The following is a 63,019-nucleotide window of genomic DNA, read 5'->3' as shown; positions in this document are numbered from 1 at the left end:
AGGGACATGTGACATGGTGGGGCAGTAAGTGTGCACATGCCTACACAAACTGACTGACAGGGGTTAGCCCCTGCAACTTCTGGGTTTCCAAATAGGTGCTGGCCTGCCCTGCAACCAGTGTAATGTCTGAACATGTGTTTAGCACGACTGGAGGGGGTTATCACAGGTTATATTTCCCCATGTTTTGTGGTGAAGCGATCAGCTGGAGAAGGGGGGTGTGCCTCAGTGTAGGCGCACTATCAGCCAGGGATGGCTCGCACAGTGAACCACCATCCAAACTCCCTACCCTTCAGTGCGCACGCATGGACCACGGACACCCGTCAGGGGTAAGGAGATCTAATGGTTGTTTCAATGCATCTGAAGCACTGTGTTCGCGCGTGCGCAGTGTGAGTGTAAGGAGTGTTCAAAAGATAAACAACCATCAGATCTCCTTACCCCTATGGGCGCACGCGCAGTGTCCGTGAGTCCACGCATGTGCACTGAGGAGTAGGGAGTTCAGATGGTGGTTCGCAGTTCGCTGTGCGAGCCATCCCTGGCCTATAGTACGCTTGCTTACCCGTGGTAGTGCGCTTGCGCTGAGGCTAATCGCTTCACCGGAAGTCTCGTGGGGTATGGTATTTTCATGGGGTAGGGTTTTTTGATAGAACACCGGCAAACAACGAGTCAGTGTGGGAAAGATCTTAGGCATTAGTGGTTGCTCCTGCCCATACTGTAGAGGAGATCGCTGCATGAAATAGCAGCGTTCTCCACCGCTAACAATCTGCTGTAATATCATCAAAAGTGTGGAACCACTTCCAGCACTGTAGGATGTGTGCTCACATCACAGGTCGTGCACAACCTTGCATCATTGACCACAATGCGACCTGCCTGCAACATAGCCCTCTTAGGATTCTACTTGCTGCAGTGCAACACTTGTGGCCCCGGCCTCACACATGGGCCCTAACAGTACACGATAGATTACGCTTGACGTAACTATAGTCCTAGGAATTTGGAAACTACAAGGACCACAAATGGGGCGGTAAATAACCAAAGCCTAACGCAGTTTAAACGAACTCGACCTCACGCTCCACACGCTCACAACTATCTCTCCCGCAGGGCCGATGTCCGGATCATGAACGAATCGTTCTTTTGAACCGATTCAGTTCACTGATCCGGAAGAGTCGGTTCCTCTGACTGAGCCGATCCGAATGAAACGGCTCAGTCAGATCAGCAGCAGGCAGTGTAATAGGAGCCTCCAGTGGACGCTAGCCCCGCCCCTCCCCGCCCTCCAACCAATCAGAGGCAGCCAGCACTGACTCCCAGCACAGGGGGAGTCGCAGGGACTCGGAGAATCGGCTGAGTCTATTAGTTAAAAGAATCAAATGAGTCAGAGACTCATTTGATTCTTTTGAGTTAAAGGGCTTCTGTCACCCCACTAAAGTGATTTTTTTTTTTGGGCTAGTGAAATTAGTTATATTGCGATATATCACAATATAATTGTGTCACTTACTTTGATCCAGCAGTTTCTTCAAAAAACGAAGTTTTATCATATGTAAATTCGGTCTCTAACAGCAAGTAGGGCGTCTACTTGCTGGTAGCTGCTGCAGAAATCCGCCCCCTCGTCGTGTTGATTGACAGGGCCAGCCGGGATCTCCTCCTCCGGCCAGCCCTGTCGGCATTTCAAAAATCGCGCGCCTCTGTGGATTCGGCGCAGGCGCTCTGAGATGAGGAGGCTCGTCTCCTCAGAACTCCCTCAGTGCGCCTGCGCCGATGACATCACCGAAATAGAAGACGTCATCGGCGCAGGCGCACTGAGGGAGTGCTGAGGAGACGAGCCTCCTCATCTCAGAGCGCCTGCGCCGAATCCACAGAGGCGCGCGATTTTTGAAATGCCGACAGGGCTGGCCGGAGGAGGAGATCCCGGCTGGCCCTGTCAATCAACACGACGAGGGGGCGGATTTCTGCAGCAGCTAGCAGCAAGTAGCCGCCCTACTTGCTGTTAGAGACCTAATTTACATATGATAAAACTTCGTTTTTTGAAGAAACTGCTGGATCAAAGTAAGTGACACAATTATATTGTGATATATCGCAATATAACTAATTTCACCAGCCCAAAAAAAAAAATCACTTTAGTGGGGTGACAGAAGCCCTTTAAAAGAACCGTGAGTCACCAAGTCCCTGCCAGGCTCCCTGCTCTGCGGCTCCCTGTAAGTCCGTCCGGGGGGAAGGGGGGGCATTAATCTAGCATGTAGCAGTGCAGGAAGTCTGGTAGGGACTCGGTGACACGATTCTTTTAACTAAAACTCTCAATTATCACAGTCTGCTTCACTGCAGCAGAGCTGTGTTTGCCAGGAGCCAGTCCCTCCTGACCTTCGGTTCATGCGCATTGATCTTCAGTTCACTTGCTTCTGCCGGCTCAGGAAGTGAACCGAAGATCCGATTCATGAACCGATTCATTTGAAAGATCCGAACTTCCCATGACCAGGCGCATTCCATTGGCCCGTTCTCCCTTCAGTCAGAACAAAGAACCCGCCCCTCACCACAAGTAGCTCTCTCATTGGTTATCTTTTCGAGGGCCTTTGTACCAAAATAAAATAACCTCAACGACGGAAGTGGCTCTCACGCTGATTGGCGCATTCGTACGAACTCCGCCCTCTTGTCCTGTGATTGGTGAATTCGATCCCGACTGGCCGCGGATTGGCTGTAGGCTTTTGGCGGTTTGCAAAGGTTTGAAGTTGGTGCCGCTAACCGTCGCTGTACAGTACAGGGCAAGGAAGCTACGGGAGCGGGTCGTGGGCGAAGCGCCGGATTTCACTACAGGTTGTCGGTATCGTTTAACGTTTCAACATGGAGACCGAAGCACTCAGAGTGAGTATGCTTGTAAAGTGGCGTACGAGGCAGGTTATGATGTGGCGCAGTCCTGTACACTGCCGGTCAGCCGCCGCGTGGAACTACAAGTCCCAGCGTGTCCACTCGTGGCAATGCTATTCCACTTCGGCACATTAGCTGTGAGACCCCACGTGACCTGCTTCCCTGAACGTTATGGAAATGGTCGCCTCATAGGCTAGTGCGGTACTCGGTTTGGAGTTGTACGTTTGCAGGTAGTGGTAGTACTACAGCTCCCAGCATGTTCACTCCTAGGTGTGATTGTGTATAGGCCTGAGTGCATGGATGTCATGTGTCTTCCATAAGTTTCAAAACTGCATCCTGCAGGAGGTTTCCTAAAACAGCTCAGTGTGAACATGCCCAGATGGCGCTGGGCAGACCACCCCAGGGTGCTCCGGTTTTGTGTCTGGCGCTATTTGATACCTGGCGTCATAACCGCTGCAGCCAATCTCCGATGTGTCTGCTCCACGCCACAGCCGGGTCGGAGTACTATAGGTGCCAGCATGCCCATACAGTAGTTGATATAGGACTGCGAGTCTGTCTTCTTGGTTGATCGCCCTAAAACTTTGAAATAGGATGGATTCTGCCGCGATCCAGACTGTGTAATCGGCTGTGACTACAACAGCGATCACTTATCTGTGTGCTGCCTAAATACTGCCATACTGTACTCAAGTAATGCTGCCAGAAAGTACACAAACGGTGAGATACATTTCACTTATGCCTCTTGCACACAAACGTATGTCTTTTTCACTATTTTGAGGTCCGCAAAAAATACGGATGACAGCTGTGTGCATTCAGGTTTTTTATGCAACATCTGGCCCCTAATAGAACAGTACTATCCTTGTCCGTTATGCGGACAATAATAGGATATGTTCTATCTTTAAATGGAAGGCATACAGTCAGGTTATTTTTTTTTTACGGATTCGTTGAAATGAGTGGTTTCCTATACTGAACGCCAAAAAAGAATGGAAACGGGGAAAAACGTTTGTGTGCAAGAGGCCTTAGGGTCCTTTCACACGTGCGCAGGATGGGTCTGGATCCGTTGCGAAACGATTCCGGGCCCATTACTTCTCTATGGGGCCGGAAGAGATAAGGACAGCACACACTGTGCTATCCGCAATTCCCGAGTGCGGCCCCAATTCTTCCTGTCCGCGGCTCCCGAAAAAAAAAAACATGTTCTATTCTTGTCCACAATTGCGGACAAGAATAGGCAGTTCTATGGGGGTGCCGGACGGGTGTATTGCAGATCTGCAGTACACTACAGACGTGTGAATGGGACCTTAGGTCTCTTGCACACAACCGTATGGCTTTTTCAGGATTTTGCAGATCTGAACAGCTTGTCCCTGATAGAACAATACTATCCTTGTCCGTTATACCTTTTCTTTTTGTGGATCCTTTTAAATGAATAGTTATGTATGCGGAACGCAAAAAACGGAGCATAGACGAAAAAAAATACATTAGTGTGCAAGAGGCTTTAGAGCAGTGATGGCTAACCTTGGCACTCCAGCTGTGGTAAAACTACAACTCCCAAGCTGCCCCCCTTGCTTGGCTGCTCTCAGAACTCTATAGAAATAAATGGAGCATGCTGGGAGTTGTAGTTTCACCACAGCTGGAGTGCCAAGGTTAGCCATCACTGCTTTAGAGGTTTTTCGAGCTCCTGATGATCTGTCCTCCGGAGAGATCGTCAATATTCAGTCATTAGGAGTTCGGTATGCCACCGATCAGCAGTTCCCTTTGTCATCTGGACTAGCACTGTGAATGGAGCAGAAAGCATTGCTCAGTTAAAGGGGTTGTCTGGGTTCAGAGCTGAACCTGGACATCCCTCCATCCCCCCAGGCAGCCTGCTGACTGGAGCATCGGAGCAGTTCATGCTCCTTTGCCCTGCGCTAAATCGCGCAGGTAAAAGTTTTTTTTTTTTTTTGGAGTTCCGGTGACGTACCGGGGCTGCCAGGAACCCCGGTGACGTCACCGACACAGATGGGCGGGATTTAGCGCTGCCCTAGCCAGTAAAACACCCCGCAGTATGTTATTGAAAACAAGAGCCTGTGCCCTGCGCGATTTAGCGCAGGGCAAGGGAGCGCATCGGAGCATTAGATGCTCCGATGCTAGCATCAGGGGGCTGCCTGGGTGAAAATAAGGGTATGTCCTGGCTCCTCAGGATGGGTCATCAGTATGTGACACCCAGCACCCCCGCAAATCAGTTGTATGCACAGTCTATGGCAAAGACCATACCTAGCAGTAGCTTACAGTAAGAGAGAGGACACTGCGTCTCCTCATATAGCTGATTGGCGGAGGTGTCAGACCCCACCGATCTGTTATTGATGACCAATCCTGAGGACAGGTCACCAGTAGTGTTGAGTGAACTTCTGTTTTCAAGTTTGGCGTGGCGTCCAAGGTTCGGGTTATCGAAGAATTCCCTTATAGATTCTGCTGCAACGGACCATAAGTTATAACGGAATTCTTAGATAATCCGAACCTTGGACGCCAAACTTGAAAACAGAAGTTCGCTCATCCCTAGTCATCAGTAATAAAAGCCCGGACATCCTCTTTCATGCTGCTCACCTCCCAGTGGAGCTGGCCATCAAGGTTCCTTCAAGCATCTTGTTTATGGTGGACTCCCGACTCTTCCCCATGATGGCTGTTGTCACGTGACCTAATTTTGGCATCTTGGCTTTCAGCTGCCCCATTCTCAGGTGATAAACCACTGCCAGATGTGTCTGCAGGAGAATGGGCTCTCCCTTCGTGTGGCTGATAGCCAGCGCCATAGATGGCATGGGTTGTAGACGGTGGAGGAGGGCAGAATCCATGGAGGGTTGCAGGCAGTCTATAAACACACACAAGGCCGTTTGCAGGGGTGAAGATGGCAGCATCCTGGACACACCGATCCAGCATGTGTTCTGGCCACTAGATTTAGCCTAAATATCTGCTAGATGCGGGTCCCAGCTCTGGTACCTGCACCCATCTCCAGATTGGGGTCCTGACTCCTAACCCCCGCCTCTTCCTATGGATGCTGTGAATGGAGAAGTATTCTGTGCGGCTCTGTACACTTGTATGGGAGGTTGTTTTATGAGCTCTTATACAAATGAATGGAGTAGACTGTCCCACATGTTCAGCCAGATGTTGTCTGACTGACTGTAGAGCCACATTCAGTGGGTGCAGGGCTAGGGGTCCCAGAATTGGGACCCACATCTTTTTTTTCTTTTCTCTGTGTGACTAAATAATGGCTAGGTAATGCTGTCACAGATTTTAGGTGCTGCAGAAGAAGGTAAGATTTGGGTGTTCTTACCGCTTCCCTCACTTATGGTTGTCTTGTCTTTTCTCTTCCAGCCTCTCTTTGAGAATAAGACCACAGTCGATAAACTAAAGAAGGATGATAACAGGCGCCTTTCCGTTGAGAGAATTTACCAAAAGAAGACTCAATTGGAGCATATTTTGCTCCGTCCTGACACCTACATTGGCTCTGTAGAGCCTGTAACACAGGTAAGGAGTGTACTGCCTCAGTGATGGACTTAAAGGGAACCTGTCATTGGGATTTTGGGTATACAGCTGAGGACATGGGTTGCTAGATGGCCGCTAGCACATCCGCAATACCCAGTCCCCATAGCTCTGTGTGCTTTTATTTTGAAAAACAAACGATTTGATACATATGCAAATTAACATGAGTCATATGTATCAAATCGGGTTTTTTACACAATAAAAGCACCCAGAGCTATGGGGACTGGATATTGCTGATGTGCTAGCGGCCATCTAGCAACCAATGTCCTCGGCTCTTTACCCAAAATCCTGGTGACAGGTTCGGGTTAGGCCTCTTTCACACTTGCGTTCTCCGGATCCGGCGTGTACTCCACTTGCCGGAATTACACGCCGAATCCGGGAAAAACGCAAGTGTACTGAAAGCATTTGAAGACTGATCTGGCACCCAGGACGCTATTAAAGTCCTGGTTGCCATAGTAGGTGCGGGGAGCGGTATACTTACAGTCTGTGCGGCTCCCGCGGCGTCCAGAGTGACGTCAGAGCGCCCCATGCGCATGGATGACGTGCCATGCGATCACGTGATCCATGCGCTTGGGGCGCCCTGACGTCACTCTGGAGCGCCCCGGGAGCCTCACGGACGGTAAGTATGCTGCTCCTCCGCTACACTTTACCAAGGCTGCCAGGACTTTAGCTTCCCAGCAGCCATGGTAACCATTCAGAAAAAGCTAAACGTCGGATCCGGCAATGCGCCGAAACGACGTTTAGCTTAAGGCCGGATCCGGATCAATGCCTTTCAATGGGCATTAATTCCGGATACGGCCTTGCGGCAAGTCTTCAGGATTTTTGGCCGGAGCAAAAAGCGCAGCATGCTGCGGTATTTTCTCCGGCCAAAAAACGTTCTGTTCCGGAACTGAAGACATCCTGATGCATCCTGAACGGATTTCACTCCATTCAGAATGCATTAGGATAAAACTGATCAGGATTCTTTCGGCATAGAGCCCCGAAGACGGAACTCTATGCCGGAAGAAAAGAATGCAGATGTGAAAGAGCCCTTAGACATAAATTTTCAGTCTGCAATGTAACGTTCAGGGCTTTAGTTTGGTCTGTGCTGCAGGATCAGATGTTAAAGGGGTTCTCTGGGATTTTTATGTTGACTGCCTACCTTTAACCCTTTCATGACTGGATCCAAAAAGGCCTGAATGTCCAGGCAACTATCTGTGATTTTGTGCATGTGGTTGTTTAGTGACTGTAGCTTTTATCTGTTTGACTACCAAAAATATATAGATCATCTTTTTTTTTTTTTTTTTCTTTTTCTTGAAGCTTAGTACTTTTTATTAGAATGTTTGTTTTTTTTATAGAGAGTTTACGTTTAATTTGGAAGAAAACTGCTAATAGTGTTTTTTTATTTCTTAAATATAGCTTTTTATTAAAATTAGCTTTTTTTTTCTTAAATATTAAAACTGACCCAAATTGATTATTGCAATGGGTTCTCTATTTTGTGACTTGTTTTCATATATAACATGTATAGGTTTGAGAGAACTGGGCGACTATGGTGACTGTTTCTGTTAGCGACTGCATTTAAAAAAAAAAAAAAAACCCAAAAACATTTTTGTAATATTTTTTTTAACCTTATATTAATATTTTTGGGCACATATATGTCCACCAGGAGATAAAAAAAAACTAAAAAATTTACTTCTTTTTTTTCCCACTGTAACTGGGGCATCCACAGGAGCCCCAATTACAGTGGAAAACAGCCCCCTGTGGGAGCATGAGACACAGGCAGAGCTGATCAGGGTCTCCTTAGACCCTGCAGCTCTGTCCCTGCTCCAGACACCTCCGACAGTCATATGACTGCCGGGACTAAAAAAGGAAGCGGCTCTGCCGCTCCCTGCAACATGCACTGGTTCAGCGATCTCCTGATGGCATAGGAGAAGGCAGAAGCGGTAATAAACCGCTCCTGTCTTCTCCTCGGGGTCCCTGCTGCGTCTGTCAGCGGGGACCCGCTGCTGCTGGATTGCAGGAGCTTTAATCCCAGCGCTGCCTGCATGTGTATATACGTTCTAGCTGAACAGGGGCAGTGCAGATAGGACATATATACACAGTGGGCAGTCGGAAAAGGGTTGTCCCAGGCCACTTTCACACTTGCGGCTATTAAAGGGGTTTTCTGGGTTCAGAGCTGAACCCGAACATTAATCGATTTTCACCCCGGCAGCCCCCCTGACATGAGCATCGGAGCAGTTCATGCTTCAATGCTCTCCTTTGACCTGTGCTAAATCGCACAGGGCAAAGGCAATTTTTGGAGATCCGGTGATATGCCGGGGCTGCCAGGAAGCCCAGTGACGTCACCAAACACACTACTGGACGGAAGCTTCCAACCGGCAGTGTGTTACGATAAACAAAAGAGCCCATGCCCTGCGCGATTTAGCGCCAGGCAAGGGAGCACATCGGAGCATGAGATGAAAATAAGGGTATGTCCGGGTTCAGCTTTGAACCCGAACATCCCCTTTAATTCCAGTATTGAGATCCGGTATTGGATCTCTATACCGGAATTAAATGGATGTGATTTGATTTCTCGTCTGTCATTGAGTGACAAGACCCGAAACGGAAGAAATCTTGATGCATCCTGAATAGATCTCTTTCCTTTCAGAATAAATGAGGACCATTGGAAACATTTTTTTTCGGGTATGGAGATCCTCTGCCTACGCACTCCCAGCCATCCAAGATGCTGGCACCTTATACTCTAGTGCCCTTTTTAGATCCTTAATTTCGAATCAATGGGGGTCTATCTCCCAGCCCTTCCTCCAATTAAAGTGGTTGTTCTGCCATATATATTGATGACCTGGTTGGTGCAGGTCTGACTCCTGGGACCCCTGTGTTTGGCTTTTTGAAGAAGAGGTGGCACTCTATGAAGAGGGGCACTGCTTCGTGTTCATTACACTGCCCGTCATCTCGGAAGTGCAGTATAATTACTTGACTAAGTTCTTGTAATTACACTACACAGGAGATGACCTGCAGTGTAATGAACAGGAAACGGCACTCGCATGGAGCGCTGCCTCCATATGGCAGGATCAACCCCTTTAGGGGTGCACAACTCTCCAGTATGTGGTAGATGGAGGTGGTTACTGCAGTGCTGCTCCCATCTAGCTGAAATAAAATGGTGAACACATACCACTTAGTTCCCTAAGCAGTTTTTATAACATTTGGGGGCACTGGTGGAGTTTTATTATAACTGATGATTTTTATTGTACAGTTTTTCCTATTGCACTTATCACATTCAGTAAGCTACCTTGGAGAATCTGCCTTCGGCCATTTTCACGTGGCCGGTATTTATCAATATTTGTAAGCCAAAACCAGTAATTGGTCCAAAACACAGAATAGGCACAAGTGTTTCCTTGCTATTTTTCTGGGTTTGGTCTGCAAAATACTGTGTGTGAAAGTGGGCTTAGTTTTACAGTAATAGACGTATTTTATGGTATTTTTGCAATTGCCCTTTGCTCTGCCAGGATATGGTGGCTGAAAGTAAAGCCCTGTACTAAATCTACTTATTTCTTACAGCAAATGTGGGTGCATGATGAAGAGGAGGGACTGAACTGCAGAGAAGTGACATTTGTCCCTGGCTTGTATAAGATCTTTGATGAAATCTTAGGTAAGGTTATGCAGAGCCAACACTAATACGGTCAGAGTAGCAGAGCTTATTCTCTAAAATCGCTATATATTTATCCAGTAGTGAAATCATCATGGCTATTGTAGAGTTTCGTCTTCTATTCTTTTTCAGTAAATGCCGCTGATAATAAGCAAAGGGATCCGACAATGTCATGTATCAAGATCACAATTGACCCGTAAGTAGCTTCATTGTGTGGCGCTCATCCACCTAAGGCTACTTTCACACTTGCGGCAGGATGGATCAGACAGGCTGTTCACCATCTCGGATCTGTCCTGCGGCTATTTTGCTGGACCGCCGCTCCGTCCCCATTGACTATAATGGGGACGGGGGCGGAGCTCCGGCGCAGCACGGCGAAAGCCACCGTACTAAAAATCCTGACATGCAGTAATTTTAGTCCGGCGGCCTTTCGCCGTGCTGCGCCGGAGCTCCGTCCCCATTATAGTCAATGGGGACGGAGCTCCGGCGTGGTGAAATAGCTGCAGGACGGATCCGACATGGTGAACTGCCTGTCGGATCCGTCCTGCCGCAAGTGTGAAAGTAGCCTTAGAAACTTTCTAAGGTTTAATAAAGTAACAAAACTATCAAATTTTTTATTTTTTTTGTCTTGCAGGGAGAACAACACAGTCAGTGTGTGGAATAGCGGGAAGGGTATTCCTGTTGTTGAGCACAAAGTGGAAAAGGTTTATGTTCCTGCTCTTATCTTTGGACAACTGTTGACCTCCAGTAACTATGATGATGACGAGAAAAAAGTTACAGGTCAGTCGGTGCACTTTTATTCTTGGTAGGATGTTTTGTGGAATTTTTGGACCATGACTTTCTCTACTGGATGGCATAACCTGGCGCCATAATGCCGGGCCCAGTTTGATCTTTCCAATGTGGCCCTCTTCTGTGTATGCAACTAGTATTATGTGCTCTGGCTCCCAGTTCTTGTCTGACTTATTGTTTCTCTGTGTGCAGGTGGTCGCAATGGTTATGGTGCTAAATTATGTAACATCTTCAGTACTAAATTTACTGTGGAAACTGCATGTAAGGAATATAAGAAGGTCTTTAAACAGGTATGTATTGCTATATTGCAAACAGGCTTTGTTAACCTATATAAGCTCCTATGGTGACATGGATTTTCTGGCTGTGAAGAGGTGTTGCATAATAAATCCATCCTACAACTATTGGCAGTGAGTGGAAATAGAGGTAGAATGGTGAAGCATCACACGCTTTAGGTTCGTCTTCTATAGTATATAGATATATTTAGATTTATGTAATGCATTATAATAGAAGAGTTGCAGCTCTCCAGAAGATCCTGTGAGAAACATCTATCTTCAGGACTGCCATAGAGAATAGAGTAGGAGTGCGCATGCTTGACTGGCCACCCCATTTGTTTGGGGGCCACAGGACCCCATTCTTGTGATCGCTGGAGGTCCCTGTGGTTGGACCCCCGCTGATCTAAAAATTATTCCCTATCCTATCGAAAGAGGATAGCTTCCAACTGCAATACACCTTTATGTCCTTTGTTTTTCTAACAGACCTGGACCAATAACATGTCTAGTACCGGAGAGCCGAAGATCAAATCTTTTGATGGGGTGGACTATACTTGCATCACATTTCAGCCGGATCTCAGCAAATTTAAAATGCAAGTTTTGGACAAGGACATTGTGGCACTTATGTCTCGGAGAGCCTATGATATAGCTGGCGCCTCCAAGGGGGTGAAGGTGTTTCTGAATGGCAAGAGACTTCCTGTAAGTTGTACTCTTGTGTTTTTAACGGACCTGCTTCGATTTTGTGGAGCCTCAAGTTGTATTTTTTCACTCTCAAATTTTTTTTTATTTTTTTTCAGGTGTCTGGATTCCGCAGTTATGTGGATTTGTATGTCAAAGAAAAACTAGATGAGACTGGTAACCCCTTGAAAGTCATCCATGAAATGGTGAACGATCGATGGGAAGTGTGCTTGACTATGAGTGAAAAGGGCTTCCAGCAAATTAGCTTTGTCAACAGTATTGCTACCACAAAGGTATCTCTCCGTAGTTGAGGCAGAAGGTCTGCTATGACAATCTTACTGCCTTAACCCTGTTTCTAAATGCATTTTGTTTTCTTTTGCTTCCTAGGGTGGCAGACATGTTGACTTTGTTGCAGATCAGATTATTGCCAAAATTATTGATGTTGTGAAGAAAAAAAATAAGGGTGGTGTTTCAGTGAAACCGTTTCAGGTAAGTTACTTGTGTGAAACATTCCCATGTATGGACCTGCCCTGCGTTTTATTTTTTATTTTTTTATACATATGGCAGCTGCGCTGCTATTGCATGACTGTCATCACAGCCGAAATCGCTGTTTAGACGTACCCTTAGGCCTCTTTCACACGACCGTATGGCTTTTTCAGTGTTTTGTGGTCAATTTTTTTTTTCACGGTTCCGTTTTGTTTGTTATGGCGTATACAATAATTACATAGAAAAAATTGGGCTGGACATTACATTTTCAATAGATGGTTCTGCAAAAAGGTAACGGATACAGATGCATTTCTGTATGTGTTCCATTTTTTTTTTTGCGGACCTATTAACTTGAATGGAGCCACGAAACGTGATTTGCGGACAATAATAGGACATGTTCTATCTTTCAACAGAACGGAAACGGAATGCATATGGAGTACATTCTGTGTGTTTATTATTTTTTTCAGAACCATTGAAATGGTTCCGTATACAGAACGCAAATAATGGCACGCAAACAGAAAAAAAAAACTGGTCGTGTGAAAGAGGCCTTGTTCTGTGAGATTATGCTTTCTCAAGCGCCCAGGGCTTGTCCTCACTGTGAAGTGCTTAGTGAATTGAGCTGCTTTACATCCCCCCCCCTCTGCTCTGAGTGACACATGCAGTATCCAACCATGAGACCAAAAACCCATGCAACTCAGATAATTGTTAAAGGGCTTCTGTCACCCCCCCCAACCCCCAATTTTCAGTTTTTGACTTATAGTTGTTAATGTAAGCAGATTCCATATATGCCCCTCTTACCTCGGGCAGTGCAGTAATTACAGTAAAAAATGTACTTTTATTATATGTAAATTTCTTCACTACCAGCAAGTTGGGCGGAGTTGCTGGTAGCCACTGCATCCTCCCCGGAAGAGAAGACCTCTCTTCCGGGTGTAGGGCTGACATAATCGACGCAGGCGCCCTGAGGAAGGAGCGGCTGTCCTTCTCTCAGAGCACCAGCGCCGAATGACGACCGGTACGGTGCAGGCGCAGCATTTGGGGCTGCAGGCAGGGCCAGCGAGAGGAGGAGAGCGCTCTCTGGCCCTGTCAATCAAGTGGAGGAAGGGGGCATATTTTCAAACAGAGGATGCGGCGGCTACCAGCAAGTCCGCCCAACTTGCTGGTAGTGAAGAAATTGACATATAATAAAAGTACGTTTTTACTGTAATTACTGCACTGCCCGAGGTAAGAGGGGCATATATGGAATCTGCTTACATTAACAAATAAGTCAAAAACTGAAAGTTGGGGGGGTGGCAGAAGCCCTTTAAGGTGAATAATTGCTTGTACTACTTTGTGTCACCCCTCAATTCCTCATTGATTGTAAGCTTTTGCGAGCAGGGCCCTCACTCCTAGTGTTTCATTTGTGTATAAGCCAGTTACATTGTGATGTTTCTTGGTTTGTACATGAACCCTCTGAATTTGTAAAGCGCTGCAGAATGTTAGTGCTATATAAATATTAAGTTTTTATATATATTTCCCCCAGGTGAAAAACCACATGTGGATTTTTGTAAATTCATTGATCGAGAATCCCACCTTTGACTCCCAGACAAAGGAGAACATGACATTGCAATCAAAAAGCTTTGGATCTAAATGTGTGTTGTCTGAGAAATTCATTAAAGCAGTAAGTATCCGTTTTAAGAGATGAAAAGATAGTTATTTACTTTAACTTTCCAAGCAGTAGGCATTGGTTATAAATTTAAATGCGATTTGTTGATTGTTTTGTCATACTTTTTGGCTTCCTATTTTTCTTTCAGGCAACTAACTGTGGTATTGTAGAAAGCATCCTAAACTGGGTAAAGTTCAAAGCACAAACCCAGCTGAATAAGAAGTGCTCTGCGGTAAAGCACACAAAGATCAAGGGTATCCCCAAACTGGATGATGCTAATGATGCAGGTAATTGTATTAGAACTGTCAGATATTTTAGAATATGCATTTTATACATATTAATGGTGATTAGACCTCTAAAAGTTTGCTTCTTCCTTTTCAGGCAGCAAACATTCTTCAGATTGCACCCTTATTCTTACTGAAGGAGATTCAGCCAAGACACTGGCTGTTTCTGGCTTGGGTGTTGTTGGAAGAGATCGGTATGGTGTGTTCCCATTGCGAGGCAAACTTCTAAACGTCCGGGAGGCTTCACACAAGCAAGTGAGTTATAGGAGTGTTTACTATCCTACATGTCCAGAAAGTGACATTTACGCACATCCGGTAATGTTCTACATGGATAAATAGGGCTATTTTAACCAATAGCTTTCCAGCCCTTTTCTGTGCGTTTCTAACTTTCTCATGTATTTTATCTTTAGATTATGGAGAATGCCGAGATAAACAACATTATTAAGATTGTGGGTCTGCAGTATAAGAAAGATTATGAAAATGCGGAGTCCCTGAAAAGTCTTCGCTATGGAAAGCTCATGATTATGACAGATCAGGTGAGGCTTCCCTGCTAGCAGGCAGTGGATGGTAATGGATCCTCTATGGATTTATTCCAATAGTTTTAAAGAAACTGTCAATTTCAGTGTGCTGCATATGTATTAAATATAATTTATGTTCCTAATGTTATTGGAACTCTGCTTTACCAACAGTTGTCTACTTTTGTCTTTATAGGATCAAGACGGCTCCCATATTAAAGGCTTGTTGATCAACTTCATCCATCATAATTGGCCATCCCTGCTGAAGCACTGTTTTCTGGAAGAGTTCATCACCCCTATCATTAAGGTGAGATTTGCCTATTTTATTACCAAGGGCTCTTTCACACCTGCGTTCTTTTCTCCTGGCATAGAGTTCCGTCGTCGGGCTCTATGCCCGAAGAATCCTGATCAGTTTTATCCTAATGCATTCTGAATGGAGAGAAATCCGTTCAGGATGTCTTCAGTTCCGGACCGGAACGTTTTTTGGCCAGAGAAAATACCGCAGCATGCTGTGCTTTTTGCTCCGGCCAAAAATCCTGAAGACTTGCCGCAAGGCCGGATCCGGAATTAATGCCCATTGAAAGGCATTGATCCGGCCTTAAGCTAAACGTCGTTTCGGCGCATTGCCGGATCCGACGTTTAGCTTTTTCTGAATAGCGTCTCGGCAGCCATGGTAACCAAAGTCCTGGCAGCCATGGTAAAGTGTAGTGGGGAGCAGCATTCTTAACGTCCGTGCGGCTCCCGGGGCGCTCCAGAGTGACGTCAGGGCGCCCCAAGCGCATGGATCACGTGATCGCATGGCACGTCATCCATGCGCATGGGGCGCTCTGTCATTCTGGAGCGCCCCGGGAGCCGCACGGACTATAAGTATACCGCTCCCCCGCTCCTACTATGGCAACCAGGACTTTAATAGCGTCCTGGCTGCCATAGTAACACTGAAAGCATTTTGAAGACGCATCCATCTTCAAATGCTTTCAGTACACTTGCGTTTTTTCCGGATCCGGCATGTAATTCCGGCAAGTGGAGTACACGCCGGATCCGGACAACGCAAGTGTGAAAGAGGCCTTAAATGCATTCAGACTTGTTTTCTATGCACTTATCCCTTTATTGCCTTCTACTTGCAGGTAACTAAAAATAAGCAAGAAATGGCATTCTACAGCATCCCTGAGTTTGAAGAGTGGAAGAATAGCACTGAAAGTCACAAGACCTGGAAAATAAAGTACTACAAAGGTTTGTTCTAAAACCCTGTGTGGTAGTACTGGCAGGCAAGTAAGAACCATCTTCATATTCTTATGGTGGAAGGGTTCCCACACTTGTGTTTCCTGTTAATTTCGACCACATGGGCTAAAAATCAATTATATGAATGTATTAGTAAAATATTTTTGTAAGTAGAACTTATACCTTAGGGGAAGATTGTGTTCAGTGCATTAAAGGGCACCTGTCAGCTCCCATATGTTGCCTTCACTGACGTATGGTGCCATGCCAGGCCTGCTGACTTTATGGATCTGGCATGCTTGTGACAACATTAAAGGGGTTATTCGACACTAACTGCTTTCCCCATACGCCTGGCCCCTCACACTGATTCTAATTACCTAGCCACTCCTGGTCTCCGCACCGCTGCTGCTTCTCCCCGTGCACTGATGAAAGCATAATAAAAGTATTTTGCTACGGAAATGGTGCATATATTTGCTTAACATCTAAAATGTGCTTGTTTTATTATAGGTCTGGGTACCAGCACATCTAAGGAGGCTAAAGAATATTTTGCAGATATGGAGAGACATCGTGTTCAATTTAAATACAGTGGCCCCATAGATGATGCTGCGATCACCTTGGTAAGACAGGCTTGTGACCTTCATATTTTTATTGGAGAAGGCAAAGCAATATGGGATGGAAAATGTGCATGTACAATATGACCGGGGGGGGGCTATGAAATGAAGCAGATGGGCAAATGCCAGTCCAATATAGTACATCTTCCATGTACTTTATCATTTAGCTTTAATAGCCTGTCAGCATTCAATGCACTGCCTGTGCCATTCATAGATGAATGGCAGAGAAAGTCCAAGGCATATTGGTGTACATGTCCAAAGAAGGGGCTCTGGGTACTGCCTCTGGCACCCGTGCCATAGTTTTGCCTTGCCACCACTGTTCTAGTATATAGTCGGTATAATCTCTTTTGTACTAAATGAGCTGGTACATACAAAGCTGTATGAGCCAGTCAGTAGCTGTGTAATGTATGTCAGATGGTAACCACACCAGGAGTGCATGAGCTTAAAGTGCCTAAGCCCTTTTGGCAGTGGCTGACATTTCCTAGTACAAATCTCTAACATGATGCATTTTTTTTAGTAGTGTCCTTGGTTCCAGTTACTCCTTCATACACAAATGTGATATGGTGGTAATAAAATGAATGACTTTACAGAAGAGCTCATCAGGTTTTGATTTTATAAACAGGTTGTCCAAGATGCTAGAAAAAAATAATTGACAGGGTTACCCCTTATAAGTGGTAAACCCCCCCCCCCCAGCTTTCCAACACTTCTGTGCATTGCCTGCCTCATCCACAGTTGATTCGCTCACCCCTAATTAGTATAAAGTGTTGCGGCTCACTTGTCATGGTCTGCCCCAGCATACTTTAAAATGAGTAAATGACAGGTGGTATACCAACTCAAACTGTAAAGAGGAAAGTTTCTCACCAGTGCGGTGCTTTATGTAGATAATACATCGAGTAATATTGGATAATACAGAATAACATGTTTGTTTTCTTTTAAAACATCCAGGCCTTTAGCAAGAAGAAAGTTGATGACCGTAAGGAATGGCTGACCAACTTTATGGAAGACAGAAGGCAGAGGAGACTTCATGGTTTGCCAGAGGTATGTCATCTGGGACTGCAATTTGTGTCTCTGGCAATACTCTTTTTTTTCATGAAAAACTAATTGTGGTTTAATTTTGTATTTAGGATTTCCTGTATGGAAAAGCCACAAAGCACTTAACCTACAACGATTTCATTAACAAAGAGCTGATTTTGTTTTCCAACTCTGACAACGAGCGTTCCATCCCGTCCTTGGTTGATGGTATGTAATTTGCTAGTCTTATGGTTCTTTAGTTGTCGTATGTTAATGGGATATGTTAACCAATGTTGTCTCAATAGGTCTGAAGCCGGGTCAGAGGAAAGTCTTGTTCACTTGCTTCAAGAGAAATGATAAAAGAGAAGTGAAGGTTGCTCAGTTGGCTGGTTCTGTAGCTGAAATGTCCGCATATCATCATGGTGAAGTAAGATCTTGGTCTGGGTTACCATGGGCCTCTTACAAATCTGCAGGGGGCCAATCTCAAATACAGTGCTTGCTGAATTTTGTACCAAAAAATGCTTGTTCGCTGGCTCTGTTGACCACTGTGAAATGGCCCCTAGTGCTCTACCTCTACAATTGCAATGCCTTTTAAATTTGATCTATTTCCTCTTTATAAAGAGGTTATCCCTTGAAACATTAATATGCGATCAAGAGTGCATTTAACACTAAAGGGTTTGTGCAGTGGATAGATATTGATGACCTATTCTCAGATTTTGGCCATCAATAACCGCTTGTGCGTCGTCCCATTTTCTTTTAAAAGGGTTTTCAGCGATTTATTTTTTTAAATATATATATATATATATATATATATATATATATATATATATATATATATATATATATATATATATATATATATATATAGTGTAGAGAAGGAAAGTCCGCAGCACTCCTTTAAGTAAAAAAGTGAAATTTATTCACACATGTCAGACAACGTTTCGGTCCTCTCACAGGACCTTTTTCAAGTTCACTTGACTTGAAAAAGGTCCTGTGAGGACCGAAACGTTGTCTGACATGTGTGAATAAATTTCACTTTTTTACTTAAAGGAGTGCTGCGGACTTTCCTTCTCTACTGAATTTGTCCCATATCGAGGGACCACCGCAGGCACCTGCATTTCTATATTTGCACTAAAGGGAGTGCTGCCTGAATCTTTTTATGGATATATATATATATATTTTACACATTACACACTGATGACCTATACTCTGGATAGGTCATCAGTATTCGGTGGTGGTGTGACACCTGGGAGCTCAACCTATTGTTTTATGAAGATACCAGTGCTCCTGTGAGCACTGTGGCGTCCTCGCAACTTGCCAAGCACAGTGCAGTTTTAATTGTATAGTGGCTGTGCTTGGTATCGCACTCGGCCACATTCAGTTCAATGGGACCGAGCTGCTCCTAGGCCATGTGACGCGTGTCATCACTTGGCCTAGGAAAAGCAGAGAGAAGGCCTCGGTGATCACAGGAGCTCTGGTGTCTTCTCAAACAGTTGACCGGTGGAGGTCCCGGGTGTCGCAAACCCCTTTTAAGTATCAAAATGCACACAGTTCATTGTGATTTGAAAAGATACCATCAGAAGTTACTTGCACTATTAAAAAGGTCTATTGTAGATTTTTATTTTTATTTTTTGGTCTGGGGCACTGAAATATAACTATCTTACATTTTAATTTGTGTCTCTTCCTTTGTAGGCATCTCTAATGATGACAATTATCAACTTGGCCCAGAACTTCATGGGCAGCAACAATATCAACCTCCTGCAGCCTATTGGTCAGTTTGGTACTAGGTTGCATGGTGGTAAAGATGCTGCCAGCCCTCGATACATCTTTACAATGCTTAGGTAATAAGACCGAAATGAATAATAGAAACTTTAAAGGGTCATTTCCCTCTGAGATCTGAATACCCATCTGATGCAGCTGCTAGGGGTGGCCAACATTGTTAAAACGGCCGAGTAATCTGTGCTCTGCTGCTTACACTGGCTGCCGCATCCAATGGATATTGTGATATCTGCCACAAATGGCTGTGCTGGTAATAACCCTTTTTATTGATCTGTTTAATTTCATGTCTATGAAGGTTAGTAATATGGATACGTTTTTTCATTGCAGCACACTTGCCCGTCTCCTCTTTCCTGCTATGGATGACAGTGTCCTGAAGTTCATATATGATGATAACCAGAAAGTTGAACCTGAGTGGTATATTCCTATTATACCCATGGTACTGGTGAATGGTGCAGAAGGAATTGGCACCGGTTGGTCTTGTAAAATCCCCAATTATGATGTCCGTGAGATAGTAAACAATATCCGTAAAATGTTGGATGGTGAGGAGCCTCAGCATATGGTGAGTATTGTTCTATTGCACATAAGGAGTGTGAACGATCATCTTTAAAGTGCAGTTCGCCTGAAATGGCTTGTAACCTTTCTTACACAGCTCCCAAGCTACAAGAATTTTAAAGGCATTATCCAAGAGCTTGGTCCAAACCAGCACATAATCAGCGGTGAAATTTCAGTGCTGGATTCAACCACAATTGAAATATCTGAGCTCCCAGTCAGGACATGGACACAGGTACCTACAATTAAAATGCATCTGTGTAATAGACATTATCTTTTTTTTTCTGTTTTTATTTAACTTTTATTTTTACACTTCACCAGAATTACAAGGAACAGGTGTTGGAACCCATGTTGAATGGGACAGAGAAGACTCCTGCACTGATTATTGACTACAAAGAGTATCATACGGACACCACAGTGAAGTTTGTCATTAAGATGACAGAGGAAAAGTTGGCTGAGGCTGAAGCTGCTGGTTTACACAAAGTCTTTAAGCTTCAAACCCCGCTAACCTGTAACTCTATGGTGAGTTTTCTTTTAACACCCTTTAGTTTGTTGTTTTTTTACAGTCTGCCTGTTCGTTTGTCTTGTTTTATTTTTCTTTGTTCTTACCATGGTTTCCTTTTCCAGGTACTTTTTGATCACACCGGATGCCTGAAGAAATATGAATCTGTTCTGGATATTTTGCGAGAGTTCTATGAATTGCGACTCCGCTATTATGGTCTAAGGAAAGACTGGTTGCTGGGGATGCTAACTGCTGAGGCCTCCAGGCTGAGCAATCAAGCTCGCTTTATCCTGGAAAAGATTGAGGGCAAAGTAGTTATTGGTAAGATGAAAGAAACCTTAATGAAAAAGGGTGTTGCCTAAGCGCTGGACATTTCCCCTTAGTCCACTAACACATATTTAGCATACATACTAATACATTTTAGGCAATGACCTAATGTCTTATTGTCCATTTGCTTGCAGTCCACAGTGATAGCTTTTGTGCATTGTAGTTTAACGGGTAGTGCAATGCTTGGCTGCTCACTATCCCATAGAACTTAAATGGAGCATCAGCCTGTTCTAGGCTAGCGTGGGACTAGAATGATGGGCTTGGTTTAGATACAAGCTCTTGTCGTGATCTAGCCTGAGTTACAGCAGGTTGAAGTGAAAGCTGCTTATACTGTACTTGCAGCTGGCACTTTAGCGAGTGTGGAGCATTGTGAAGGGAGAGAAACAGGCTTCCTCCTTTAAGGGTTTAGAGATTAACCCTTCATGTTATGTCATCAGAGTGCATACTTTCTCTGTTACACAAGGATTCTTTTTTTTCTGCACCTAATCTGTAATTAACCATAATACGTTTATCAATAGGTAAAAACAAAAGCGGTTATTTTTTTTATTACCAATGCCGGAATAAAAACAGTACAAACTACAAATTGTTCTGGGGGGGAAAAAGCTGACAGTTGCACCTTTAGGGGAAATAATGTTAGATTATTGTAAAAGTAGTGCGTGTATCATGTATACTAAAATGGTTCAGATAAAACCTACAACTTGTCCTGTAAAATTCGAGGTCTCCGTACAGAAGAAATAGTTGACTGCTGGGACACAAAAGGAAAAAATATTACGGATTTTTAAAGGGTCACCAACTTTTCCAAAATCTTTTGACATGTCCGAGATATCAAAGGTTTAGATCACTGGGAATCTGAGCTCTGAGACCTCCACAATCTCTAGAACAAAGAGCAAGAAGCGCTCACCTTGCACTTTTGTCACTGCAGAGGATAGAATCGAGACACGTCCATAGATTTCTATGGAGCCAGTGCAGTGAGGAAAGGGCACACTACTCATTCTTCTCTCCCTTTCTACATATTGGTGGATGTCCCAGACCCCCAATAATCTAAACTTTTGATATGTTGGACATCAAGCTTGAGAGAGAAAAAGTTATTGAACCTTTTATAGGGAACCTGGCAGCGACTTTTATGATGTTGAATCCTCCCATTTCTGTTTGATGGACAACTTTATAGCATGCATGTCATCACGTGGACAGGATGTGAATCAAACTTAGATGTATACGTGGACAGGATGTAAATTAAACTTAGATGTATAGGTTCACAGCAGTGGCCCCTCCATAGCTCTGAAATGCCTAGGTGACCCCATTTACATAGAGGTTTGATTTAATTGTGAGTGGGCCTAGAGCAGTCATTAGTTTAACCCTTTCCTGATGTGGCTTTTTTTTTTTTTTTTTTGCTTCCTCAACTCTAGTTCTCGGGGTCCACCTGCTGGTCATGGATTTCATTAGTATTGAGCAGGTGATATAATCATTGTCAATGTATCGGGACTTACCACAGGTATTCATTCGGTAGGATCTTCTCAAATCATGACCAGCAGGTGGGCCCTGAGGACTGGAGTTGAGGAGCACTGCATTATGTATAGAAATCCCTTTATTGCAGTTCAGGGCTGCCACCTGGTGGCCTGAACTGGGATTTAGTAATAATGAGCCTGGAAACCTAGTACAGGCGCCAGCTCATTATTTGAACAGGGTGCTTTCCCGGATCTCTGCTGGGGGGGAGTACGCCTTAACTGGAAGCGCACACTTCTGTTTTTTAACACTCAGATGCTGTGGTTAAATGTCTGTGATCAGCATTATGGCTATGCTAACAATCTTCCCCCTGTAAATGTGCAGCAGATCAACAGGTGAAACGCTCATTCATCGTGTGAAATAATTTGTGCCTGCACAAACTATCTTTTCTGGGCATGAGAGAGTGCTGTCTAAACTGCAATCTGTTGCCCAGAAATAATGCAGCTGCATGAGGTTTTCGTACTGTGGAGGTGATTGCTGCATGTAAATCTGCAACAGAGCAGCTCACTATTGGGAAGAACACTTCCTTCCTGACAATCTGCTGCTCATCTGGATGTGTAAATGTTCCTTAAAGGGAACCTGTCACCGGGATTTTGTGTATAGAGCTGAGGACATGGGTTGCTAGATGGCCACTAGCACATCCGCAATACCCAGTCCCCATAGCTCTGTGTGCTTTTATTGTGTAAAAAAAAAAATATTTGATACATATGACTCGTATGTTAATTTGCATATCTTGCTTGTGTGACCAGAGAAGTCATATTTTCAAGTTCTGACTCATCTCAGGTTAATTTGCATATGTATCAAATCTGTTTTTATACACAATTAAAGCACTCAGAGCTATGAGGACTGGGTATTGCGCATGTGCTAGTGGCCATCTAGCAACCCATGTCCTCAGTTCTATACACAACATCCCGGTGACAGGTTCCCTTTAATTGAGACGTTGCTTCAAGGTCTACAATATGACAGTTTCGGTTTTGTGTTGTTGTGTTTTTGTTTTTTTTTGTTTGTTTTGGTATGGATATTGTGGGGCAAGTGGAAATGTCAGTCTTGGGCAAAGTTCACACGTCAGTTATTGTAAGACAAAACCAGTAGTGAATCTTCTTCAGAGATAAGTTATAATGGAAAGATCTGCACCTGTTCTGTGTTTTTTGACTCGCTCCTTGATTCGCAACTGATCGAAATAGCTGATCAAAAACTGAAGTGTGAACTCAACCTTAGACAAAACTGCTGGTGTGCAAGTGGCTGTGCAGTAGATTTATTTGGATGCATTTCTACCTAGAAAACAAGCCCAAGAAAGAACTGATTCAGATTTTGGTGCAGAGAGGATATGACTCTGATCCAGTTAAAACGTGGAAACAAACTCAAGAAAAGGTACCATTGCCCTCTCCTCATCTAAGTGAAATATTTTTGTATATAGCAATTTAAGGTTTTACGACTGATAGTTTGGTTGTAGTTAGACTGCTGCACAGATTGTAACTGTTGGGTATTCTTTTAACGGGAGCTTGTCATTAAAACATGACCTGTTAAAAACAAGTATTGATGCTGATCTTATTTAGAAATTTTTGGCACCAGCCGCTTAGTAGTAGTAGTATGCCAAGCCTTCTTTAAAGATGCTTTACAGCAGCAACATGATGGGAGAGTTTTCTGGACATGCTTTGTGAGCTGTGCAGTGGTAGTTGTACAAGGAAGGGAGTGGGTAAACTGACCTGAATGGTGGATTCTGCATCCTTCCCGTGATGGTAGAGGACTGCTGAAAAATGAACTTGACAGACCAGCCAGGAAGTCCTGTTATAGTGGAAAGTGTGAAAAGTGCAGGATTTTAGGATATCTTAATTATTTGACAACATGGAAAATTAAATATTAGCAAAATTAAAAAAAGATTAAAAAAAAATATAAGAAACTTTGAAAATGTGAAAGATGAGCCTCGCATTAGAAGTCCTTTCCTGATAACACAATCTCATGAGAGGCTCAACACCAGTGATGGCCAGTTCGCAGTGTTCGCCAGCGAACACATGCGATATGCCATCTTAACTGACGAGTCCGGCGAGGCACAGGCAAGTCCTTACCTGTGCCTGTACGCGAGCCGGTCTGAAATGAAATGTGGTCTCCGGGAGCAGGCAGTTCCGAGGACTTACCTGTGCCTGGCCGGACTTGTCAGTTAAGATGGCAGCCTGCATGTGTTCGCTGGCGAACACTGCGAACTGGCCATCTCTACTCAGCACCACTTGTTATAGTAAGGTGATTTATTTATTTTTGACTGGTTATATGCAATGCTGCTTTTTGTTTTTATTCAGCTGATTTTTGAGGCTTCTATATCAGTTATGGAAAATCCTCCTAATTTCATTTTTTCTGTTTTTATCTCTCTGTAGGAAGAAGCTGGAGAGTTGATAGAAGAAGAAGAATCAGAAGCTACAACCACTGGGCCAGATTACAACTATCTCCTCAATATGCCTATGTGGTATTTGACCAAAGAAAAGAAAGATGAGCTGTGCAAGCAGAGAGATAATAAGGTTAACATCCTGTGCCTGAAATATTTATTTTCAGATTCTTTATTGGGAAAACAGCTTTCCCCGCTTCTCCCCAATGTACACCATGAAAGCCTAACGCCAGGGTAACGCCAGGCAAATAAACGCAGGGCAGGAGCATGGTTTCCACCAAATAAAATAACCCTGGGGTCACCAGCTTTCAGCACTCCAGATGCTGGAAAACTGCAACTCCCAGCATATTCCCACAGCAGCTGAGTAGGTGTGCATGCTGGGGGTTGTAAGTTTACAACAGCTAGAATACCGGAGGTTGCTGTCCCCTGAAATGGACCAATACATTACAACAGTATTAGAAATAGGATATGAGAGGTGGGTGGAGGGGAGTAGTATAGATTAATTGGTTTGTTTTAATGTACTTAAGTTCAGTATTAAAGCTTTGTGTCTCTGTATCAGATTGCAGAGCTGAAGGACCTCCAGAGGAAGTCACCATCTGATCTCTGGAAAGGAGACCTTGCTGCCTTTGCAGAAGAACTGGATGTAAGTCATGTCATTGTTTTTATGTTGCCTATGCTGCTGCTTTTCTTTTAGTCACTGTGCGAAATTGTTTGCCAGTACTTTAAGTTATGCAAAGTTATAGTTTAATAACTGTAGATATGTTCTTGAAATGACAGCGTGTGGAAGAAAAGGATCGTGCTGATGAACAGTGTTCCCTCAAAGGCAAGGTGGTGAAAGGTAAAAGTGGAAGACCACAGGTGAAAAAGCTGCAGTTAGAAGAGATCATGCCATCACCGCATGGAAGGCGCATCATTCCCAGGGTCACAACAGCTATGAAAGCAGAAGCTACTAAGAAAGTCCTAAAGAGGGTGAAGGTTAGTTTGGCACAATGGAGCTCAAACTTTGGGTATATTGCACTCAGAAATAACAGTAAAATGACTTTATTTGGGTGTTATTTGTTTGCCTCTTTATTTTGCCCTATTTATTCTTGTTTTCTATTCTCGAAAATGCCATGTCTACATTTGGAGTTTGTGTGAGATGTTTTGTTGGATTATTCCATTTTGATTATTAAACAATGGATAATCTAAAGGCAGTGTTGGCCTAACAGCTTATTTGATCAGCAGTGTGTTTATCCTTAATAGAATGAAGCCATTGTTAAGAAGATGGACTTTGGAGATGATGACGATGAACAGCAGGAGAGTCCTAATAACAGCCCACTGACCAGTCCTGAAAGCATGTCTCTCACTGAGAGACTAAGCAAAAAAGTGAAAGCAGAGCCAGGTTTGTACTTCTACAGTCGTTTGGTTTATCAGTTGTCCAATGGTTTATTAACTGAAAACAATTTTTATAGGCACTAAAGCAAAACCAACCAAAGGCAAGAAGCAGGCGACCCTCCCATTTAAACCTATGAAAAAAGAGTCTGAAAGCCAATTTAAGGATTCAGAAAGTGATTCTGAACCAGAGGTGTTGGCTCCACGTCTAGCTCAGCCAAGGCGAGCTGCTGGTAAGATATGCATAGTACATTAATGTTTTTCCAGGTGTCACTTTGCAAAGTAACTGCAGTCAGTGAGTATCTCTTGTAGAAATGCAATGAAAGGTCCATCTCGCAGCCTCTTAAAGGAATTCCTCTGCACTGGTGGCTTGGAGAAGCTTGCCCATACATAGTGCAACAAATCCCAACAATGAGATACAATAAAATGACCATTTTATTTTCCAAGACTTAAAAAAAAATATTCCAGCATGACTAACAACTATACATTCCAAATGGTGTAGAATTGGAAAAAAAAATATTCTGAAAAAAGGTTTCTTTTGTCTCTGCTCCAAAATAATCTATATAGTCTATGGGGCCCGTGGGCTCCGTTCGGCTCAGTTATGTACCAAATCCATCCTTTCTGTTCTGCTCTGCTCCTAAACGGAGCCGTAGGACAGAAAGGCTGAATCGTGATGTGAACAAAGCCTTAGTTGTTGAGGCCTTGTGAAGGCTCAGGCCTACCATAGTGGGCTTTAAGCCCTGCAGGGCTTTAATAGGCAGGCAGCAAAAGTCTTAAACTGCAGTAGTATATAGTATAAAATGTTGTAATTGTGTCTGCGCTGTCAGCTATGTCCTTTCTCTGAACTGCTGTGCACAGAGCCGCTGCTGGGTACCAAAGAGAAATCAGTTGCCGCGATCCACAAAGTGCATAAGTATCAAATATAAAAAGGTATGGTATCAGCACAGGAAAAGGACATAAGGCCCAATCAGATAGTATTAAATACCTGTTCGTCAGAATGTGGGTTTGAAAATGCTCCTCCTGTAGGTTAGCTCTTCATAGCACTAAACAGTGCGGGGTGGATAGCGATACTTCGTGCTCAACTTCAAAAAAAAGGCGCGCGCCACGCTCCGGCCGGCAGCTGGCGCGCGTGCGAAGGAGCTTGTTGGTAAGGGAATCTGAGAACGTAGCGTGTGACGTCACAGCTGTTGGACGGATACCTCCATGGGCCAAAAGACCAATCCTACGCATTTCGAAGTCGTCGGACTTCGTCAGCAACGAAGACGAAGTCTGACTACTTCGAAATGCGTAGGATTGGTCTTTTGGCCCATGGAGGTATCCGTCCAACAGCTGTGACGTCACACGCTACGTTCTCGGATTCCCTTACCAACAAGCTCCTTCGCACGCGCGCCGGCAGGGGCGTGGGGCGTGCCTTTTTTTGAAGTTGAGCACGAAGTATCGCTATCCACCCCGCACTGTTTAGTGTTATGAAGAGCTAACCTACAGGAGGAGCATTTTCAAACCCACATTCTGCCGAACAGGTATTTAATACTATCTGATTGGGCCTTTATGTCCTTTTCCTGCGCTGATACCATACCTTTTTATATTTGATACTAATGCGGTAGTATATATACTATTGTACATATACAAATAACCAATAAAATAACATAATTACTATCACCACTTAGAATGTCATAATGAAAAATGTAAAAGTGCAGATTCTTTTTTTTCCTCACCTTGCTTTTCCCCCAAAATGTCATCCGTGTCGTATACACTCCAAATGGTACTGACAAAAGCAACAGATGATAACATTAGCGTCAGAATGCAAATCAAATGTTAGGTGTTTTTTTTTTTATATATATAAGCTATAGTGTATTTAAAGGCATCATTTAATCTTACAACTTGCCCTGCAAACAATAAGCTATCATAAGGATTTATGACTGGAAAAATAGTTATGCCTCTTGGAAGGTGGAGAAAAACAAACATGAGGGTCTTGAGGGGGTATTTTTCAGACATACTCTATGGTTGGTATTTAGTTGCTAAGGACAACACTGCCCATAGTGCACTACAGACATCCCCACAGGTATAGTGTATACACAAGTTGCTTTTTTTACTAGCTTGGCTAACTATTTTTGTTTCTTTGTAGCAAATGTGAAATATGTTGTGGATTCAGATGAAGAAAAAAGCATGACTAAGCCTCATGATGACAGTGAGATTGACAGTGATGCCATGTTTGACCCCTGCACACTTTCAGATGACGAGTCCTTTGAAATTCCCAAACCAACCAAAAAGTCCAAACCAACCAAAGCTGTTGGCAGGTACGTAACGAATCCATAAATGTTTTTAAAGGGAATCTGTCCCCAGTTTTTTGCTGCCTTAACTGCCAATTCCTAACAGCTCAGCACATACTGATGAGTCCCTGTATTCATGAGCCCTCTGCTTTTTGACAGGGCATCTGTCACTAGTTTATAGGGCCCTTAGTGAGCACAGCATAAAACCGTTCACATTCCCTTTAAGCATAAATGCATTAAAGACCTGAAATTCCTTATTCCTGTTCAGCCAGAGCGCTGCACCACAGACTGCTCACACACTGGCCGCTTGACCGGATGTTCCTTATTCCCAAAGATGTGGAGTACTATATGGCCGCAAAGTTTCACTTACCTTAAGAGGACCTTTGACTGCTTCTGACATGTCTTTATTAGTTTTTATTCTACATGAAATTACAATTATGGACCTGTTATTGTCATGACTACATTGTGCCATTCCTCTATTATTCCTGCTGTGAAGGTACAACTGGCTGCTTCCAGTGTTGGGCGGAGCTGAGACACATCCCAGTAGAACAGTTTTATCATTAACTTTTTAGCAATAATAGAGGAATGGCATGACATAGCCATAAGGCTAAAAGCTCCAGAGTTGTGAAGTTACTAACCTTGACCTGTCAGAAAAGACAGGTCCTCTCAAATGAGTCTTTTCTCGCCCAGTTTCCTTGGGGGACACAGAAGACCTTGGGTATAGCTCATCTCCCTAGGAGGCATGACACTAAGAAAAAACTGTTAAGCCCCTCCTCCACAGCTATACCCTCAGCCTGGAGAGAAAGGCTGCCAGTTTTTGCTTAGTGTCCAAGGAGGCAAGGGCTGTTTTTCTCCTTGTTTAAACTTTGATTTTTACTTTTTTCTTTTTCTTTTTTGTTCCAGACAATCAGGGACAACAGAGTCGCACTAGACCTCTCTGTTTCTCCCGGGGTCGAGCTGCGCCAGTGCCGGTCACCCGCACTGCTGCCTCCCCCACAGAAGGCAAGGTGGACCAGGGCAGCCCAGCTCCCCTGCATCCCGCCAGCGCAAGGGTCGCCCGCACGCCAAGCCCCTCTTCCAGCGTCCTGCCACTACGGTGCCAGTAGCTGAAGGGGCGACCCTGCTGGAACGGACCGAGGGTGAAGACGGCTATGGTGAGAGAGTGGCTTCTCCAGCCCTACGACCCCCTCCCCCCACCCCGGTCTCCTGCGTGACTGACCCCCATACTGGTAGCCTATCAAGCAGAGTGGCTATTGGGTGGCCCTGCTGGACCTAGGCTGGTCCCTGGGGTGTCGCAAGGCGGCAATCTGCTACAGCACTCACCCATTCCTCCATAGATCATAAGCTGGCTGCAGGATGGAGGTCCGCGCAAAGAGGGGGCGCTTGCCGGTGCGCTGCTCAGGGCGCCGCAAAAAATTTAGTCCACGCTGGGCCGCACCATCCGGTGCTCCTTCCCGGGCACCTGACTCTTCCTGGCCGCGGGGTGGGCTCCCGCGGCCGGCGTTACATGTGCGAGCTATGCTCCAACTAGGCCCGGCCGACCATCGGTCCGGTCGGCCGGACGCCGCAAATTTCGGCCCAGGCATCGCGCCTGCTGGGCCGCACCTCACGCTCCTCTCGGGTCCCTGATTCTTCCGGCCGCGGGGTGGGCACCCGCGGCCGGCATTGGCTAGAGCTGTGCTCCAACAGGCCCCGGCCGGCCGTCGGTGCATTCCGGCCGGCCGGGAGCTGCATAGTTTGTTTAGGCTTCGCGGCCTGCTGGCCGCAATTCCGGCGCTCGGGGTGGGCACCCGCGACCGGTATGGGGGCTCCGGCGGCCGGTATGTGGGCATCCGCGGCTGGCTTAGGCCCGGCCGGTACTTTAAATGCTTGCGGCCCCGGGCGCCGCTAAAATTTAGGCCCCGGCTTCACGGCCTACTAGGCCGCAAATTCAGGCCTCTGTGGGGGGGGGCGGGAACTCTCCAGGCGCGAATTCTTCCCGCCTGGAGGTTCCCCCGCCCCCAAGAGTTCGCAGCACGCCCCCCAGCCCAGGTGCCTGTTAACCCTTTGGGTATTGGCCGGCTTCTGATGGGCCTGTACGGCCTGTGCCCCTGTATGGTGGCCCCCCTTTCTGCCTCAGGGAGGCTGTAATATTAATAAAAATAAATTAAATAAATAATAATAATAATTAAAAAAAAAAAAATGAAAAAATTATTATAATTTTGTTTTAAATAACTGGGCTTGTGGGCTGCGCAGGATGCGGCAGCCTCATCATTCGGTATGCTGTCTGTAGGCATGCCCCCCTCTCTTAGGCGGTGTCGCGCTCCCCGGCTGCGGCGCTGGCCAGGGCATGTTCCCCCTCCCAGGCGTTTTCTTGCCCTCTCCCGGGATACGGCACTGGCCAAGTGCATGCAATATTTCTGCCCAGAATTCGTCACCCAGTTCTGGTGGCTGCAGGTGCATGGCCCTCCTTCCTAGGCGGAATACTGCACTCTCTCTGGCTGCAGCCTGGCCGTGTGCATGACCCCCCTTTTCTAGGCGGACTGCTGCACTCTCACCGGCTGCGGTGCTGGCCATGTGCACGACCCCCTTCCACAGGCGGGACGTTGCACTCACTGGATTCGCTGCCGGCCATGTGCATGAACCCCTTCATAGGCGGAATACTGCACTCTCACCGGTTACGGTGCTGGCCATGTGCATGAACCCCTTCCATGGGAGGTATACTGCACTCTCCCCGGATACGGTGCCGGCCATGTGCACGTTCCCCTTCCTAGGCGGAACACTGGACTCTCACTGGATTCGCTGCCGGCCATGTGCATGAACCCTTCCATAGGCGGAATACTGCACTCTCACCGGATACGGTGCCGGCCATGTGCGTGTACCCCTCCCATGGGAGGTACACTGCACTCTCCACGGATACGGTGCCGGCCATGTGCACGTTCCCCTTCCATAGGCGGAACACTGAACCTCACTGGATCTGTTGCCGGCCATATGCATGACCCCCCCCTTCCGTGGGCGGTGTGCCGCACTCTCACTGGTTTCGCTGCTGGCCTTGGACATGTCTCCTTTCCTCAGGCGACATACGTACACTCTCACTGACTGTGTTTGTTCTCTCGCCAGTGCGTTGCTGGCCATGTGCATGGCCCCATCCATGGCGGGGTGCTCGCACGCTCACTGGATGCGATGATGGCCATGTGCACGACCCCCATTTCTGGGCGGAATACTGCACTCGCTGGGTGCGTTGCCGCCCTCTACCTTGGGTGGAATGCTTGCACTCCCATTGGAAGCTGTGCTGGTTATGTGTATGGCCACCCCTTATTCCATGGGCGGCATTTTGCACGCTCACGCGATCCACAGCTGTCCGTGTTTATGCGGTGCTGGACTGGTACACGTCCCCCTTCATTGGCGGAGTGGTGCACTCTCACGAAATTCGGTGTTGGGTGGATTTTTGCACAATCACTTAATGATAGAATAACCCTGTGCATGCCCCCTTTCCCTAAGTGTACCTTCCTGCGTTCTGCTGGACATGTGCGGCCATAGGCATGGCCCCCTTCTGGGCGGAATATGGTATGTCCTACTTTTCCGAAGTAGGTACTGGCCTTGGTATCCCCCCTTTTTGGGGCGGGCTTCTGCACTCTTGCCGACTGCAGTGTTGGCCAGGTACATTCCCCCCTTTTCTGGGCGGACTGCTTGCGTTCCATTGCATGCCGTGCTGGTCTTGTGCATGACTGCCTTTCAGGTTGCACTTTGCACTTCCGTTAGTACGGTTGGACTCTGGCTGACTCTTCGCTGAGTGACTATTTTTTTGCAGTGAGCGGACTTTCTTGTGCGCTCTGTCCGTTGTTTGGGCCGAGTGTGCCTTCTCCTCCCATGGGTGGGTTGGCCTTCTCACTGCTTACGGGGCTACTCGTACGTATGCCTCCCGTTCTCCTGCGACATACTTTTTTTCTCTTGAGATACGATGCTTGCAGCAAGCCTTGCGCTATTTCTCTAAAGAGCTCGTTCTGTCCACCTGTGTGAGCCTAAGGTGGTGGTCAACAAACAGCGAATGACTGCCCAATGTGTTCAAAGGTATATACCTTATGTATAAGTAGACGAGCTCTACTTGTTCGCTACTGCACCGAGCTGGGTGGTACTCATTCCTTTCGTTGGCCCTTCCGCCCGGGGTGTGTTCGTGGTCCCTAGATACGTACATTCGTCCTCCCGCGGCATTGTTTCCCTGCGTTAGTGGTCACATGGTCGAGAGTGCTGCACCTTCATCTGCCAAGCGCACATGTAACAGAGCTGCGTCCCTCGAATTCTGCGTTTTCTCTGGCGGGACTACGGTTCCCTCGCCTACTACCATTTCCTCCTCTTCAGATGCGGTGTGGTATGAGTCCTTCCGGCTGGCGCCCTCTGCGCTTCAGTCTGATCTGTTACCAGGTTCGGGCCGCTCTTCTCGGGAAGGTCACCCAGCTTCTCTTGGGTGCTCGCGTACCCAGGTCCGGAGGACCTCCATCTTGGGTTCTTCAGGGTATTCGCCTTCTGCGAGGCGGTGAACCGGGCGTCTCGGTGTAGCGGGGTTCTGCTCTCGAGCTGTCCTATGGCTTCCTTGTTGCCCACCCCTCCTTTCGGTTGGAGGGTGTTATGCCGGCCTCTGTCTCGACTGTCTTTTCTCGCCGGCTCTGTTTGGCTCCCGCTCGGTACAGATCACTCCGATGTGGCTTCTGTCCCGGCCACGCTTCAGAGGCTGTTCCTTCACTGCCCTCCCCTCTGGGGAGAGCATGGTTGTTCATGTGGATGGTTCCGGTGTTCCTTTTGGCCTCGTACTGTCTCCCTTGTTCACACTGGCTGTACTAGCTGTGTGCCTATTTACCGGGTCTGCCGCGTTTTGTTCTCCAGCTGGGTCCAGATTGCGTTTTTTCCATTCTCGGCAGTGGTTCTGCTATGGACTTACCTTCTCGGTAACTTGGGAGGACTACCATTCGGTCAGGATTGCCCTTGGATCTCCCACACCGGGACTGTAGAACGTCTTCGGTTCTGCCCGTGTTACTGGTCTGCGCCTGATCTCGTTGGGTTTTCGCCCGCTTGCCCAGGCGACTCTAGCGGACTCGTTAGTGTTCGCTCCTGGCCGTGTTTTGTCCAGGATCTGTTGTAGGACTTAGGGTTGTTACCTGGGGTTCTATGGGAAGCTGGGCGTTTTCCTTTCTCTGCCTTTCTTTCTCCATGGTTCTGTCTTTCTCCAGTCCAGCCTGGGAATGGGACCCTGTTGCTTCGTGTCGGCGCTGTCCCTCCTCTTTCAGCGTTCCACGGCCCTCTGGGTCTGTCAAGACCTTCTTCCATGGAGCGGCTCTTGGGTTCCTTTTGTACTGCCCTCCGGTACCGCCCTGGGATCTACATACTGGGTTCTTGGCGCTCCTATCTTTCCTTTGGAGCCGTTACAGTAGTTTTCTCTACTCCTTCTGTCCTGTGCGGTTGTGTTTCCGTAGCCATCGGGTCTCTGACGGGTGCCTGAGTGGCGGTCCTTCTCGTTCCGAGCCTTCTGTCTTTCCCTAGGACAGGGCTGTTCTCCATCCCGTCTCTTCCTTCCTTCTGAAGGTGGTGTTTGTCTTTCAGTTCCGCGAGGCATTCGTCCTCCCCTTCCCGCCCCCGGGAACGGACACTTCACCGTTTGGACGTTGTTTGGGCCTTGCGTTTTTACTTGGAGATCTCCGGCTCTTGTCGACGTTTGGTCTCTTGTGTTTCTAGGAGGTCCGTGCAAGGGTTGCGGCCTCCAGGGTGGCTTTCCTCCGCTTTCTCAGAGTGGCTATTGCTGTGGTTACCGCACCAGGGGCAGGGTTCTGCTTTTGGTGTCACTGTTCATTTTCCAGAGCGGTTGGTGTCCCCTGGGCCGGAGGCATTGGGCTTCGGCCATGCATTTGTGCAAGGCGGTCACTGGTCTTCCTTGCACACCTTACCGTGTTCTACAGGGTGCATACTCAGGCTTCAGCGGATGCTGTCTTGGGCTGCCTGGTCTGCAGGCGGCGGTTTCTTGATGCCTTCGGGTGCTTCGCCTTGGTGCTGTAGTCCCTCCCCTCTTGGACTGCTATTGAACGTCCCAAGGTCTTCTGTGTCCCCCAAGGAAACTGGGCGAGAAAACGAGATTTTTGTATAACTTACCAGTAAAATCTCTTTCTCGCTCTTTCCTTGGGGGACACAGCACCCACCCATTCTTTGTTTTTTTCTCTACACGAGTTTCCGAGTTTGTTTTACCCGTTGGGTAGTTGGCTTGTTGGTTCCACTTCTTGGGCTTTGCCTTTTCTCACTACTTGGACACGCAACTGGCAGCCTTTCTCTCCAGGCTGAGGGTATAGCTGTGGAGGAGGGGCTTAACAGTTTTTTCTTAGTGTCACGCCTCCTAGGGAGATGAGCTATACCCAAGGTCTTCTGTGTCCCCCAAGGAAAGAGCGAGAAAGAGATTTTACTGGTAAGTTATACAAAAATCTCGTTTTTTGGAGATCCCAGTTGTCCTTTTTAAGGAAAGCAGCAGTCTACCAAAAACCATAGTTTTTGTGAATATTTCTTATGCTGACTGGAAGATCATGGCTGCCGCAGGCTACAATCAAGTAGAGGACAACTGAGGGTGTCCAGAAAGGCACTGTTTAGAGTGATAAGTGTTGAGATAATATAGCACGCCATAAAGTAATGTTTTTGTAATATTGAAGCAAGTCTTGTATGGTCAGTATGGCACTTATGTATTTTTATACATTATTTTTGTACATACTTGTGTAGTATTTACCAGCAGGATTATTATTATATTTTTTTTTTCCTTTCCCTAGTAAGAAGATTAAGAAAGATCCTACTCCAGACAAAATTAAAGAAGCTGTTGTGGAAAAATCACCTGAACCACCTAAACCAGGTATGTTAGAAGCAAGCTTGCATGCTAGTTATTTACATGAATGGATGACATTATGTCTAGGGATGAGCAAATCGACTTCGGATGAAACGTCCAAAGTCAATTCGCATAAAACTTTGTTCCAATACTGTACAGAGCAGGAGCTCCGTACAGTATTAGAATGTATCGCCTCCGATGACCCAAGTCATAGTCCCAGGCTATGAGCTGTGTGCTACGATTGGCCAGCGCTGCAGCAAGGGACAACCCTAATACAAAAACTCCGCCCAGCTCAACAGAGGGAGCTGCAGACACCGGAGCCTATACCGGGTGAACGGAGTGGCGCCCAGACATACTAGTAAGTGCAGGGGGACCCACTGATAAAGTTCGTTTTTAGTTTTTAAACTAGTGAAAGGTCCTCTTTAAAGAGAATCTGTCATCAGAAAATGGCCTGTTTGAATCACTTTTTGTTTAAGATAGCCTAAGGGCTGGATCTCACAGGCTTCCGTAGAAGGCGAGCTCCGATGCCTATGGAAGGCATCGGGCTTGCCTTCTCTGCTGTTGGGTCCCCGCCACTGTAGCGGAGACCCGATGGGGAAGCGGGGGGCACCCGTACCCTCTGCATGCCGTGTTCAGCTTTGACCACGGCTGCTTACAAGGGGTTCACATGCCGACATCTGTTTTCACCAATGCTGGCATATGCAGCAGGGGCCCCTTCTGTCAGTGACTGCTGGGTCCGTGCAGCTGATCAGGCAGGCGCAGCTCCTGCACCCACCTGATAACGTGTACGGTGCTGGTCCTTAAGTCCCGTCCACCAGCACCATACATGTGCGCCAAGGATCCTAAGGGGTTAAAATGAGATCACCTGTGTGTATAGATCGACATTCATAATAGGTGATTGTCACAGCTACTCCCTCCTGTCCTCTGCACAGGTCAGAGCATGCCTAGAAAATGTTTCCATGCAAGTCAGTGAGGTCTCCTGTCCAGTTTTTCTATTTATTTATTTTTTTAACTTTTTTTTATGCCGTTGTAAATGCGGTTAACAGCTCAGGCAAGATGGCTGCCCCATAATCATGTTCAGTATGAGATTAGAAAAAAAAAAGTGCTACTATCTGATTTTAACTGGAAATTTTCAATTTTTGCTGACATATTTCCTTAAAATGTTAATTTTAGTGGCGTCAGTTGTAGATGACAGTGATGATGAGGTTCCAGTCAAACCCACCGCATCGATGACAACAAGCGCAGCTCCTGCAGCCACCAAGAAGAAACTGCATTCTGCACCAGAGAGAGATGCTCCTAAAAAACGTGTCAAGAAGGCAGGAACTTCTGTCCCAAAGAAGGGTATGAATGATTCATCCATAATATGTATTTACCACTCTGCTTTGATCAATTATGTATCAGCCCTGCACCTTTTTAAAGAATTTTCTAGGGCAGGGCTCCACACAAAAAAGTATCAAGGAGCCATTGGCTGGAAAACCTGAAAAAATATATTTAGTAGCCAAATTTAAAATACATATAATTGCGGTATAATAATAAATAAAGTCTTACCTAGGGTTGTCACGATACCCAAATTTAGACTTTATTTCGATACCATAAAAAAGTATTGCGATACTCGATACCACGTGAAAAAATAAAACTCAAAAAAAGCTGCGTGCATTCCACATATTATGGAACGTCTGGACCATAATAGAACAGTCCTAATCTAATTTTTGTCGGGACAAGGTGACAATAAAAATGGCAAATTGGGCAAGGGAGTGATCTAAACTTAATATTTTGGTGTTTGTTTTTAACTTTTTATTTAATACCTATTTACCCCCTTAGGGGCTAGAACCTGGGATCTTTCATCCCTTGTCCTATTCACCCTGATAGATCTCTGATCGGCAAAAAAAAAAAAAGAATCCTAATTTTGCGACTTTTTAAATCTAAAATTCTGCACTGAAATCCTTATAAATCAAGGCCCTAGACTTTGTGTTGAGTCAAATCTAATTGCCTCCTGCAGGAGGGCGCCTAGGTGAGTGCTTTGCTCCTCGTACTACCGATTTACGTTTTGGTCTCTGCACTCACACTGATCAGATCTGCCAGCTTCATTCAGAGAAAAGTTAGCAGGGGGTTTCCCAGATAAATATTAACATTGCAGTGTGATGCAGGTTGCTGTTATCTCTTGTAATAGACATTTTTGTCTCTGTCCAGACAAACAGCCATCCATTTTGGAAGCACTGTCTAAGCCAAAGGCACCCAAATCTACTGCTGCAGCCAAGCTGTTAGATTCTGATGATGATGAAATGCCACCGCCCAAAAAGACTGCAAAGCCACGCAAGAGGAAGAACTCAGATTCTGAATCTGATTCAGATTTTGGCATGAAAAAGAAAACTAAACCATCAAAGGTAAGAACTAGTTCACCAGCACCCCAAGGTGAATGATTTCCCCAGGTAGAGTCTTGCCTTTAAAAGTGGTGTGCAAGAATGGGGGCAAATATGGCTGGACCTGTAAAGGGAAGCTTGTCATGTGACCATTTGTTGTGATGTAAGCGTAGTCCGCCACGGCCAGTGATTGGCTACAGGCGGCGTCAAACTGGATGTCAGCTGGGGAGTCCAGCGGAGCATCGCACACCTGGACAGCCGTTTTTAAAGGGTTTCTGTCACCAGAATTAAAACCCTATTAAATTGGCTGACATTAGCGATGTACTAATGTCAGCTGTACCTAACCAATCTATTCCTGCTTTTATCTATGTCCCCGTTACTTCAGAAATATAACTTTTATAATATGCTAATTGGCCTCTAGGAGCGCCGTTTCCTCAGGATCCTATAGGCTCCATTTTCTCACCTCTGGCCACGCCCTGCTACATTGTTCTCCTACTGCCGGCCCTGTCTGCCGAATACTGAACGCCGCGAGATTTCCCCAGCGCACAGGGCCGGCAGTTGGGGGTAAAGGCTGCCTGGCCCTGTCAATCTAGTGTTGTGGGACGTGGCCAGAGGTGGGAGAACGGAGCCTCTCGGCGCAGGGTAACGCCCCCCCCCCCCCTGCACCTGAAGGCTAATTAGCATATTATACAAGTTATATTTCCGGAGTAACAGGAGCATAGATAAAAGTAGGAATAGACTAGTTGGGGTCTGCTGTCATTAGCAATGTTCTAATGTCAAAAGAGAATAGATGTGACACACTGGACTAACTATTGACCCAAGAAGTGCACTCAGTCGAGTGGACTCACCCAGTTCACTCAAAAGAGAAATATAATAGAACAAAAGTAACTGGGATATCTGGACCATTTGAAATTTATTAACATATAATAGCATGAATAACTGTACTTACTGACAATGATGTAAAACTGTAATTTAAAATACCTGTCCACGACACCATAAAACACTATGCAGTAGTCCAATATGGCAAATACTAAAATTCGAGGAATAAAATAGAATATTCAATAATTCGTACGAATATTCGGCAGATATTCTTATGGGAAAGTCTAATATTTAAAATTTTGGCGATAATCCAATTTGACTGGAAAGTCGCAAAGAAAGAACCATCTGTCACACGAAAGGTATACTTGGAAAAGAATGTGTAAGGCCTGAATACATGTGCCAAACAATTGCCGGTGTGCGAATTTACTACGCGATATGGGCTGCAAACTCAGAGGTCCATAACTGCATCTTTGTCGACTTATCAAAGGAGACGGTAAGACCGTACGATTTTATCCAGCAATTATTATCCAGCGATTTAAAAACTGCATTACTATTCCAGTGGGACGCTGCTGGTGGATGCTATTAGCGGGATGCCGCTTGAGTTTGTTCTTTGATTGCGCATTGGGACTTTGCTTATTTTCGGGTATCCCTGTTATATATCGAAAGGGACGTACATAAAGGACATTGGATTATCGCCAAAATTTTAAATATTAGACTTTCGCATAAGAATATCTGCCGAATATTCGTATGAATTATTGAATATTCTATTTTATTCCTCAAATTTTAGTATTTTATATCTTAGTATTTGCCATATTGGACTACTGCATATTGTTTTATGGTGTAGTGAACAGGTATTTTAAATTAGTTTTATATCATTGTCAGTAAGTAGTTATTCATGCTATTATATGTTAATACATTTTAAATGGTCCAGATATCCTGAGAGTGCCCAGTTACTTTTGTTCTATTATATTGCTAATGTCAGCTAGTTTAATAGGGTTAATTCTGGTGACCACCTGAATGCTAATCTTTAGTTCCTTTCTTCCCTTTAGAAATCAAAAGCTGCCGATGATGATTTCAGCTTGGACCTCTCTGATTCTGAAGCTGGCGTCAGCATTGCACCAGCTCGGTCCCGAACAGCTCGTGCCAAGAAACCCATCACCTATATAGAGGACTCTGATGATGACATGTTTTAACTTCTTTCTCTAATTGAAATGAAGGCAGCTATTAACTTTCCAATGGCACTGCACAAAGGACGATCTTATCAGCCTCTCTCAAGACGTTCTGCTAAAAAGTGACACTTGTGTATCTTAAATTCTAAATATAGTTTTATGCTTGTTGGGTTTTAGCCACTGCGCAGTTATTACCACCCGCTGCTTTAAAATGACGCCAGTGCCGCTGTGGGTGTTCATACTGCTGGCAGTTTTTGTTCTGTTGGTACCAGCTCTTTGGATACCATAAAGTTACATCGATTTTACTAATCTGGAAGGTGAGTTTTTAACTCCTTCATGCCCTTTAGCTCCCACCTTGCCCTGTACAGTAGCGAGGTTTAAAGAACCCTTGTGATCACTGGAGGGTTCTTTTTAGCTTAGTCAGACAGTTAATATGTCCTGTTTGCTGTTTTCACTGATCCAGGTTTTATTCATTCAGTGTACATAAGTCTGAGAGAGGCACTTATATATATTTCTATGTTGTCTGTGTTATGTTGGGGTCCATTCACACGTCCATATGTGTTTTGCGGATCCGCACATTGCAGATCCGCAAAACACTGACACCGGCAATGTGTGTTCCGCATTTTGCAGACCGACCATTGCAATTGCAGACAAGAATAGGACATGTTCTATTTCTTTTTTTTTTGCAAGTGCGGACAGTACATTCCGACCCTATTGAAAAGGAATGGGTCTGCACCTGTTCCGCAAAATTGCAGAACGGATGCAGATGTGTGAATGGACCCTTAGTCTATGTCTGTTACTTTTCATTGCAGTTTGTAATAAAGACTCTAAAAGATCTTTTTCTCTCTTTACTTTGGTTTTACTTCTCACCTAAGGTATCAAGGTTTCAGTGCAATGTAGGGCTGCAGCTAACGATTATTTGAATAATCGATTAGTTGCTGATTAATTTCTACGATTAATCGATTAATCGGGAAAAACGACAAAATTACAAAACAGAGGTTTATATGATCTTACTTGAAAAATTATGTTCAAAGGCCATATTAAAACAAATTGTGGACGACACTTATGGGGGATCTGTGGACGACACTTATGGGGGATCTGTGGACGACACTTATGGGGGATCTGTGGACGACACTTATGGGGGATCTGTGGACGACACTTATGGGGGGATCTGTGGACGACACTTATGGGGGGATCTGTGGACGACACTTATGGGGGGATCTGTGGACGACACTTATGGGGGGGATCTGTGGACGGCGTTTATGGGGGATCTGTGGACGGCACTATTATGGGGGATCTGTGGACGGCGTTTATGGGGGATCTGTGGACGACACTATTATGGGGGATCTGTGGACGGCGTAGTTATGGAGAGGGGGATATGTGCACTGTTATGGGCATAACAGTGCACAGATCCCTTTCCTCATAACAGTGCACAGACCCCCCTTCCCATAGCAGTGCCATACACAGACCCCCCCCTCCTCCCCATAGCAGTGCTATAGACAGATCCTCCCCCCTCCCCATAGCAGTGCTATACACAGACCCCCCTTCCCCCTAACAGCCCCGGCGCTTGCATCTTTATTTTACCTTTTTACAATGACGCTCCCGCTCCTGTAACAGCCAGGCAGAGCGGACGGCGGCGTAACGTCACTCAATCACGTGACGCGCCTGCTCCGCCCACTTCATGAATGAAGGAGGCGGAGCAGGCGCGTCACGTGATTGAGTGACGTTACGCCGCCGTCCGCTCTGCCTGGCTGTTACAGGAGCGGGAGCGTCATTGTAAAAAGGTAAAATAAAGATGCAGCGCCCGCCCGCCCGAATAGCAACGAATCGGCGATTATTCGATAACTGGATTCGTCGACAACGAATCCAGTTATCGAATATAATCGATTACATCGATTAATCGTTGCAGCCCTAGTGCAATGTCTTTTTAAACCCTTAAAGGGGTATTCCGGTTACCATAAATATAACTTATGTTTTAGACTAAGAATATATTTACCTAATATTATGTTCATTTCAAATATTTACCTTTCAGTAGTTAGATAAGTAGTTTTCTTGCTCTACTACCCATTGTGTCTACTCATAAATTACCATGGCATCGACCTGTAGTTCTGAGCCTTTGTTAGGTCGAGCATGCTCAGTGTGTTGCTATCAATTCTCTAGCTTAATGTCTTTGGTTGTGCGGGCATGCTGGGAGTTGTAGTTTTGCAACAGCTGGAGTCACACTGGTCTAGTCTATACAGAGGATTCTAATGCCAGCAAAATGTTCCGAACTGTGGGGACCAGAACCTTCTAAATTGTATTAAAAAATGGTTCATACAATATAATTGATGGTTTATACAATATAGCCTGAAACTGCCGACATCTGTGCTGGTTTAACCCATGCCATGGTCTAGGAAATGCTGAATGGAAGGGGTAAACAGAGGGAGGCAGCTCCCACTCCCATTGGATCGCTGCTCTGCTGTGGCAGCTTCCGGTGGTTACCATGCAAACCATCACTGTATTGTAGAGCCATCCGACCCACTGGATCTTAAAGAAAAGTTTGTCTGGGTAAAAAAACTTTTTTTTTACTTTCTATAACACATATAACTGTTTAAAAATGTAAATAATAAACACTAGACATGTTTGGCATCGCCAGGTCTGAAACGACATCATCTATAAAAGAATCATGTTACTTTTGCCGCACGGTGAACCCCGTAAGAAAATAAACTATCGTGGAATTGGAATTTTGCCCACCTCACTTCCCAATTATTTTTTTTAATAAAAAGTGATTGTCTTATGTAGGGGCTCATTTTTTGCGGGATAAGGTGGCGGTTTGATTGGTACTAATTTTGGGTACATGACACACATAAATGTAAAAAATGGCTTTCAAAAATGCTTTTATTGTGTAAAACCGAAATAAAATTAAAGACATAATGGGTATCGCTGTATCCGCAACAGCCTGCTCTATAAAAAAATATCAAGTGGCTCAACCTGACTAGTGAACGCAATAAAAAAAAGGCTATTTTGGCAAACTTTTTATCACCTTGCGTCACAAAGTGTAATACCAAGCAATCAGTCATATGTTCCCCAATAAAAAATGGTACTAATCAAATGTCATTTTATCCAGCAAAAAATAAGGATTTACCTAATACAATCATCCAAAATATTAATATTTTTTTTCCTCCAAAAATGCTTGTGTAACACTAAAATAAATATCACATAATCTAACCGGTCAGGTAAACACTGTAAAAAAAAAAAAAACTTTCCTCCCAAAAAGCATAATAACGAGCCTTCAAAAATCATATGTCCTTTAAAATGGTACCAATAACACTGTCACATCCCATGGTTTCCAGAAGGCGTTCACTTTTTGGGAGTTTCTACTGTATGGGGCTTCAAATGGGACATGGTGTCTAAAAATCAGTCCAGCAAAATCTGCCCTACAGAAACCTTATGGTGCTCCTTTTCTGCGCCCTTACACTAGTTTACCAGCACATGTGGGGAATCGTAAACTGGAATCGTGGTAATAGTTTTGTTTAGCTGTTAACCCTTGATGTGTTACAGGAAATAATGGATTAAAATGGAAAATCTGAAGTTAAATTTTGAAAGTTCATATGAATTTTCCTTTTAATTCTTGTGGAAGACCTAAAGGGTTAACAAAGTTCATAAAATAAGTTTTGAATAACTGGAGGGGTGCAGTTTTTAAAATGGGTGGTTTCTACTATGCAAGCTCCACAAAGTGACTTCCTAACTGAGCTGGTCCTTAAAGTGGGTTTTGGGAATTTTTGTTAAACTTAAGAATTGCTTTTACAATTCTGAGTCTTCTAACGTCTTAGGCTACTTTCACACTAGTGTTAATGTTTTCCGGTATTGAGATCAGTCATGGGGTCTCAATACCGGAAAAAAAACCTTCTGTTTTGTCCCCATTCATTGTCATTGTGGGGAGAAAACGTAACTGAACGGAATGCTTCAAAATACACTCCGTTACGTTCTCATACCGGAGAGCATGCTGCAGTTTGCTTTCCGTCCTGGGATGCGGAGCAAGACGGATCCGTCATGGCCCACAATGCAAGTCAATGGGGATGGATCTGTTTTCTCTGACACAATAGAAAACTGATCTTTCCCCCATTGACTTAGGCTAAGATGCCTTTATTATCACTGTACAATACAATGAAATGTTGTTTGGAGCAATCCTAGATGCCATGGACAGAGGAACAAGAACTGACATTTAAAGTAAAGCAATGCACTAGAAAAAAAAAAAACATTGCACTAGAAGGCATTACTATTCACAGTTCACAGCATATATATAGCAAGAGCAAAGTAGGAAGTGCTTGTGTGTATATATGTATATATATGTGTATATATATATATATATATATATATATATATATATATATATATATATATATATATATATATATATATATATATATATACATACACACACATACCACTGCAGACAAGAGATCATCATGGGGACATGAATGCAGCAGTCACTTTCAGTCTGTGGTAGTTTCTATCCTAGGAAGGGGCAATAATCTCTGAGCATTTAGGAGACTGATTACTTTGGGGTAAAATTCAATGGAGTTCATGACTGATCCGTCTTGGGTATGTTAAAGAGAACCTGTCACCTGGATTTTGGGTATAGAGCTGAGGACATGGCTTGTTAGATGGCCACTAGCACATCCGCAATACCCAGTCCCCATAGCTCTGTGTGCTTTTTTTGTGTGTAAACAACAAAAACTATTTGATATAGATGCAAATGAACCTGACATGAGTCAGAGCTTGAAAATATGACTCTTCTCTGGTCACTCTAGTAAGATATGACTGTTAATTTGCAGTGAGGGTGGCGGGAAGTACAAACATGCAGTGAGGGTAGCATAGTAGAGGGGACAGGTTCCCTTTTAACCCCTTTAGGACACAGCCTTATTTCACCTTAAGGACTTGGCCATTTTTTGCAAATCTGACCAGTGTCACTTTAAGTGGTGATAACTTTAAAATGCTTTGACTTATCCAGGCCATTCTGAGATTGGTTTTTCATCACGTATTGTACTTCATGACACTGGTAAAATGAAGTAAAAAATAATAATTTTTATTTATAAAAAAAAATACACACTTTACCAAAAAAACTGCAAATTTCCAAGTTTCAATTTCTCTACTTCTATAATATATAGTATTACCTCCAAAAATACTTTACATTCCTCATATGTCTACTTCATGTTTGGATCATTTTGGGAATATTTAATTTTTTGGGGATGTTACAAGGCTTAGTTTAGAAACAAATATTGTAATTTTTCTGAAATTTTCAAAAACCCAATTTTTAGGGACCAGTTCAGGTCTGAAGTCACTTTGAGAGGCTTACATAATAGTAACCACGCAAAAACGACCCCATTCTAGAAATTATACCCCTCAAGGTATTCAACGTTACAAACATTAACCCTTTAGGTGTTCCACAAGAATTATTGGAATATAGAAAATTTCACTTTTTTGGGCAGATTTTCCATTTAATTTTTTTTTCCAGTTACAAAGCAAGGGTTAACAGCCAAACAAAACAATATTTATGGCCCTGATTCTGTAGTTTACAGAAACACCCCATATGTGGTCGTAAACTGCCTTACAGGCTAACCTCTCCCGCCTTTTGCTGGCGAATCCTGCACCCTTTTCTGAAATATTGGTGTCTGGCAATTCTTTTACAAAATCCTGCTGTACTTGCTGCTTCTGGGGCAGTGTTATACAGTATGCTAGTTGCTACACTTGGCATAGTTGGTTAACCATGGCTGATGTTTTTTTTTTTCCCGCTATGGTTGCTACATTCCATTTTTTCTTTAATAATCTGGCTATTATTCTCCTCATCTGGTCCAGTCCTGGGTACTCTTGCTTGGAATCCCTGCTCCAATGAGCTTTAGACCAGGCATCCTTAAACTGCGGCCCTCCAGCTGTTGTAAAACTACAACTCCCACAATGCCCTCCTGTGGGCTGATACCTGTAGGCTGTTTGGGCATGCTGGGAGTTGTAGTTTTGCAACAGCTGGAGGGCCGCAGTTTAAGGATGCCTGCTTTAGACCATCTAGCTGGCCGGCTCCCTCTGGCTAAACTATCCATGGCATCTATGACCACACATGCTCTGTATGACAGCTGCTTCTTTGGACCTGGTTTGGTTCTTTTCCCTCCTTTGGGTCCCCTGAGGCTTGTTTCCAGTGTTCCCTCTAAGCCTTGGCAGCTGCTGAGCGGAGTCAGCTCAGAGCTGGGCACAGCGCCATCAAAGGTATGCAATAGGAAAACCTAAGTTAATTGTCACATTAAAGAGCATACAGTGTAACCCCTGCACCAGCTTTTACAATACAGTATAATCCCTCCACCATGCTGTGTAATATACAGTATTATACCTACACCATACTGTACAGAATGCAGTGTAATCCCTGCAGCATCCTGTGTAATATACAGTATAATCCATACACCAAGCCCCCAGTGTAGGTGCTATACTGTATATTGTACGGCATGGTGTATGGATTATAATGTATATCCCAGGGTACTCCCAGGGTTAATAGAGATGGCACTCCCAGAATCCCACATACCCATGTTTGGATTAGATATATCCTATTTGTATAGCCTTCGCCTAATCGCTACTATCCACCTATTACGGAAGCATATTGCCTTATTCAATAAACCTTAGGGGCTAAGCCCTCATTCACGGAAAGCCGAAACGTCACCCCCCCCCCCCCCCCTCACCTCTTAGTTAATCATGACCCCTGATCAGTCATACCTGATACCGCCCTCCTCCATGCATCACTAACCCAGAGATCTCACATAGTATAGTCCCACCAGTGAAGACATCAGGAGATAGGGACGCCCTTCAGTAGTTGTTTATACACCGTGGGAACGCTACCCCATTCATTCATGGATGGCCACTCCCCACACGATCCTTCTCCACCAATAGCACAGTCCTTTTTCTGGGGACACCTCCCTCCATCCAGGAATGAATGACTGGCAAAGCGATCTAAACGAATGTCTCCAGCCAGCAGCGGTCAGTCCCTCACTACTGCCACAAACCAAGACATGGACAGAGTGGGGATTGCAGAAGACTCTTTCAGGTAAGGCAAGGTTTAAGATCGAATTCTACATTCATCCCTTTTGGCTGCAGGGAATCCATCATGTAGATCCATTCCACCTCCCTCCTGTTGATCCGCTCGATTGTATTCCCTCCACGCCAATGCGGTTTCACTAACTCCACCCCTACAAAAGACAAGCCACTTGGATCTTTCTGATGCTTGATTTTAAAATGCATCGAGACACTGTGGGTCTCAAGTCCCTTTCTGATATTCCGGACATGCTCCTGAACCCTAACTTTCAGCTTACGCATGGTGCGGCCCACATACTGGAGCCCACACAGGCACTCCAGCATGTAGACCACCCCTATGCTTTCACATGTAATACATCCTTTTATTTTATAATCCTGACCCTTCTGATTCGAATGTACATTTTGGGTGTCCCTCTTTCTTTTTTCTTTCTTCCTATTGCGGCACGGCAGACAGAACCCACACCAGGTAAACTTACTCCCTTTCCTAATACCCTCCGAATATAGAGAGCTATGCAGCAATTTAGTTCGTTGACTTGGTGCCTTTCTGAAAATCACATTGGGATGTTCCAGGATATCCTTCCCCAGCACTGGATCATTTTTCAGGGTTGGCCAGTTCTTCCTTATTATATTCGTAATATTCGAAAATCTTTCCTTATTCTCCCTGAAGCTCCCTCTCCTGTTTTTTCTCTCTTTACTTCTTCTCTACATTTCTCTAGATCCTCTCTGCAATAACCTTTCTCCAGAAACCGCTCACTGATGACCTCACTTTGCACTCTAAAGTCCTCCAACTTTGTGCAATTACGATGGATCCTTTTAAGTTGTCCCTTAGGTATATTTTTCAGCCAAGGGGCGTGGTGACAACTGGAAGTGTCTATATACCCATTGACGTCAGTCTCCTTGAAGAATGTTTTGGTCTTCAAGTGATTGTCCTCCACAAAGATTGTCAAATCAAGGAAATCAATGCTGCTGCTGCTGACCGTACTTGTTTAGACTGTCAATGAAGTCCAAAAGACCCTGTCTGTCCTCCTCCCTCCATACAATTAGACAGTCATAAATGAACCTCCTCCAAACAACAAGTTCACCAAAAACAGTCATTTTATTCAGGACGGGGTTGATGTTTTCTTTCTCCCACGCCCCCATAAAAATATTAGCGAAACTGGGGGCGAATTTCGCCCCCATCGCCGTTCCTGTGCGCTGGAGGTAGTAGTTCTCCTTCACTACTGGAATTCGCGACGCACCGAAAGAAAGGCAACGTACCTAAGGCTATTTTATATATTTCATATATATTTTATTTGCAAGGTTAGCCCCCTAGTCTCCCAGCCCCTGCACAAGTGGCACATAACACATTAGATTTAGTACACCACATACATATATTCAATTTACAGCACATCAACCAGCTTATGTTCATATAAAAAAACTTGTTAGATTATTTATTATATTTGAATGTATCTGTACGGTGGGCCCCCAAAATTAATTTTACTGGTGGTCCCTAGGTACCCCAGTCCGACACTGTGCAAGGATTATACTGTTTATTGTACGGCATGGTGCAGGGATTGTAATGTATATTGTACAGCAAATGTATGGAGGTTACACCATGCTGGACAGTATAACACCTGTGCCATGCTGTACAATATACACCCAGGGTAAATAAAGGGGCCCTTAATGAGTCCAGGCTACCTGTAGCTTCCAGTTGAGTGGATTACTTTCTTCAGCTGGGCTTCACACATTTAGAGATTACATCACACAATGTGCAGTGATGTCACCAGAGTCGGGACCATGGTTATGAATATAATGTCTAAAACTATTAAAATTTAGGCAAACATTTGTATTTTAGGGCCCCACTGACGGTCAGCTAAATCTAGGAGCATCCTGTTCATTGCTGCTCACTGCAGTACTCTCAGCCTGCCACCAGGGGGATCAAGGAACACCCACTACAGATATTGCAGGAGAAGTCAGTGACTGGATTGCAGGTAATCTCTGCCCTGTGCCCATAGAAACTGCTGAGAGCAATGTCAGATGTCCTAATGAGACAGACATAAAACCCTGACACAGGGTAAAACCAACTCTAGCTGCCTCTAAGATGGTGCCGCAAACGCCGCCTCCACGTTACCTCGCCCTGCTGTGTGCTCACTGCTCAGTCCTCCTCTTCCACTCATAAAAAGGAGGAGGGAGCAGTAGCACAGCAATATGTGGTAGGCGGCGCCCCGCTGACAGAACTAGGATGTATTGATGAAGAAGTCATCATGACAGTGGGCATTTTGCCCGCAGGGTGAGCGGTGTGCACGCGCTGAGCGAACATTATAAATTGGTGATCGGGGCACATTAATTGCTGCGTGGCCACACATCCATGCAGCTTAGAGGGAACACTGCTTGTTTCCCTCTTGAGATTCTAAACTCTCTTCCCATCTCCTCCGGTTCAGGTCCTAGTACCTGGGAGTTTGTTGCTCCGGTTTGCAATTTACATTAAAATTGGCCACTTCTGGGATGGAGCTTTCCCTTGGTTTGAGAACTGTTCATCCTTAGGCTGTTCAGAGTCTTCTCTCTTCCACTGTCTCCACTTGTATTACCAGGGCCAGTGACTGGCTACTTTTTTCCTGACACTTTACGTGGCCATAGATTTCTCTGGTCTTACATTTCACAGCGATATGTTGCTCCAATTTTTCTGAGGCTTGATTCTTGCCTCCTTTTATGGGAAGCATGTCTTTACTTTCCCTTCTCCTAGCCAATACCAAATACCCTCTTTTCCCCTAGGGGTTGGCTGCTTTCCCTGGCAGAAGGTTTCCACCTTCTCATAGGGTGGCTCTCTTTTCACACCTGCCTTGCAGTGGAAGGAGGTTTGCTCCCTTCCCATGGTGAATCTTTACTATTCCTTCTCTCAATATGTTCAGCCTCCAGTGCTTCCTTGTTTCCTCTCTGCCCTGGCATCGCTCATGGCCCTTCACAAGGTGTTTGCCACAGGCAGGCCGGCCATGTTTTCAGTCTGAGACAATTTAGAGTTTTTTTCCTTGCCTGGTCCTCTTACTGGTTGTGTTCCTTTGCATCTAAGAGTTATGGAATTGCCGTCCTTTAACCAGTGAGTATTTCTCAGGGTCTTCCTCAGGTTTTTTCCTTGGGTCAGGACTGCTCCTGTCCTTTTTCAAGGCATTTTCTCTCCTGACAGGTTCTCACTCTGGTCCCCTGGGACCATCCTATTATTTTTTGTTGGGTCAGTCCTCTTATAGATTTTCCCCCTGGAGCATCCTTTTATATGCAGAGCACTAGGTCTTCACAGCAGACGCCTATTGGTTGTGCTGCACTTCTGTTTCTTCAGGGGCAACCCTGGTTCTTTATAGATTCTTCCTCCTCTAGCTCTCTAGTGCGCAATTGTTCAACTCTCGATTCCTGTGCAGGACATCTTGCCCTGCTCCCTTTCCTCTAGCTTCTTTCTTTTTTCCAGCTTGGGTCGAGCTTGGTGTTTTCCTTTGTTCCTTTCTTGCATATGGAATTTTTTTCCCAGGCACTTGTCCTTGGGATCCTGGCAGTCTCCCACAATTTTTCTTTGGACTCATGCTATGGTTCTCCTGTACTTGGGCGCCCAACCTTTTGCATGACTGTTCTTATCCAACCCTCAGGGGCTGCTTTGGGACATCCCATGGTGCTGTGTCCCCCAATTTCATTAACGAGAAAATTGGATGTTTGTACTTACCGTACAATTCCTTTCTGGTTTAATTCATTGGGGGACACAGATCCCACCCTCTGTTTTCATTTCTCTCTGTCACTGGGCTGCTGTTCTCTTTTCCTTCCCCGATCCAGAACATGTTGGTTCTTTGCTTTTGTTTATCTCTCCTACTTCTATTGGTACAAACTGATTAGCATAGTGTCTCTGGTGATGCTATAGCCCACCTGGGTGGCGCCAACCCTTTTTTTTCTTTATAATATACACTCACCTAAAGAATTATTAGGAACACCATACTAATACGGTGTTGGACCCCCTTTTGCCTTCAGAACTGCCTTAATTCTACGTGGCATTGATTCAACAAGGTGCTGATAGCATTCTTTAGAAATGTTGGCCCATATTGATAGGATAGCATCTTGCAGTTGATGGAGATTTGAGGGATGCACATCCAGGGCACGAAGCTCCCGTTCCACCACATCCCAAAGATGCTCTATTGGGTTCAGATCTGGTGACTGTTGGAGACCTTTTTAGTACAGTGAACTCATTGTCATGTTCAAGAAACCAATTTGAAATGATTCGAGCTTTGTGACATGGTGCATTATCCTGCTGGAAGTAGCCATCAGAGGATGGGTACATGGTGGTCATAAATGGGATGGACATGGTCAGAAACAATGCTCAGGTAGCCCGTGGCATTTAAACGATAGCCAATTGACACTAAGCGGCCTAAAGTGTGCCCAGAAAACATCCCCTCACCATTACACCACCACCACCAGCCTGCACAGTGGTAACAAAACATGATGGATACATGTTCTCATTCTGTTTACGCCAAATTCGGAATCTACCATTTGAATGTTTCAACAGAAATAGAGACTCATCAGACCAGGCAACATTTTTCCAGTCTTCAACAGCCCAATTTTGGTGAGCTTGGACAAATTGTAGCCTCTTTTTCCTATTTGTACTGGAGATGAGTGGTACCCGGTGGAGTCTTCTGCTGTTGTAGCCCATCTTTCTTTCCCATTCTGACATTCAGTTTGGAGTTCAGGAGATTGTCTTGACCAGGACCACAACCCTACATGCATTGAAGCAACTGCCATGTGATTGGTTGACTAGATAATCGCATTAATGAGAAATAGAACAGGTGTTCCTAATAATTCTTTAGGTGAGTGTATATCCAGTGTGGACTCCTAATGGTAGCTGGGCGTATACCCTTGGTGCTGTGTCCCCCAATGAGTTGAACAAGAAAGGGAATTTACGGTAATTACAAAAATCCAATCATTAGAACAATAAAAAAATCCCAAATCTGAACTGTTCTGGCGTAAGAAAGGCATAAATCTAAAACCAGTTTCCACACACATCTCTTATTTAGGGATACAAATTTGACGTACCCCTGACACAATATGCAAATTAAACTACTCCCCTTTATTAAAAAAACAAATCAGAAGAATTACAAAAATGGGAACATTTACCACTATCATTAATGATACGATGTCAACTACTACTACTAAATATGATTACTTTTCCAAAACTATGATATCCACTTCAAATCATCTCTATAATATTAAAACAAACAGATATAACAAACAAACAAAATGTTCACAAAATTTCTATGGCAAATCAAAAAGGCAAAAATTACACTACAAAAACTAATGTTCCCAAAAGTGGAAGGAGGAATAAACTTTCAAAATATTCAAAGCTACAATATTGCCTGTTTGAGTCGACAATGACTCGATATATTCTAGACTGGCTACAGCACTCTCAACTTTATTCCAATACTCCTTTAGGCCTCTTGCACACAACCGTATGGCTTTTTCAGTATTTTGCGGTCTGCAAAAAATACGGATGACGTGCGTTTCGTTTTTTGCAGAACGGAACCGCTGGCCCCTGATAGAACAGTACTATCCTTGTCTGTTATGCGGACAATAATAGGACATGTTCTATCTTTGAACTGAACGGAAAAACGGAAATGGAATGCATACAGAGTACATTCCATTTTTTTTTTTTGCGGACCCACTGAAATGAATGGTTCAGTATACGGAACGTAAACGAAAAAAAAAAACGTTTGTGTGGAAGAGGCCTTAGAAGAAGCATTAATAGTTCCTGAAAATGTTAAAACTCTCTTACACACAAAATATACCTACTGGCCAACCACAGCAAAGAGAAGTCCTAAGAGACACATTGGTAACATGGAAAGAAATGCAAAAAATTTACTACCTTATCTCTTATCTAAAGACATGCCACTGTGGAACCATATAGAATTTACTCCTGGAAAAGACAGACGATTAAAGAATGGAAAGAAAAGGGAATCCACACAGCTAGTAAACTAATGCATGAATCTGAAAAAATATAGCTTACAAAGAATGTAGGTAAAGAAGCTACACGAAACAGCATTTAATATTTTATTGAAAACACCACAACTTTCAATTTCAAACCTATATAAAACTTACAAAATTCGCATGCACATATTCAAAAACATTTTAGGACATGGGCCCTTCAGCTTTCAGATCAAAATATACAAAAAAATATATTAGACGGATGGTCAAAAGTAAATAAAGTACATATAACGAAAGATGGAAAGAAACCTTCAAAATAATGCACAAAGTATATCTAGGATTTAACTTCCCAAAAAATGCTAAAATTACAAAAAGAATAACAATATCCTAAACACTCATCAAACACAGACCTATGGCATGGATTATAGACATGCAGTAACATCCAAAACTTCTGGCAAAACATCCAACAATATATGGAAAAACACTGGAATATCAATATACCATTATATTTCATTAAAAAGACTGAAAAAAATCAAGTATCTCAAACCCCACAAATAGTATATGCCGTACTATTAGTAGTTAAAACATGTATCATTAACTCTTGGATACACCAATCAACCCCCACAAGCGTGCGGCGACATCGTGGAACCGGGACCTGGCACTGCGGGCACCTCTGTAACTCCGGGCACAGAGGCGGCCCCTTGACGTGGGAGGTCGCGTTGTCAGCGCGGGGCTGCTGCCAGTATGGCGGCCGGTGGCAGCAGGCCCCAGGATCCGGGCAGGGAAGGAAGCTCCGCCCCCAGGAGTAGTTGTGGAGCGTCGATTAACCCCAGCGTCCCTGGTCTGTTCAGGGCCCAGGGCCAGGAGGCAGCAAGACACAGCAGGAGTCCGGAGGCCAGGTCAGCAGAGGGGACTTGCTGCAGATTGAGTTCTTGCCTTGCCAGGAGGCAAGGTGAAGATGGGAGTTCCAGCTTCATCGACCAGCCTGAAGATGACGTCCCTGGTCCCAGCGTGCCCAGGGGACAGCAGGATGCCGGCGGCGTTATGGGATCGGACGGCGCAGAGGAGAGGTCTTCTGGATTCAGGACTTGCGGCTGATGGGCACACAGCACCCAGGCAGCCAGGTGAGATTGCTTGGGAACCACTTGCGCAGGTAGTGCAGGGTATGGGGGCTGGGGTGGGGAGTGGCAACCAGTTAGATTTAAGCAAGGGCCTGGGGCAACTGTTGGAGGGGTTGGTGGCTAATTGGGGCATGAGCGGCGGGGCACCTTTACAGGCCTGGGGGGTGCAGGGGTTAGCTGCGGGCGCGGGGTCGGTGGGGGAGCAGCGGCAGTGGTTACCGGGCATTGGGGTTTCAGTGCAGATGCAGGTGGGGGCGGACGTGGAGGAGGAAAATGTACAGGTGGATGATAAGGCGAAAGGGGAGGTTTACGTCTGTTTTGAGGGTCCGTTGGGGGGTCATTTGAAGCCTGAGGTTAGGGAGAGGATTTGGAAGGGAGAATATGTTGAGATATTTTCCCTGCTTCCTTTAGAGCGCTTCAATTTGGATAGAGTACGCAGGGAGGAAGGTAAGAAGGAGGAGAAACCCTTTTTCAGATTGATACCGCGGACATTTGCAAATTGGTTGCAGGCGTTCGCGATATTGGCTAGCGTAATTGGGGAGAAGGCGCCGGAGGATTGTTCGGGCCTTTTTTGTTATCTGGACGCAATTGGTGAGACTTATCGGGTATACGGAGGAGTGGCTTGGTTGCGTTATGTTGAGCAATTCCGTCAGCGGAAGGCGGTGCGTCCGGAGATGCAGTGGGATCACAAGGATATCGCCTTGTGGCTGAAGGTTACGGCCCCAGTGCGGTCAGGGCAGCCCTTTCGGGGGAGGGGAGCAGTGAGGGGACGGTCAATACGGCAGTGGCCTCGGCTAGGGGGCTATGTTTCACCTATAACGAAGGAAACTGTCGGTTCGGGGTTAAATGTAAATTTAAGCATGAATGTTCAGGTTGTGGAGGGAATCATGGGGCGGCAAGATGTTTTAGAGGCTGTAAACAAGGAGGGGGGATGGTACTGGTAAAGGGGGTGATGCCGGTACGGCTGGAAAGGATGCTGCCGTATCTAGATAGGTACCCCAATAGAGAGGCAGCGGGGTTGTTGGGGTCAGGGTTTTCGGAGGGCTTTAGGATTCCATTCATGCCGGGGGGGCTGTGTTGCTTAGGAAGAATTTGCAGTCAGCTAGGGAGCATCCGGAAGTTGTGGGGGAGAAGCTGGGGAAGGAGGTGGCGCTGGGGCGGATGGTCGGCCCGTTTTCGGAGCTGCCCGTTTGTAATTTGCAGGTGTCGCCGTTGGGAGTTGTCCCTAAGAAGGAGGCGATTAAGTTGCGCCTTATCCATCATCTGTCGTTTCCGAGGGGCTCCTCAGTCAATGACGGTATTGACCCTGCAGTTTGCTCAGTGGTTTATACATCATTTGACGTGGCGGTGGGTTGGGTGAAGCATTATGGGACCGGTGCTGTTATGGCAAAAACGGACATCGAGGTGGCGTTTAGGTTGCTGCGGTTCATCCTGAATGTCAGCATTTGTTGGCGTGTTTTTGGGATGTTTTTTTTTTGTATATCGTTGTCTACCCATGGGGTGTTCGCTGTCGTGCGCCTACTTTGAAATGTTCAGCTAGTTTTTGGAGTGGGCAGTCGTGGACTCGTCAGGTTGTGAATCGCTGATTCATTATCTGGACGATTTTTTGTGTATTGGCCCCCCAGGGTCGCGGGTTTGTGCGTTATTATTGGAGATGTTGAGTTCACTTTTTGGGAAGTTTGGTGTCCCATTGGCTGAAGAAGAGACGGTGGGGCCTGTAACGGAATTGAGCTTCCTTGAGATAGTTATTGACTCAGTTAGAATGGAGTGTAGGTTGCCGGGGGATAAGCTGGAGGATTTGAAAGGGCTGGTGGCTAGGGCGAGTCGGGTTAAGAAGTTACAGTTAAGGGAGCTTCAGTTGCTACTGGGGAAGCTCAATTTCACTTGTCGGATAATGCCCATAGGTCAAATGTTCTGCAGGCGTTTGGCGCAGGCGACCGCAGGGGTTGTTGTCCTGCATCATTACATTCGGTTGGGGAGAGATTTGCAAGCGCACTTGCAGATGTGGCATTCGTTTCTGGACCGGTATAACGGTTGCTCGCTGTTTATGGGGGAAGTTGTTGATTCTTTGAATTGTTTACTGACGCGGCAGGGGGTTCAGGTTTTGGGGCCTTTTGTGGGGGTCAATGGTGTGCTGGGGTTTGGCCGGCTGTGTGGGTGGAGCGGGGCTGGGTGAGGAATTTGGCCTTATTGGAATTATTTCCCATCGTGTTGGCGGTTTTGTTATGGGGGAGCGTTTTCGGGACAGGAAGGTACATTTTCACTGCGACAATATGGGGGTGGTTCAGGCTATCAATGGTTTGTCAGCATCGTCACCTTTAGTGGTGCGGTTGCTGCAGCGCTTGGTGTTGAAGTGTTTGTCGCTTAATGCTTGGGTTGTAGAGGTGCATGTGCCAGGGGTGGACAATTGTATTGCTGATGCCCTTTCTCGTTCGCAGTGGAATCGATTTTGGCAGTTGGCTCCAGAGGAAGACGCGGTTGGCCTGGAGTGTTCGGCTTGCCTGTGGGAGCTGTTGGAGGAACCGTAACGGGGCTCATCCGAGCGTCGTGGGTGCCGGGTACGTGGGCTATGTATATAAGGGCTTGGGAGGATTGGTGTACCGGTTTTGGAGGGGGGAAGGAGGGTTTGGAGTTGTCTTTATTAATGTTTTTGGGCCACTGTAAGGAGGAGGGTTGGTCGGTTAGTAAGATTAACGGTATATGGCAGGGTTGGTGTTTGGTTTTAGGGCTCGGCGTATGGTGGATGTTACGAAATCGTTTTTTGGTGGTTCAGGCACTGAAAAGGTGGAGGAGGATGTGTACGGGGTGGATGGTAGGAGGCCTGAATCGTTCGCGTTGTTGCTTCAGTTGGGTAGTCAATTGCGGGGGGTTTGTAGGTCGGAGTGGGAAGTCCGGTTGTTTCGGTTGGCATTCTCTTTAGCGTTTTTTGGGGCAATGGGTTTGGGTGAACTGGTTTGTCCATCGGTGAGTAGGGTGGGGGGCTTTTGAGGGAGGATGTTGACTTGTTTGCGGTTTTGTTATGGGGGAGCGTTTTCGGGACAGGAAGGTACATTTTCACTGCGACAATATGGGGGTGGTTCAGGCTATCAATGGTTTGTCAGCATCGTCACCTTTAGTGGTGCGGTTGCTGCAGCGCTTGGTGTTGAAGTGTTTGTCGCTTAATGCTTGGGTTGTAGAGGTGCATGTGCCAGGGGTGGACAATTGTATTGCTGATGCCCTTTCTCGTTCGCAGTGGAATCGATTTTGGCAGTTGGCTCCAGAGGAAGACGCGGTTGGCCTGGAGTGTTCGGCTTGCCTGTGGGAGCTGTTGGAGGAACCGTAACGGGGCTCATCCGAGCGTCGTGGGTGCCGGGTTTGTCCATCGGTGAGTAGGGTGGGGGGCTTTTGAGGGAGGATGTTGACTTGTTTGCGGACAGAGTTGAGTTTGTGATTCGTTTGTCAAAGACGGATGTGGCGGGTAGGGGTCGCAGAGTCGTGCTTTTCAGGATTGGGGGTTGTGATATGTGCCCGGTTCAATGTTTGCAGGACTATGGGGCAGGGTCTGTTGGGGTGTTGTCCCCTCTGTTGATGCACGCCGATGGCACTTTCTTGTCTTGTTTTCAGCGGTATTTTATAAGTGTTTGAACCAGGTGGGGTTGGACAGGGAGGGGTATTCCAGCCACTCCTTCAGGATCGGGGCGGCAACGGAAGCGGCGAGATTGGGCCTGGGAGAGGAGGTTATTAAACGGATTGGGCGGTGGGCCCGGTTTCGGTCGTACGTTCGTTTGGATCGCTTATGGGAGTTTCATGGGAGGGAAATCTACGGTGGTGAGATGGATTGGGCGCAGGGGTGTGGTTTGGAATGTGGTGTTGCCAGAGATACATCGGTTTGTGAGAACGGATAGGGCGCCTGATGTGTTAGTGGTCCATGCAGGGGGCAATGATTTGGCGGCAAGGCCTATTCGGGAGTTGATCAAGGAGGTCAAGTGGGATTTTTTGCGGCTATGGTCATTGTTCCCTGGTATGGTGACCGTGGTCGGATATAGTCCCGAGCCGGGTTTGAAGGGTACACTCGGTCAGTGGAGGCAGTGAGCAAGGCGCGGGTGAAGGTGAATAGAGCGATAGGGCGTTTTATGGCTCGGAACGGGGCAGTGGTGGTCAGACACAGGGAGTTGGAGAGTGGAGTGGGGGATTTTTGGAGATTGGACGGTGTGCACTTGAATGCAGTGGGGCTGGATATGTGGAATTTGGCATTGCAGGAAGGCATTGAGGTGGCCTTAAGGTTGTTGAGGAACGCCCGGAGTTGAGTTGGTCAATTCCGGTCGTCGGTGGCGGTGGGGGGGGGTCCTTGGAGTTGGTCACGGTGGAATCTGAGGACATTGGGGGGGCCGGACTCCCAGGTGGACCGAGCGGTTGTGGTGAATTGAGGGGGGGGTCATTCGGTGGTGCCTTTGAGCTGGGGGTAACGGCTGGAGGCAAGAATGGCTCACCCTGTTTTTGGGGCTTCAAGGACCTTCCCCCATTGGTTTAAGTTATTAGGTAATTTTATTATTATCAGTATTGTTGTTGTGGTTATTTGTGTATTTGTTATTTAATAAACGGCTGCTGTGGCCATTACATTCCAGTTGGTGGTCCGAGTCTTATGTGGGTTCAGGGGATGGTGACGGAGCAGTGTAATGGTGGTGGAGGGGAATGCAGGGAGGTGTGTTGAGGCAAGTAAATGGGGCGAGCTATGCGTAACCAATACCCCCGTCAAGCAATGGCCGGACTGGGGGGAAGTGGAGCCCCCTTTAGGGGAGGCCCCCATGACGGTGGGTTTGGTTAGAGAGCCCCAGAGTTAGTGGGATTGGTGGGACAAAGTTAGAGGGGGGGTGGTGGCTAAAGGGGGGGGCGAGGGGTTAGGATAGGTCAGTTTGAGTAATGGGGGGGAGTTAAGGGGTTAAATACAGCAGGGAGGAACAAGGCAGGGTGCCATTTTAGGTAGAGAGAAGCTCCCACCCACCCTTCCCTTTGTTTTTGGGGAGTTGGTTGGAGCAGGGGGAGGGGTTATATTATTGAGTTTAATTATGTAACGGCGGCTAGGGGCGGTCCTTGGAGTTGGTCATGGTGGAATCTGAGGACATTGGGGGGGCCCCAAAGTTGGGGCTGGACTCCCAGGTGGACCGAGCGATTGTGGTGAATTGAGGGGGGGGGCAATTTTATACAAATTTTTTTTTCGCAAACAGTCAGTTGCTGCTGTGTATAGGGTTCCCACCCCAGGTAGGGAAAATTCTTACTGGGGTTTTACTTTCCTTGAGTCCGGAGGCAGCACAGAATGGGGTTAACTTCGTCGTCATCCTTTTCCAGGACCGCCCACCTAGAACATATTAATTAACAATTAATCAATGAATTAACTCTCCTATAAAATGCCTACTCCCACAATGCCTCCTTGTGTTTAAAAGAATAGACTCCGACAAATAGTGGATGCCAAAAAGAATTTATTAGGGAGGGTATACTTGTGCTGCCTCCGGACTCAAGGAAAGTAAAATCCCGGTAAGAATTTTCCCTTTCCCGTTTCATCCTCCGGCAGCACAGAATGGGATTTTCATAGACCTCAAAGGGGGGGAGTTTCAGAAAGAGCTGCCGACAACACTCCAGTGCCAAAGGCTGAGCTCCTAGCGTTGATGTCCAGACGGTAGTGTTTCACGAAGGTGAGAGATGAAGACCAAGATGCCGCATTGCAAATTTCTTCTATCGGAACCTGCGCCATCTCTGCCCAGGAAGTGGCTGTGGCTCTGGTGGAGTGTGCTCTGATGGGGAAAGGAGGAGGCACAGCCTCAAGAGAATAAGCTTCCAGAATTGTGGACTTTATCCATCTCGCAAGGGTATCTTTGGAAGGAGAGAGTCCTTTCCTTGGGCCAGAGAAAAGAATAAACAGGTTTTCACTGCTTCTGAATTCTCCTGTTCTTTGGAGATAAATTTCTAATGCTCTCTTCACATCCAAGGTATGGCAGAGACTCTGTTGTTCGTCAAGAGGCTCCGGACAGAATACAGGAAGGAATGCTTCCCTGTTTTTGTTTCCTGAATATGGGACCTTGGGCATGAAGAATGGCATGGTGCGAAGCAGAATTCCATCCGGAAGGAAACGCAAGTATGGAAACTTGGAGGATAAAGCTTGGAGTTCCCCCAGTCTCTTTGCAGACGTGATGGCCGTGAGAAAAAGTGCTTTGTAAGAGAGCCACTTGAGGTCAGCTTCTTCCAATGGTTCGAATGGAGAGAGGGTCAGCCTTTTCAGAACCAAGGAAAGATCCCAGACCGGAAACGGATTCCTATGCGTAGGGTTAAGTCTTCTGACCGCCTTAAAAAATCTGAGAACCAACGGATGATGGAGGTACTTATTCTCAGTCATGGAATTAATAGCGGTCATATGTGACCTTAGGGTATTGGGCTTTAGCCCTTTCTGGAATCCATCTTGGAGAAACTGAAGGATGGAGGAAACGCTAATAGTTTTTATGGCCAGTCTCCGACATCCAGGACATAAATCTTCTCCAGATTTTAGCGTATTTTCTATTCGTAGAATCTTTTCTGGAAGAAAGCAGCGTATTAACAACTGACTGTGAGAGGCCTTTCCCCTCTAATCTATTTCTTTCAGCCTCCAAGCAGTAAGGTGTAGATGGCCCAGACTCTGGTGATGCAATCCATTCTGAATCAGAAGATCCGGACGTGGAGGAAGTTTCCAGAAGTGGCCTTTGGACAGCTGGAACAGGAGAGGGAACCACGACCTCCTCGGCCAAAAAGGAGCTATTAATATGGCTTGAGGTTTCTCCTCTACTATTTTTCTCAGGACTCTCGGGATAAGGGGAACTGGAGGGAAGATGTAGACCGACAGGTGTCTCCAATTCATGGAGAATGCGTCTATCACAGTGGGGTTGTCGTGACTGTTTAGAGAACAGAATCTGTCCAGCTTTTTGTTTTTTGCTGACGCCATCAGATCCCAGGACGGTGTCCCCCATCTGGATATGATCTGTTGAAAGATGATTGGGTTGAGCTCCCAGTCGGCTTGATTGATCGTCTTCCTGCTCAGATGGTCCGCTCGAGTATTGTAGCAAGCTCTGATATGCATTGCTTTTAATTCCAGCAGATGTAATTCTGCCCACTTGAATATTTTTTTGCATAGCCTCAGAAGACGAGAGCTTCTTGTTCCACCTTGCTTGTTCAAATAAAATACCGTCGGCAGGTTGTCTGACCGGATCAACACAGGTTTCCCTGATACATAGGTTTTGAACCGGTGAAGGGCTAGCAGGACTGCTTTCATCTCTCTGTAGTTGGAGGATTGTTTCCTTTCCTTGGAAGACCAGAGACCCTGCACCCATTTGTCCTGGAGGTGAGCCCCCCATCCTCGACCGGAAGCATCTGTAGTGATGATCACTGGCGTAAGAAACCGGAAATTTTTCCCCATGGTCAAATGGCTCGTGCGTAGCCACCATCTGAGGCTCTGGATAGTAGAGGGTCTCATCTTCATTCTTGCGTCCAATTTGAATTTGTTCCGACGCCAGGCACGTAGCATATCTTGTTGCAGTTCTCTGTGAATATTCGCCCAGGGAACAGCATCGGAGACTGACGTGAGATGGCCGAGTGTCTTCATCACCCTGTGGATTGATGGGGAATGAAGCGACATCAATTTTTTTATTTCCCTCTTCAGGGTCCCTACTTTCCCAGGTGGGAGATAGAGCTTCATAGCCCTTGTGTCTATTGTGAATCCCAAGAAGGTCTTGGAGGTAGCTGGGACGATATCCGACTTCTCCCAGTTCACTAGGAATCCTGCTGATTGTAGGACTTCTATAGTCTTCTTTAGATGTAAATGAAGTAGGACTTCTGATTCCGCTGAAATTAGCCAATCGTCCAGGTAGGGGAACATCTGAATGCCCTGGAGGCGCAGTGTCACTGCAATTACCACAGCTATTTTCGTAAAGACTCTTGGGGCTGAGCATAGACCAAATGGCAGGGCCTTGAACTGGTAGTGGAGTGTCACCCCATTCCTCTTGATGGCCACTCTTAAGAATTTCCTCGACTCTTGACTTATCGGGACATGGAGGTACGCGTCCTTTAGGTCTAGAGACGCCATAAACACCTTCCCCCTGAGAACAGCAGTGATGGATCTTATTGTCTCCATTTTGAAGTGTATTTTCTTCATATAACGGTTCAGGTAGCGGAGGTCTATAATCAACCGACTTTTGCCATCTCTTTTTGGAATACAGAAGATCCTGGAGTATACCCCCAAATTTATCTGAGACTTTGGAACTTCCTCCAGAACTCCTTTGCCCAGGAACTCGTTTAGTAGAAGAAAGACATGAGGATTTTCTCCTTTGCTGAGTACAAATCTGTCTCTTGGAATATGATCGAGTTCCAGTCGATAACCTCTTCTTATAATCTCTAGGACCCAGATGTCTGAAGTGATGTGACACCAGTTCTCGTAGAAGAGAGACAACCGACCTCCTACTTTCTGCGCTCTGGCGTCAGAACTCGGATTTTGGGGGTCTGGTGTCCTCTCCCTTTCTCTTGGACTTTTCCGAGGAGGTCCAGGCTCTTCGATCGGATCTTCCTCGTCCAGACCGTCCTCTGAAGCTCGGTCTTCTTGAATCTTGACCCCTATAGGGACGAAAAAACCTGGTCTTGTCCCTGCGTCTGGGTTGCGGAAAGTTCAAGGCTTTATCTTCCTTATTAGCCTCCAGTAGTTTATCTAACTGTGATCCAAACAGTTTCCCAGGTTCAAAGGGGAGGGCACACAAGTTGTTTTTCGAAGAGGAGTCGCCAGACCAAATCTTCAGCCAGAGAGATCTACGGATCGAGTTGGCTAACGCCATGTTCTTGGCACATAACCGTATTGTGTCAACCGGGAAATCACAGAGAAATTCTGCCGCTGACTTGAGTGTAGGTAATTGCTTGAGAAGCTCTTCTCTTGACACCCCATCTTCAATATCCCTGCCCAGGTGACTGAGCCATACTCTAAGAGCTCGTGCAACAGGGACGGTCGCCATTGCTGCTTTATTAAGGGAAGCAAGATATGTATGTTGTCTTTTGAGGAGACCATCAGCCTTTTTTTCCATAGGATCCTTCAACAAGGATGAATCATCAGAAGGAAAAAATGATCTTTTAGCCAATCTAGCTACAGCCGGGTCCACTTTAGCCGGGGTACCCCAGGAGGATGATTCCACTGGGTCCGTCTTGTATACACTTCTAAATCTGGAACCTAGGTTTATTCTTCCTACAGGATGTTCCCACTCTTTAGACATTACTGCATCCAGGACTGGGTGCCCAGGGAACACTGACGCCTTCTTTTTAGGGAAATAAAAAAGATCCTCTTCATTATGTTTGCTGCATTTTTCTTTATTGGTCTCCATAATATTCTTGACTTCCTTAATCAGCTGATTTGTGTCAGCTTTGTCAAATAAAAAATTATCCTCTATAACGGGAGAATCAGAAAATGAGGAGATCTCCCCCTCAGAACGTGACGATTTCTCGGACGAGGATGGGGAACACTCTTGGTACCTTTCTTCTTTGCCTTAGATTTTTTAAGGAAGGATTTAAAGAGGGAAACCATCTTGCTTGTCTCGTCGTCAGAAGACTC

General features: G+C 45.7%; 1 protein-coding gene across 1 annotated transcript; it reads left to right on the top strand.

Annotated features, from left to right (window-relative positions):
• The first annotated feature begins 2,708 nt into the window (after positions 1 to 2,708).
• TOP2A (DNA topoisomerase II alpha) lies at positions 2,709 to 40,171 on the top strand. The gene is made up of 35 exons (XM_044296610.1): positions 2,709 to 2,847; positions 6,193 to 6,345; positions 9,895 to 9,985; positions 10,115 to 10,178; positions 10,614 to 10,759; positions 10,961 to 11,058; positions 11,524 to 11,736; positions 11,835 to 12,008; positions 12,103 to 12,204; positions 13,721 to 13,858; positions 13,992 to 14,130; positions 14,225 to 14,382; positions 14,538 to 14,663; positions 14,839 to 14,949; positions 15,767 to 15,872; positions 16,365 to 16,474; positions 17,414 to 17,506; positions 17,593 to 17,707; positions 17,785 to 17,906; positions 19,172 to 19,320; positions 19,586 to 19,817; positions 19,908 to 20,042; positions 20,129 to 20,329; positions 20,435 to 20,630; positions 23,419 to 23,510; positions 24,509 to 24,649; positions 25,076 to 25,159; positions 25,294 to 25,491; positions 25,759 to 25,897; positions 25,968 to 26,120; positions 28,013 to 28,184; positions 34,934 to 35,013; positions 36,160 to 36,327; positions 37,177 to 37,370; positions 39,215 to 40,171. Exons 1-35 carry the CDS (start codon positions 2,827 to 2,829, stop codon positions 39,356 to 39,358), a joined length of 4,758 nt encoding a protein of 1,585 aa, XP_044152545.1. The 5' UTR covers positions 2,709 to 2,826; the 3' UTR covers positions 39,359 to 40,171.
• Positions 40,172 to 63,019: the final 22,848 nt, after the last annotated feature.

The sequence above is a fragment of the Bufo gargarizans genome, chromosome 6, assembly GCF_014858855.1.
Source record: "Bufo gargarizans isolate SCDJY-AF-19 chromosome 6, ASM1485885v1, whole genome shotgun sequence".
Lineage (NCBI taxonomy): Eukaryota > Metazoa > Chordata > Amphibia > Anura > Bufonidae > Bufo > Bufo gargarizans.
The sequence above is the reverse complement of the archived record's forward strand: the minus strand, read 5'-3'. Positions and strand labels throughout refer to the sequence as shown.

What these genes read in the sequence shown, in the direction of transcription:
- TOP2A (XM_044296610.1), top strand. Translation starts at nt 2,827, where the DNA reads ATGGAGACCGAAGCACTCAGA. An exon ending in TGACGAGAAAAAAGTTACAG is followed by an intron (nt 10,760 to 10,960) that starts GTCAGTCGGTGC and finishes CTCTGTGTGCAG; the next exon opens with GTGGTCGCAATGGTTATGGT. An exon ending in TGAGGGCAAAGTAGTTATTG is followed by an intron (nt 20,631 to 23,418) that starts GTAAGATGAAAG and finishes ATTTCTACCTAG; the next exon opens with AAAACAAGCCCAAGAAAGAA.